This window comes from Gallinula chloropus, assembly GCF_964237585.1.
Source record: "Gallinula chloropus genome assembly, chromosome: 2".
In the NCBI taxonomy this organism is placed as follows: Eukaryota; Metazoa; Chordata; class Aves; order Gruiformes; family Rallidae; genus Gallinula; species Gallinula chloropus.
Genome location: NC_140086.1, coordinates 134102940 through 134175028, shown reverse-complemented (window position 1 = coordinate 134175028; position 72089 = coordinate 134102940). Strand labels below are relative to the sequence as shown.

The following is a 72089-nucleotide window of genomic DNA, read 5'->3' as shown; positions in this document are numbered from 1 at the left end:
GTCCTCTCCACCCAAGAGCGAGTGATCAGCAGATTGTGTCAGAATCAACCCTCCCACACTTCCTCTGCTGCTTTGCTCTTGACCCCTTAGTATGGAATTGACTTCTGAAAGCTCAATGTGGTCAGGTAGTTTCAATTCCTTTTAGAAACATGGAGGGGGGGTTTATTGAGTGTAACAGAGAGAAGCACCATTTAGTCAAGTCTGCATTGCTAAGGACTTTAGATGCATGTGCAGAGCTCAAACCTCTAGATTTAAACTGCAAGTAAGCAACACAGTAAATGCATCCCAGATATTAATTTAGCATAAGAAAAATGCATATTGTCTTGTTTTGCCCTTGCCAAACAACACTGAAGTATATCCCACCATGGAAATCTCAGGGCACTAGAAAGAATCCCTAAAGCAATGATCTCACAGCTCCGTGTGCACTGTTTTGGAGTTCGGTGTTTCTCCAGGATTTCCCAGATGCAATGCTTAGTGAAAAGAAAAATTGTGTAAGATGTCAACACTAAAAAAAGGGCATATTTTTTGTTAAAGAGAGCTTCCTACCAGTCATGTGGCAAATTCTTGTTTGAAATTTGGAGTTCCCCAAATGTGGGTTTTGAAAGAATAAAGTCTGCCCAGTCTGCCCGGATAGTGGCAACTTTCTGAATGCCAGGCAAACCCATCCCAGCAAACAGTGCTTTCTCAGTGCATTCCAATTAAAATTAAAATTAATATTAATTAATGCACATCTTTTACCTAAAGACTTAAGAGAAATCCAATTTCAGAGATTGCTAGGTTCTAGACTTCTTGTTGGTAGACATAATCATAATATAATAGCATTGTATCTATGCTAATCATGGATAATAATAAAATCTCAGTTGGGCCTCCCCATAGGACTAGGAGTGGCAGTGTAATGAAGTGATGCATTTAGCAGCTGTTCAAAGGAATGCTATTGACTTTTTTTTTTTTTGTGCAGATGGGAAAGAGGAAGCACAGAAGAGGTAAATGAACTGCCCCAAAAGCATGAAGGGTCAGTTTCAGGCAAGCTCTAACAGGTAAAATTGATCTCTTGTAACACATGTGGAGATATTTCCAGTGTTCCTGAGGAAAAGAGGAATAAACTTATCACTGATCTCTGTGCGTAACACCTCATCTTAAAAAACTTGGATGGCAGCGGTATATCTTCATTCTGACCCACAAGATGGGGTAGCCCCTTGTGCTTGCTTGCAGGGGGGCATGAGACACTTGGGAATGTTGCAGCCACTCATTTCCTGGCTTAGCAAATGTTACTCTTTCATTAGAGGAGCCAGGGGAGAAAAACACGGGTCTGCTTTGCAGTGAGGAGCATGGTAGTTGACAGAGCCTCGGGGATACTAAAGGAAACCAAAGTACTTGCAATAAATCTATGCATGGATAAGGCAGTAAGAGATATCCTAAGAATCTAAACAGAATTGTAAACCTAAGAGTTCCTTGAAAGTGCTGGCTCAGTTTGTGCACCTATTTTGATGTAATTATTACATATACTACAAACCTTTACCATATGTAATATATGTAAGCAAAAAATATGTTCCTGTTAAGAACACTGTGAAGAAGTATACTCTCTTCTTCTTCTCTAACATTACATCCTTGCTAGGAAGCAGCTTAATGAGCATTATTGCTACTGACAGGATGGACATCTTGCTTTCAAATTCAGCAGAGGTGTGACACCCAGCCATACCTTTTTTGAAAGGCAGACACAGTCCTGCCAGGCAGCTGTGCAGCTAGAAGCCCCCATTACCTTGCCAGGCTTACCAGTACAATGCAGTGGGTTGGTCAGAAGGAGCTGGCAATGCTGCCAAACAAAGTGGAGATTTAGGTGTTCTCTGGAGAAAATTTCTGGCCTGACTGCAATGTCGGCTTGGTGCACTCCAGCATTCAGCAAAGTTCAGCATTACTGGCTTTTTGTTGCATCTCTACACACCACTTCCCACTGCAATGGTGCAAAAGCATGAAGGGAAGAAGCACTCTCTGAGCTGAGTACAGTGGCAGCTCTGCATGCTGGCCCCAGCTTAGCATCTCCTTGTCCCTCTGTTGCACAACCAAATTCATCCAGAACCCAAGGGGGCCTGAGGTTCCCCCTCCGTGACATTTGCCATTCAGGCTGATCTCCATCTCCCCTGACATGTTTCACAAAGCCCTTAAATCTCAGAGAAAGCATTTTTTCTATCAAGGACTGGCTAAGTGATGTTCTTGTGCCTCTGCGTTTGGAGATACGTGCAAAATCTCTTCATCCATTTTACTTTCACATTCTCATTCTGGGGGAGCAAATGCATTGTAAATCTTGCTGGCAGCTGTGTCAGCCATTTAGGCACCCAGTCATCTGCGGTGTGGACATCTCTTAGCCCAGTGTGAAAGAAATGGCCAGTATCCATTACCAAAATGTCGCTGATCTAAAATCTGTTCCAGTCAGCACTTTTTCATTGACTCTGCTGTACTTTAGAACAGGCTTAGGGAGGGGAATTATTTTGTTTTAGCCAGCACTATTGGATTGTTCCTTTAGAACTGCTTTGTAGAAACCTCTACAGCTTATATAAATGTAGAGAGTGAATTTGGCTGCATTTTTAAACACTAAAAGGAACAAGCAGGGTTACAGACTAACTGTAAATACTGTGATCTCGTAAATGACAAGAAGCAGCAAATATTACATAAAAGCATGTACATATCTGCCACCCACACATACTCTATAAAGACAAATCAGTAGTTATTTATAGTAATGTTTTGTGTATGCATAGAATTTACCCTATATATCTCTATTATAAAACAGGCAGAAAGATTTCAAGGTCTCTGTTCAGGACATCGTCCGTTTCCCCCCTGCCCCCATATACTTCAAATTCAATGTTATCTCTAAAGTGGTTGTACTTTGGGCTAGGTTTAGCCATATGTCCTGTAATTTCTTGAACTGAGATCCTGCTCATGTGAATGCTTACCATGCAGATTAAAATCAGTGTTTGAATTATACACAAAACTCCTAATTCTAATCTAATCTCTGACAATATTTTTATAACTTTGTTTATACTTTGTTTGCCATAAATTCATGGCCAAGTTCGTCTAGAAGGCACTTCTCTATATCCTCCTTCCATCACAAACCCACACATTTGAAAAATTAAACACATGCACATGGAGCACTCAAGTGGTCAACAAATTTTAGGTACTGGAAATGCTCCTGGGATCATTCTGGTCATGCTGAAAGTATTAATATCCTTGTCACACTAAGCCCTTGAAATACTCAGTGTTATCCCTTTCCTCTGGAACAAAATTATACAAGCATGAAACAATCAACCTGACTAACAACAGACTGACCATCTAAAGTTTAAAGAATTATTGTCCGTTTACTAAGATACTTCTGAGACCTGATTTACAAAAGCTGGTAAACATACCAAATTTGTTTGCAATGAATAAAAATCTTCTATTGACCACAATTAACATACCGGGAAAAATACAAAGAAAAACTTTCTGCTGGTTAAGAAAAACTCTCTGCTCCATTAAACACTGCTTTGAGGATTGCATTAAACCTTATCATGTTAAAGTCATAGCAGTAGGATAATGTTATTACATCAGTAACACAATTATACTTAGCTAACACTACACAGTGCTGTTTAATTCATATAAGGAACAAAAACATTAACTTGTTTTAAATAAGGGGCTCATTTTTAAAAGGCATTAACCTCATCCAGAGAGACACGTGTGCAGTACTAAATAAAGGAGTGAGGCCTAAATGAGAAATGTTCTGGGATGCCTCTTTTCATTTAGATAGGATCAATACCCTCTTTTACTTTGCCACCGACCACTGTAACGGCTGGGAATGTTCTGACTGAATTTTGTTCACACCATGGCAAAGGACAACAAGCAGAAAATAAGGGGGCTAGGGAGATGTCGGGAAAGGGTCTCAGAGGAGGCAGCAGGATGCGCGTAGCCGGAAAGACTGCTGTTGCTGCAGGACGCCTGGACATGGTTCTTTTAATAAAGAGCCAGTTTAGATTGAGTACCATGGGATTTCCTCAAGTTACAAACCAAGAAGCAGTGCATGAAACACACAAGGTCTCTTCTGTAACTGCATAAAACATAAAGCTTTATAAACATTGAAGTGCTAGTTTTCCTCCACAGAGGCCTTTTCTTAGTTGGAAAAATAAAACAAGGAAGCGCCTGTCGTGTAGGTTGTGCTAAAATTATACTTAGCACAATAAACTCATCTGTAATAGCATGTTCCTGAGCTGATTCTCTACCTATCCTCTTTTACTCTGTTAAAAACAGAGAAACAGTTAATTTTCCCTTGCTTCCTACATAGTTGAAGAAGATAGTAACTAAGTAGTGGTGAGATTCCTTGAATGTTCATCTCAAGAGATGAGTAGGAAAACAGCAAGCACCTGGCAGCCAGTGGAAAGTCAAAACATGGAGCCATAAACAGATGTGTTCCTGTGCGTGTTTTCCTGAGAGGATAATTGCTCTTGTTGATGGTTATGTACCTTTGAAAATAACAAACATCAGCGTTATGAGTGAAAATTAGTAGAAAAAGAGAAATTCAAAGGATACCAAAAGGATTTTTCTTTTCCCAGAAGAGGAAATTTTCTGGCCTTGTGGAAAAGGCAAGGAAGGAAAGGGAGTATAATGGCCTGGTGTATTTTAAAATAATGCATCAATTGGCACTTTTCCCTCTGATCATGTCTCTGAAAGCTGGCTGGCACATCCTGTGTGAAACATGAGCCCAAGTACACGGGGGTTGTGTAATCACACAATGTTGGGTGGTACCTTGCATTGAGTATGGGCAAATTTCTCTTCAGTCAAGGAAGCCTTAAGTGACTTTCTGGATCTGGAATTTCAAGCACACAGTCCATGCGCATAGTGCTGTGTTATTGTGGCATTGAAAAAAGAGCACAAAAAGTATCAGATTTATTTATTGACTTTATTGCTCTGTTTGTGTTTTATAATTTTTTTTTATGTGGGTGGGTTTTTTTTCTATCACCACACTGTTTATCACAGTTTTACAACACTGAGTGTTGTGCCCCATATGAGTGGGCACCCTCTGTTCTTCTGTGGTTCTGTTCAGGATCTTATTTTTAAAAGTAGGTATTTGAGAAATGTACTTCCAGGAGTAATATATATACAAAGCAAGGAAGGGGAATGGTTGAGATAGAGATAACATTTATGTTTGGCTTCTAAACAGATCTAGTCAGAAAGGCTCAGGAGTAGAGCTTGGAAACAAGGGACAGGAGGGTTCCAGAGACCTGACAGCATTGTATTGGAATGGTGGGATGGCATTTACCTTAGCAGGATAAACTGTAGATCCAGGAAAATTGGTGCCTAAATTGCTGATTTGGGGGAGAAGCTAAAGGGTGCTTTGTAGCAGTTCAACTGTTTTACTCTGGAAGGAGTGAACACTGTAGTTCTGTTTGGGAGCAACATTATATACAGTATTATTGACACTAAGGAAATGAGGGGATGTAAAATATTGGAGATATTTGCCCTTTTTGATATTTTTTTTTTACAGTCAGAGGATTCATTTATTCTGGGAACTATGCCTAATGCTAGCTAGGATTGAGGGTGTGTAAATAATCTGCACACTGCCTTGCATCAGTTATGCATTTTACCTCAAACTGTATTTTATCTGATTTCTGTCCTTTGTCAGTGGGCATTCAAATTGGAATAGGAGTCAGGATAACAGAGTCTGTAAAGGTGTCCCCAAGGACATGCCTTCTCTAGAACAATAGGTTCCCTAAAACAAGACACTAAGAAAATGTATCAATTCCCATAAGATTAATTTTTGGCTTGGACTCCAGGGCTGGGGGAGTTGCATGATCTGACTTGGTTGATATGAAATGTGTCTTCAGACTTTCTCATGAAAAAACGGTGTTTCTAATGAGTGGAAAAAAACCCTAAGTAAATATTGCTCCCTGTCTTTCCTTGTCACTTAGAATTAGGAAATCCACTTTGAAATTAATATTGGCAGTGCAATGTTTAATATTGAGGGACCCCTACACTTTCTAAGCTTAGTGCTAATCAGAAAACAGAGAGATGGGATCCTTTTCCAGGAAGGCCATCTCAGACTCTTGAAACAGGAATCGGCCCCAAACTTTGATTTAAAATAGAGCTTTCTTTTGGCCTCTTGAGCAACATCAAGACCCTATCTTGAACATGCACAACTGAAAGAAAACTATTTTAGAAGCTGCTTTCATCAGGTTTGCAGATCTCAGCAGCTTTTCAGTGAATGCTTTCAATATTTCAGAGAAAAAGAAGAAGGTCGTTATATACATCTGCTTACCATGCTGTAGAAACAAATTTTTGGATGCCTTTGTTCTCCCTCATATAGCTTTGTTTTTAGATCTGCTAAATTCAATGAGCAGATCCCAAATAAATGATCTTAGTTTTCTTAGAGTTACTCACTTACTTTGGGAAGCATCACCAAGGAAACATTCCTGCTCTCTTGAAACTGAGGCAATGCTGAGTGTTAGCTTTAAGTTATGTGGCAGGACTCTTGTTGATGAACTCGATGTTTTGTGCTGATATAATTAAACTTTGCTAAGCCATAAAAGCTGGCACACAATAATAAAATTCACAATTCTCAAGATGTGCTTATTCTCGGAGAGTTTGAAACCACCTTTGCCTTTCATTAGTTGAAGTATAACAACACGCTTGTGCCTTAAGAAAAGAAGTGGGAGGCATAAATACTCTCCTATATGAGGTTGGTAAGAACTGGATGTTTTGAACTATCGAAGAAAATGTTCATATTTCCAGGTTGGTGTACCAAATTTAAGAAACCTTCAAACAGAGTTTTTTCAGAAATTCAGAGTAAAAAAGAACACCTTCACCTTCTTTCCCACATTTCCCTCCCCTTCTTTTCTGCTTCAGATATTTGAGTGATTTAACTAAGTGTCCAGGCTCAGTGGATTAAAACCAGAAAAAGTTGCTGGAAGGTATTTCAAATTTTATGGGAAAGTCAATGAATGTTTTGAAAAAAATAGTTTCAATACATGATTTCCAAATACAGAATAAGTTCATATAGGAGATTTGATGAAAACTGTAACTTGAAGTACTCACCTCAACACTTGTAGATGAGGACCTACTCTTGTTTTTAAAATGCAACCATACCACTACAGTGATCTGCATTATTCTGAAAATGTAAAGAAGCTTAAATCCTATTTTCATTCGTAGTTAAATTACTCTTACAACTGTTTAGCCTAGAATAGAGGATCTCACCTACTCCATAGATATCTACCACTGAAATAAGCTGCAGTGAATGTGTCTGTTTCTTTTCTGAGAATTCAGAGGCACTACTTGCTGTTGAGGGTAGGCTATGCACACTACTTTTCTTTTTATATACACTGTCTTTAACTACATAAAGGCATTGACATTATCTTCATTCAAGAGAAAAAGCTATCTCAGAATAACTATTTTAAAAGACACCTGTGATTATAATCTGGGAAAAAAAAATCCTTTCCTTTAGGATCTTGGTTTAATGTCTCACAAAGATTGTTCCTTTTTATATTAAATTTAGTACCCTCTCAGAAAAAACTAATTAGGGAAACATTTACCATTTGAAGAATATAATTTAATAAATTAAACTGAAATACTGTTTCAGTTTAGATAACTACCAATAGTTTTGCTTTTTACCACTTTTCTACAGATTTAATTATTTCCCCTTCCCCCTTTGTAGGTAGATTAATAGATGTCTGGAAGAGCCACTGGTTTATGCAGACGGAGAAGGTTGCTTTCCCTAAGTCCTCTTCACTGCCCTGCTTGGTATATCTAGTACTTCAGACATTCCTTCCACAGATTTAAGGATATCTTGTTGGAGAGCTGATTGACGAGATTAATGGATGCTGTATATTTAATTAATGGGTCCAGAAGATGCTCGTGGTTTCTTCAAATTGTTGCTGATTTCTTGCATCTGGGTAAACCTCTTTTCTGATGCTTTTAGCTTTAATTATTGCACTGATGGTAAATGGCAATGTAGCAGTTCTGTTGTCCTTTTTCAATTAGTCAGAAATAACACAATCTATCCTCAAAACATGTATGCTGCAACATTCAAATAAGAAACTTCAATTATCACTTCTTGACACTCAGTAGATCATTCTGACATTATTGTCAGACCAAAATTACATTATGTTCAAATTCAAAATAGAGAAACACAACTCTGGCACTTATGGAATGTCAGTTGATGCAGACAAAATCTGTAACTACCTCATACACAGTCCTTTCAGGCTATGTATTTGAACTCTGCACAAGAAAGAAAGAGAGAAATCGGAGTTTAATTCTCTACTGCTTTCCATCCATCTTTTGTAATGGAGACAAAAAGTCACCCGTCTGACACATTGCCACTTCCACTTATGCAAAACAAATGGAAGAACTGGAACAATCAGCTGATACTGACTTGTGCCTTATGACAGGGTATATAACCTTTAATGTGCCATGTGAATGACATGAATGGAACCAACCATTTCTCATGGGACATCTTGTTTCACAAAGCAGTGTGTGCAGTCAAATCCCAGCAATACAATAAAAGAGAGTGAAACAGGCTTTGTAGCAATAATACCAACTGATATAAGGTAGCCTTTTTTTAAACTTTCTGAGTAATAACTCCTGGCCAGTATCTCTGAATATTTCTTAATAAAGAATGGCATTTCCTTTTTTCTATTTCCAACCAAGATACACCAATTCACTGAAAACTTGAACTCTTTCCAAAGAACTGGAGATTTTCCACACTAAGTTTGAGACCACTATATCTATATATAAGGAAGCAAACCTAAGGATCAGTAGTATGATTTTGGTGAAACTTACTGAGCCACATATTCATAGAGAACAGAATGATTTATTCCTATGGAAGACCAAATGAACAGGAAAAGTGGCCAGGCTGATAAATCATTGATGTGAATAATGGCAGTATTTCTCTGTCTAGATAGCCAAGGTGGGTAAAATTATGGGTCTGAGAAATTTTTTGTGAATCTTGTGTCCTCCCACGATCATGCAATGAAATGCCACATCATATAAAGGAGGCCTTCTGTCTCTTGAGAGATAGGGGATTGCTGAAGGAGTGCTTCAATTCCTTCTCTCTGACTCCTTGAGATATAATGTACTGTGGCTTGAAAGGAAGATATAATCAGAATTACTTGATTAATCTTTTATGTGGCTCATTGAATATTTCAGGGGAAGAACATAAGAAAAATGCAGGGAGCTATAACATACTTAATAATTAACACAGCACTTCTCACTAGCTCGGTGACAAAAATGTTTTCCTAGATTCTTTGGCTGAAGCCAACATTCACATTGCCTCCTCTGCATGCCCTACTTAGGCAGCATCACTGCTGAATGATTTCGCAGAATCGGAGCCCCCCAGCTATTGGGCTTAGATAGGCCTTAGATACTTGCCCCAGATCATTAAGGCCTCTACTTGCTCTGGATTTGGAAGATTAAAACCAGACTCCCCTTGCTCAAGCCTCTTCTGTTGAAGCTGGGCTGTTGTGCAGGATGGTTTGAGGGCTCATGAGAGAATGGAGAGAATTAACAAGTGGTAACATAATTCTGTCGCCTGGTTTTGATAACTTGGCTTTTAAAGCTGTATGGTCTAATTCTCCTTCTACTCATACAGTATTGGTGATTTTTTTTTTAGAGGTATATTGAAAATAAGAATTTTTCTCAGATCTGTCAACTGACTTACTGCATTTGGTCTAAATCTGAAGTAGCTATTGATCCATAATTCAGCAATAAAATAGATGAGAACAGTAGTAGCTGACTTCTGTGTCTCTTTGGACAAGAGTGTGCTTTTGACACACATGCCCTGTGTACAGCAAACTTTGTAATGTGACACTGGAGGAAAAACTAAACATCTGCAATCCCATTGTTGAGACAGGGTCATAGAGTTCAGGAGGGTATTTGGCGTATGAGGTGAAGAAGAAATAAGCTTTGGAGAAGGAAACATTTGTGACATTTGGAAATATTCTCTCCTCACATTCCTTTTTTGTTCCTTCCATTGTCAGTTCCTGGAACTGTAATTCAGTGCTGGGCATTGAAGTTGTCCTTGCAGGGCTTAAACAATCCATACTGAAAGTTATTAGTTATTCCTACTGTGAAAGATGCTGGAGATCAGCTTCTGGAAATCCTTTTGGGTCCTTGTGTATATCAGCTGGAAACACCACCTTGTTTTGCTGCAATCCTTATCCCCAGTTGGGACAAAAATCAGAACTCACTACATTGCATTCTGGTTTTTCACATGTATATACATACCTACACCCTGCACATGTGAAGTCTGGGCTAGTAATACTTAAAGGGAAAAAGATCCCTTAATCAATATAGCAAAAGACTTTGGAAGTAAATTAGCAAAGTTAAATGGCAAAGTGTTCCTAAATCCTTGAACTATCCGAGTCCAAACAAAGCTTTAAACTCAACACAAGTCTGAACCTCTGCTGTTTCAAGGAACAGGTGAGGAGCAGGATACTCTCCTGATGCTCTATGGGAGCTGTCAGGACTTGGGGAAAAAGCAGTCATCAAAAGCTGGCCATACCTCATACAGTGCAGTCAAGCAGGTAGGAATCTATGCCTTTACTCCAGGACTGTGTTTCTGGTCTGCAACGGCAGTGATTGCTATATCCAACCTCCTCTGCAGAAAGGATAGGAGGCAAAAGTGTTTCCCTCTGTTAGTCCAAAACTAAAACTGTGTTAGGCCTTTGCCATCCTTCTGTGAAAGCCATAGTTTATCAGCAAAATATAATCTTTAGGAAACTGAACAGAATTCTTGGAAATGTTAAGGCAGTATGGAATTCCATCCTAGCACAATTTCTAATGAGTGTAGTACTTGCAATTTGGCTTGGGACTTCTGAGTCACAAAACTATTATTGTTTTGCAGTCTTCTCCACTTCAATTACTACACCAAACAATGTGCAAAAGTGCACAAAAAGTAATTTAAATACTCTCTCTGAATGTACATATCCTAGGATACTTCTCATTTTTTTCCTCCAAAATTTCACTTTTGATTATTTAAAATGCTATGAAAATCTCTGCAAAGTTAGGAATGGTGCTCATTTTTCCCACAAGAAAAGGATCAAGACAAAAGACAGTACAACTTTCATAAAAAGACAGGCACAGGTAACAGTGGTAAGGCTACAACAGCAAGGTTTATAAACAGACAAACATTAATGTTGAAGTATGCAAACAAATACCCTGGCACTTGCAATACAAACTTCAACCTAAGATTTTCTTTGCTAGCAGCCAGTAAGTGGTTACATAGCACGTAACCCCGGTAAGACACACTTGGGCATGAGAAAACTGCCCTTGGTACTAACACCCTCCATGTCTGAGTAGTGCCACCAACTCCAAGGCAAAACAAGGTGTTCTTTTGTCTTTAATTCTTGCTGTGTGATACTGGGCACAGTCAGTGCTGTACAAATAGCATGCATCTCATGACAGCAAGGGGGATTACAGCTGAGAGTAATATTTGGTCTGTCCACTGAAAATTAAAGCCAGGCCAAGGAGATGTAAGTCTGACTCGGCTGGCCTGTGTAATCTGTGCACAGACAATCTTGGCAGGACAGGCACAACAGGCAGGAGATGTGAGGCTGTTTAACACTGGGCTGGTTTGAGCTCGTGTAGAGGCAAAACCCAGCACGCTTCCAAAGTGAGTGCAACTTGCCAGCTTCAAAAGAAATACAAAATCCACCCAGTCACAGAGTGTGTGGTAAGTTCTACCTGCACTGATTAAAATTACCTGTAGCACAAGAAAGTGAAAAGGTATGCAAGGAGAGAAGGAAAACTGCTTGGTGTGAGTAAAAGTGAAAAGAAGAACAACTGGCATAAATGGAAGGGTAAATCTGAGAAATCACTTAAGAATATTTCGAAATGTCTGACACTATTGAAACTGGAACTGCTGGATTTTTTTGGCTGCACTTCCTAAAGGTTTTGTTTCTTCTTTACATGGTGAATAGTCTGGAGAAGAATATTTAAATTGGGAGGCAGAGTGCTTTATCCATCAGGCTCAGCATCACTAGGTCCTCAGCCTTGGCAAAATGAGGGAAAACATGCTTGGCCGTGAACTGGTGAAGGTTAGCTGTAACATGTTCAGTTAGACCTTGGACAAAGCAGAGCACCTACAGGTTCCTTTTTTAAACAGTGGGAATAGCTTAGGGTGCCTATATGCACAAGTCAATGACAGAATGCTTGCACAAATGGGCAACACATATTATCTCTCCAGCATCTTTTCCCTCAGTAGCTAAACTGTACACCAGACAGTATGAATAAAGGGAAGATAGAAGAATTTCTTAGGTGTCATGCTTTCTTAAATTTATTTACCAGAGGTGATGCTCTCCAGCTCTTCTGTTGTATTATCAGTGAGTGCCTCTCCCTCCTTGTTGATGTAACCCTGACCCATCCGCAGACAGATACTTGCACTCTGCTTGTATTAACTTGCTAGAACAAGCTAGTAGAGAAATCACAAGCCTCAAAAATCAATCCAGGTGAATAACATAATGGACTTAAACTCTCTCTACAATGTATCTTTTGATATACTGACAGCCTGAGCTCTACCTATCTGTGTCCTACCCAAATTAATCTACCTCCTATCACTATCAGAAGAAAGCAGTGATTTGCTATAATTTTCTTGTTGTGACGACCTGCCAGGATGATGTACCAACCATTTATAAAGGATGAGTATGAAGTTGATTTAACCTTTTTGGGTTGCCCTTGCATGGTGTTGGCAAAACATCAGCACAATACTTCCCATTTTTCGAGAAAGGGAAATTTACCCTGGCTGTGCTCTGCCATTCGAACCTGAGATAAAATAAAGAACCCAGCAGCAAGTGCAAACTATAACAACCCTTTGCATTTGGATTCGGGCAGTTTACAATGGCGAGGCAGATGTGGTAACTATGTAAGCAGAACGCACAGCGCAACAACACCTGTAGTGACCACGTTAGGCTGGTTGTGCTGTGCTTTCTTGACTTTTTTCATTTCTTCTCAGCTTAGAATAGAGAAAAATTACCCCTTTGCAGCAAGAGCTGCTGATTATTTATAACACCTCTACAACAGCTTTGGGGCTCAGAAGGAAAAGGTGCGCCAGGTGAGTTTTGTAGGCACGTTAAAAACTAATAACAATTCAACTGGAATAATTTAATTGGATCATTTAACCCTCAAAATGCCCTCTGCTTGCTGACAAGCATCCTCCCCCAAACTATTACAGTGAAAGGAAAAACCTGCACTGAGACTTACAGGCTGAGGTTTGGGCAGAGAACCGCTGTCTCCTGTTCTTACCTCTGCTGGTGGAGTGGTTCCAAAGAATGCTTATCAACACGCTGATAGGCACCTTATATATGTGTGTATATATATATATATATACATAAACTAATAACAACCAGTCAGCAGCGGTGCCGCCAGCGGGAGCCGGGGAGGGAGGGCGGGCGCGCCGTGATGCCCTGCGGGGACCAGCCGCTCCCCTCCCCGGGCTCCCCGCCCCGGAGGCCGGGCTGAGCGCTATAAAACCGGCGCGGGGAAGCCGGCTGTATCGTTTCTCTCTCTCTGCGTCTCGTCATGGCTTCGCAGGGGTGCCCGCCGGCCTTCGCCGAGGCCGGGCGGCAGAGCGGGCTGCAGGTGTGGCGCGTCGAGCGGCTGGAGCTGGTGGCGGTGCCCACCAACCTCCACGGCGACTTCTTCGTGGGGGACGCGTACCTGGTGCTGCACACCGTGCGCCGCGGCACCGCCGTCGCCTACCGCCTCCACTATTGGCTCGGTAGGAAGCGGGGCGGCGCGGGGTCTCGGGGCCGAGGGCAGCCGGGCTTGCGGTGCCCGGCCTCGCTGTTGCGGAAGTTTTTTTGGGCTCCGGGGGATCGGGAGCTGAGCTGACGTTTTCCACCCTCTCCCTCCCGTTCCAGGCGCGCTCTGTGTGTGTGTGCGCAGCTTCCAAGTTGAGGCGCTTAAGTAAGAGTAGTAGGGCTGCAGCCAAGGGTCTGGATGATGCCGAGCCTCACCCACCGCTTCTCATGCGAGGGGGCACTGGGGGTGAGAAATGGGGTATGACAGAGGCGAACGTTTGCTTGCCTTGTGATGTTAGCTTGGGAAACTGGTGAGGGGGTAAAGCCGAGTCTCAGTTGTGCGAATAAACCCTGCCTCCGTTCTGTTTTCTTGCCTTTGTTTCCACCAGGACCAAAATTTTGGTTTGGCCATCTACCCGTGGCGTTGTTGTTTTGCTTTGCTTCCAGATGGTGCCTGTTTCAGCTAGACTCACTTTGTTTTCCGATCATACAGGGACTGGAGGCAAAATCACCAGGTTTTCTTTAAAAGTTCTTTAATATCAGTCTGACAGCCTTGTAAAGTCCCTTCTGAAGCATCTGGGAACACTGGGATTAGGCTGATGTGCTTTTGCCTTCAACCTTGACTAGCATAGTGTTTTTAGCAAGTCTGACATAAGAATGCATTTTAGGTGGCTTCCTCATATTTTGGAACTTTCTTAAGGTTTCCTTGTCCAGTCATGAAGTCATCTGGCCACAGTGCTTGTGATCTGTCTGTTGCTGTTTCACCATCACAAGGTTTGTGTTTGTAGGCAATTATCTGAGTGAATGCACATCAAGACAGGGCAATGTGTATTGACACTAACTCGTTTGAGTTGCCATAGTTCTCATTGTACTTTTGGAAGCCCTGGAAAAAGAATAGCAGATAAAGCTGGGATTGTTTTTGCATAAATGTTTGATGCTTGTTTAGCTTTGCATGTGTTATGAGTTATCCAGCTGGCCTGTGGGATAGTGTCTGACTCTGATGAGGATAATCATAGATGGCAGCACAAATGAATTTCTGACAGATGCTCTTATGTCAACAGCACTGCTCGTTAATAGCAGGGTTTGGCTATTTAGACCTTTGCAAATGAAGTTAGAACTATTTATGTAGCAGTTAAGGTATAGTAGACACTTTCTAGGGAAAGATGCCAGGATTCCTCACAACTGAAAGTGAAGTCAGAACAGTGACTGACACTTGCACTAGTTAAAACTGCTGTTGGCTGAAGGCCTTTAGCTGTACATGCACGCCCTGTGCTGATGCAGTGATATCTAGGTGTTGTCAATAGCTTCAGGTAATCTGGGCACACATCGTTCTTGTGCAGGTTGGCAGTGGAGGTGCCAACTGCTGGGAAATCCCTTCCTGATTGCAGGATATTCCGGTAGTAGGGTGGAGGTGCTCAAAGACTGCTGCAAGTGTAATAGCAGCAGGAGATCAGAACTTTATACAAGGTCTCTGGGGAAGGGCAGTCACATTCAGAGTAGGAGTGGGAGTAATTTTGGTGGTTTTGCTGACTGACTCTCTCTGCTGTTACATAACTGAACTTACCTCTCATGACTAAAGGTTTCATAGCTTGTGGGCCAGGAAGACCTCAGGAGGGTCTTTCTGAAGGCTTTCCACAAGCTGTCTCTGAACAGTAACAGCAGTCACTAGCAGTCAGACTTCGGGATGGGAAGAACTCCTGTGAAATTAGATGAAAGGAAACACTGCAGACTCTGGGCTGGGACACTTAGAATGTCACTACTCCTGACTACCATGTGGTGTGTGTGATTTTGTGGGTCTCATGTGGTGGCTTTGAGCATGAACAGATTCTGACTTCACCAAAAAGGTACCCCAAATTTAGAATAAAAGAGCATTGAATTTTTGTGTCATGTAGTGATAAACTTCCTCCTTATACCTTGCTTGAGTAGACCTGTGGGGTTAGGAGGTCAAGACCATGGGAGTATGGTGACCTTGGTCTGTGACCAATGTCTGTGACCTTGATGCAGTCACACAATATATAATAATTACAATAATCTATGAAATCTATACAGGCAAAGTATTTTCTTTTCATGGGTATGATGTCAGACTTTTTCAAAGACCATCAGAGCAGGGAGGCACCTGATTTCTTTTGTTCCTGGTGAAATGTGTTGTCATCTAGGAGGAAGGGATGGTGTTTGCATCCCCCCCCAGCTGAAACAACAGCTTGCACAGTACTTTGTCCTTACCAGCACTGGGTGTGCATTTGCAGAAGAAAAATAAAAATATATTGGAGAATTTGGAATGAACTGATAATAATTAGAAAATAAACTTCTATGAAAAACTAAATTTTCAGAATTTCTTCACTGAATGTGTCTGACTGCTGTCTGAGACCAGTCCTAGGGAACCACAAATCTTTGATTTTTGTTACCTAATACTTAAATTTTTTGCTACAATCACTTAAGTACACCTTCTGTTTTAGTAAAAAGTTCAGTCATGGATGGCCAACACTGCAATAAAAGGGTTTGTGTTGGAGAAAGGAAATTTCAAACATTAGGTAACTTGACTTACCTAATGTTCCTCTTCACAGCTCTTTTGCTTAGCAAAACTTAATGACTGCCTACCCAAAAGCCATGCCCATGCTTTTCTGGACCTCCTAGCTAATCATCAGTGGTTACTCTGGGTTTCTGGGCCTGCCCTCATTCTCACTTGTTTCAATCTTGTCCCATAGTCATTCCATTGGCCTGAAGCTCCCAATGCAGAAGCCATGTTTTTAACAAATACCTCACATAGGGTGAAGTGCTGTCAAGGTCAGAACTTCTGAACCAGCTAACTCTGCTGCTGCAATGATGTTGGCATGGCCAAGCAATCTCTGTCATAGTAGCCATATCCATTTTTAACTTTGCTCAGAGACCCTGGCTTGGATGTCTGCAGTGGCCCTTGGGGATGCCTTAGCCAAAGTAACCCCAAGGAAATATCTTGACTTAAAACTATCACTAGAGGGTGGGGCATGTGCTATGCCATATGAGGCTACTTGTGGAAGTAAGACTGGCTGTAGGCCACTTTATGTTTTAATAAAAATATGGGTGGTGTTTTGTAACTATTTTTTTAACCCTTGTCCCCAGAGATTAAGTGATAAGACCGATCTGTGTGAACCTAGACCATTTGGTAAAAAAATTTGTTCTTTCCTATATGCTCTGGCTTTTTAGAGTTGCTTATGCTTCAGACTATAAGGTAAATACATTTTCTGTACAGCTCGAGCAACCAGCGCTTGGATTGATGCTCTTTCTTTTTTTTTTTAAACAGAGTTTTGCTGACTATTTTATTGCAACACAGCAGCTGTGAGAACAAGCCCAGTAGCAGTTCTTATCTCTGTCACTGTTCTAAAACCAGTTTTCTTCAACCCTAAACTCTATGTGTAATTATAAGCAATAAATCTGAAGGATCTAGTCATAATGAACATGAATAACCTTATTTTTAAAAAAATCCCACAAAATGATACCATCAAATTTAAGGAGATGAGGTGCCCAGGTCTGAGAGAGGAACTTGCTGTGTGACAGTATGCCATCACTGTTGAGTGATGGGGATTATTTTTCTTCAGAGCTTCTTATGTTATCTCCTGCTTTGTGTTTTCTATCTTTTTTGGGCAGACCTGATGCATTTTATTCCCCTTGTATCTTATTCTTTGGTGATCCCTTCCCTATTTAATCCTTGCTGCTTTCTGGAGCAAGGATTTTGTACACTATTGTACCTATTTGTACACTATTGTACCTGTGTCCCCACAGATGCTGTGGTGGTGGCACTAGTCTGAGTAGAGTTCTTGGTGGGCTGTAGGGAGTTTGCACAACTGTGGCATGAACAGGGCATTCATTCTCCCTAACAGGGGAGTTAGGTCTGTCATCCACTTAGGAATCCCTGTCCCCCCTTTCCATTCTCTAATCTTTCCTGATCCTTACAAGTTTCCTGTGATGATAACAATTCACTACACCATGAGGTGACACTATCACCTCACTACACACTTCCCCTTCTCCCACAGTCTCAGACATACGTGTCTCTGTCCAGGCTGCCTGGACCTCTGTGCTGTTTTTACACTTGGTCAACTATAAGTCAAGAAATGGTTAATGCAGGTGAGGAGCTGCTCTTGAGACCTATTGCTTGTATACAAACTGCTTCCTCTTGTTTAGAAAGAACAAATAACAGCGAAGCAGCAAACTTTACCTGTCCTCATTCTTTAAGAGGATGGTTTTTGAGACTGTATCCTACTTGCCCTGCTCTTGAAACAATCAAACTGCTGAAAATGTTCATCAGAAAAAGTGTTGTTGTAATATGCAGCCTGCTTTGTAGGCTGATCACAAAGACACAGGCCTGAGCAGAGGCTCATCTCTGAAAGGCACAAAATAGTGTGACCTCATGAAGCAAGTATCTGAGCCCCAAAGCTGCTTTTCTTTCTCCCAGCTGTACCAGGCAAACTAGTAAAACATATCTAAGAAAAATACCTGTTCCTTGTACTACAGTGTCAAGAGGGCTGCTTCTGAATTATTTTAACTTTATGGCTTGGCAATTTGCTTTTAGAATTAATATACAGCTTACCTTTGACTTGACATTCCTTGGTCTTTGCACTTTAAGTCCAAAAACCATTATTGCAGATGCTTGCCATGCTAAACTTAATTAAAATATTTTCTTGTTCAAAGAGGATGAGAGAAGACAAACTTGGCTTTTTCTCACCTTTTTCTTTTATGAAAGCAGTTCTACCAGTAGTTAAGCAATGGTCTGGATGGTCACGCCTTTGGTGGTGAGCAACGAAATGAGGTGCTTTGTTGCAATCTACATGTGGGCCACACAACCTGCTGAAGGCAGTGTCTCATTATCACAGAAACAATTTTTCCAGAAGAATTCAAAGTTATATTAGTGTTTTATAGACATAATATTTCATTTTATTTCAGGGAAAGAATGCACACAGGATGAAAGCACTGCTGCAGCTATCTTCACAGTCCAAATGGATGACTACTTAGGAGGAAAGCCTGTGCAGAGTAGAGAAATTCAGGGATATGAGTCTACTGAGTTCGTGGGCTACTTCAAAGGAGGAATTAAATACAAGGTAAAGACCTAGCTGTCAAAATATATTCTAAAAATATATGTACCATTGTCCTCCAAGTAAAATGAAATCTTCTGCTTTGTGTCTGTTACTGAAAGTTTAAAAATTGTTTCTTAATGCTTAGTGGGTTTAGATCTACCTGTCCTAAACTGAGTTCCAGTACTTGCACAGAAAGCAGCAGCTTGTTTACCAGTGTCTCTTCTGGTAACTGCAGAATCTGTCCCAGTGATTTAGTCCCCACTCCCCTCCCCAAATCAAGCTATCCTGAGGTTTCATACTTGTGCATGCTCACAGCAAGGACTGTGTTTGGGAGGCAGCAAACTTCACAGAAACCATTTCTGTGTTGTGTACTGAATTATTTTGTTCAAATTCGGAACCCAATGTACTGAAGTGGTTAAAAGCATGAGCAGAGTGGAAAAGACACAAAACCTCGCTTCAGTCTAAAAATGGTGCTTTTGCAGTCCTACGGCATTTTTTTTCTTCGAGGTAAGTAAAACCCCTCCCAAATACTTGTAATGCTACAATTTTTTTTTAAATATAAAATTTTCATCAGCCTCCTTGTTTCACTTCCAAAGCAGAAACATTGGAAGTAAATATTTTTATCTATCTATGCTTTTTAAGAATACAGTAATGCATCTCTTTGTAGTTGGAGCTCTGGGAGCCATCGCTCAGCCTCTTTTCCACTGTGGAGACTTGTAACTTGTCACAGTCTACACAATCAATTTGAAACTTGTAACTTTGTATAAGAGAGCTTGACAGTGGCCTGCTTACTTTTACTTTTTTTTTTTTTGTAATTCCAAGAGATGCTTTCAATTCCAACCTAAGGTCTGGGTCTGCTGGAGAAGTAGAGAATGCTATGGCACAGAGGCAGACAGACCTGCTGGTTTATGGGGATAAGTCAGGCTGAAATTTACACACCAGATTGTAAATCAATTGTTTGCTTTTGCTTCCCCAGGTTTATTGCTCTTTGCTAGGTTGTGTCCTAAGTTGCAAATACTCCCCTCAGAAAATACAGAGCTGCTGTGGAATGACTCCTCCTACACACAACCAGGCATTGAAACACCCAGACCTCTGAATTCAAGGAAGTGGAGAAACCTTGTGCAGGACCTACATGCTTCTGCTCCCCCTCAGTCCTTATTTGATAACCTGCTGACTTGTTGTAACAGTGTGGTTCAGCATTACTTTATCCTCTGGGTAATGCAGGAAAGTGTGGTGAATCCTGTCCTTTCCCTTTCCCCATTCATCTGAAAACTCTGTAGCAGTGTGGCATCTGCTCCCTCAGTCTCACACCTGAATTCAGCAGTAGTGGTTTTCACCAAGTTTGTCTGGTCTGTGGTTAGCACTGTGAAACAGTGTTATTTTGGCTTGCCTCTCACTGCATAATATGTTTTTCTCCTTGCTAGCTCCTCAGCTGCAGCAAAATAGTAAATTTGCAGAAATCGCTCTAAACTAAGGCTTGCTGCTTCATGATTTTGTTTTATTCAGGCAGGTGGCGTTGCCTCTGGCTTTAACCATGTGGTTATGAACGATCTGAGTGCTCAGAGGCTTCTGCATATCAAAGGCCGGAGAGTTGTAAGAGCCACAGAAGTCCCCTTGGCTTGGACCAGTTTCAACACAGGAGACTGTTTCATTATTGACCTCGGACCTGTAAGTCTTTCCTACAGCAAAACACACTGAAAAGGGAGAGATTCAGACCTTTTAAGGTCTGAATTCTCATCTAATATGCACAACTGATATTCACTCATCCAAAGCAACAGAAAGAATCTGCTTTAGAAAATCAGTTTCAGTGCCACATCACTTTGGAGGTTCAAAATCACACTAAATGTTTTCTGAATTGCAGATTATCCTTCAGGAAAGAGTTATCTTTCCTACTCAAGGTGCTGGGATTTTTTTTATTACTGGTGTTTGAACCTTAAGCTGTTCGTAGTACGTCCATCTGTGACTTTGACACTATTTACCAGCTGGATAGGGTAAGTGCTAAGGTTCAGAGCAGAACACAGCTTGGACCTTTCTCTCCAGAGCATTTCTTCACATTCATAAAACTTTGATTGTGACAATTCACCCTAAAGAAATAGCTGCAAAATAAGTTGTTGTAATAAACATGTTGTACAGTGTGTTATAAAACTACTTCACTATTTCAAAAGATTTCTTGAGTCCTATACTTCAAGGCTTTCTGCTGAAAGCAAGCAGAGACTTAACACAGAAGCATATGTACAGATAAGATAATTTTGCTTGCTTCAGATGACTTCAAGTATAATACAGTCACCTTAATTTCAAAAAGTCTTAAAATGACTTATAAAGCTAGTAACTGGGATGTAGTCCATGCTAGTTAATGCTAGTTATCAGTCCCATACCTGATACTTCAACACAAACTATTTTATTTCACATGCTCTTAATTTTGTATCTACAAGGCAGGAACTGCATCTGGTCTTAACTGTACTGCTTCATGAGGAAGTGGTCAGCTACTTCAAGATTTCAGATTAAAGTTCCCTGACCTATTGAAAAAGGAGCTCTTCTGAACTCATGAGTTTGACTTGTTCTCTTGAAAAGCATCTCCTGATGTGATAATTGAAGATCCTGGTATCAAGGGGCTATACTGGTTATTTGTTTGAATTTTATCATGCTTACCAGCCTTCAGATAGAACAACCACCAGTGTTTTTCTAATATTATTCTATTCTTGCTATGGTTTTGTAGTCTAATCATCTGATACAGCCAAGCCATCGATACCAAACAGCTATCTCTATGTCACTTTGCATTAAGAATGCATCAAAGACTTGAATCATCTATTCACTTTAAGATGAGTTAAACCCATGGGAAATGGGAAAATTGGAATTAAACATTGATAGAAAATTCTGCTTTCACAGTCAGGCTGTCCCAGGGCTTGAATTCTCTGGTTTGTAGTCCAGTTCCACAGGGTGTCCATGGGAGGTTGATGTATACGCTGTCAATCTGAGTTGATCTGACCTTTATTGTGCCACAGTTACCCTGTTCACCTAAAATAATTGCTTGGATCACACTGCAGATGTGGCAGTGACAATAGTGAAATGTATTATGGGGATATAGTGGTGTTATGTGTATAGCTTGGGGTTCGTCCCTTTTGGTGACGCTTGAGATGAGAGTACTGTTACTAAGCAATTTAAACGTAATGTGACTTCAGACACTTGAGTTGTAATACTGAATGTACATCATGGGACTTTTTTAGTATAACATCTCTCTGGTTTCTGATTTCCTGTTTGACAAGGCAGAGATTAAGCAGCAATGCAACCGTGTGGCTTTGCAGGAAGAACCATCAGATGTGAACATCGAGGCCTCTTTTACCGTGCTGTGGGAAACTTCAGTCAAATCACATGATCAATAGCTATTTATTCTTGGTCATCATGTCAGTGGTATATGATGGATGGGTTTTCTTGGATGCATTAGCAAACTAAGGAAAAACTCTTTCAGCATGTAGTAATTTCATCTTAGGTTGTTGTATAAACCAGACCTTGTGGGAAATGAAAAGGCAATGTGTGCATACTTCAGGATGAAGATGTGTCAGTCTAGTGAAGTGCTTATAGAGAAATGTGTGGTGTAACTTGCTAAAGATTTCTACTATGACAGTATATTTTAGAACTGTATTTCAAGCTGAAGTAACTGTATTTCAGGTTGAAATTTGTAAATGGCTGGCTCTTTACTGGAGATCTTAATTGAATTTAGGGAGGCTTTTAAAAAAAAAAAGGCTCAAGTAGACTGCTTTACTTAATTGAAATCTTAAATAGGGTTGCTCTTGAGTCTTGGGATTTATTGCAGGGCACTACCGAAGCATTGTCTTAGAGTAATGGGCAATAATTACATAAAATAATGAGCTTATGATCAGTGCTTTTAATATAAAATTATTGTATCATGTCAAATAAGATGAATTTCCAAGACTTGCTTTCCCCAGTCTCTTAGCTAACCAGAAGAATGGTCTCCACGGCACTGCAAAACTGGTTGTGCTATTTGCTGCTTTATCTTTATCAAGTCACTTATCTAATATAATGAAAAATTTCAGATTTCCCACTGAGCACAATTACAGTAGTATTTTAAACCCATGGTTTGGATAGATAAGGGAAATTAAGAAAGATAATAATGATCAGAAATAAAGTCATTAAAGTCACTAAGGTTTCCCTCCTGGCAATAATGCCTTAAGTAAAAAGCATTTGTGTGCATTTCCAGCTAGGCTCACATATTTACAGTTCAGGTTCTGATTGCTACCTCATACCTAGATATGTTACTAAACCACATTTACAGCACCTCAAATATCCTGCCCAGGTCTTATCTTGCCTCCTTTGAACTCTCTAGGCTGGAACAGAAAATAGCTGCAGATGGCAGAGAAAACACTCTGATAGGAGTGGAGTCATTAGCTGTGGGTAATGTGTAAAGACCTTTTATTTGATCAATCTTCTGTAAGACCATGATGTGAGTTCTGTGACCACCAGACTGATGTTTTGAGCATTGAGTGATCCAGGAGGGTGCCAGACCTTGATTTATAACTTCTTTTCTTTCCGTAGAAGACAATTCTGTGACATCTCCTTGATGAACCCAGAAATCTCCATGTAAGGGACCTTTGGGACAGGGCAGGCAAGAAAAGTGCAAGACAGATGCTGAGAAGGCTTTGTGCAGGTCTGCAGCAAAACATACCTTACCTTGTCAGCTGCTGCTTAGTGTGTCCTGTCTTGGCATAGCTGTGCTCATGCCTTCCCAGAAACCATTGCCTTCTGTCATACTTCCTATCCCACCCTTTTGGCTAGAGGGTGCTGAGATTTTGCTGGTATCCCACCTGAGAAGCACCAGGATAGGTTTGGTGGCTCTTGGTGACAGTAAACTGGCCTTGCCCTGAGCAGTCCCCTCTACCTCTACCTAGAGAGGCAGATGTCCCTGAATTACCCTATCCTCCAGCTACCTCCCATTAGCCACATCCCTCTTTCTTCTTCCATCACCAAGACAAACTCTAAAAATAATGAGGAGCAGGAAAGGGCACAGAAAATGACCATGGAAGGGAAGGAAAAAGATTAATCATTGTGCCATTCGGTGAATAACATACACACTGCTTCCCAGGCTATTTTAATATTATACAGATGAATATGTTAATATAGCTTATATATGTATGTTTCTGATATTTGCTAGAGACTTTCATCTTTTGTCTGTTTTCATAGTGACTGGTTCAAAATGGGAAGAAAGCTTATTGGTATTACAGAGTTTGCCCTATGTACACTGGTGACGTAAAAAATGTGAATCTTCATGTGTTGACAAGTTGGTTAGCTATCAAAACATGGAGCAGAAGTAATGGGAGTAGCAATGCATGAATCAACATGAAGTGATTGGCTGACTTTATTGAAAGCTTCTCACCTCACTTTGGGAAGCTCTGCTGTGTGAAGGCTGTGTCAATTTATATCTTTAGTGACCAGCAAATAAAATCAGATAGAGCTTTTTGACTTGTAAGACCTGGTTCTTTCTCTGGCTGCTTCCCTCTTGATGGGAGGGAGCAGCAGTGCTAGTGCCAAGTGACTGCAGAGGGCAGGGAGAGGGCTGCGTGCTGCTCAGCATCCTGGGAGAAATTAGGAGACAGTTGTTAAACTGAGGAGGGGGGTGATGTGTGATAAGCACCAAGTAGTTCTGAGCTTGGGCCTGATTGAGGCTGAAAAGTTTTGTCAGTACAATCAAAGTTCAGCTAACTAAATGTTACCCTTAAAGGATGAAAGCTGATTGTGAGATAACTATGTCTCGTTAAGTGAAGACAAGGCAAACTGTACTCAGTTGTCCATCCTTCGTGTTCCTACAGTGCTTATAAACTGATTTATCAACAGCCCAGAGGTGGTTGGTTTTGAGCCTGCAGTGTGCTTAAAAGCAGGGTTTTGTGCCATCCAGCAATTGATGTCTGTACTTCTCAAGGGCTCCTTGAATCACAAGTGAAAATAATGATGCTAGAACTCAAAAATAGGAGACTGAATGAATCTGTTGTGATTGTGTATCTGTCAGTGTGATCCTACTTGAACTCTGATATAATAGGTATGTCAAAGGGAAAGAGATTGCTGTGTTGCACAAAAGCATTAGGAAATAATATATCAAGCAGAAAGGCTGCTTTTTCATGACAGCTGCTGTTCATCAAAGCTGGTAAGTCAGTATACATTAAATTATGTTGATGAAAAGAGAATTAATTTATGCTTTTTAACAGAAAAATCAAGAGGACAGATACTTTCTTTATGATTATGATGATGGGATATGATTGAGCATTACATTGCAAGCCTAAGCACAGCTGTAGTTCTGCTTATCCCTGTGAGCACCCTGCCTTCTTGCCTGCACCATTTCTTCTAGGTGCCTTTGCTTCTCCTCCTTTAGAGAAACCAGTTCACAGCATATTAATCACTTCAGTAATCAGTGCTTGGGTATAAACAGAGCTGGAAGAGCAAATTCTTGCATGTTGGAGTTCACTGTATGTTTCTCTAGCTGCTTCCCATGGCATTAACTGACTAGCCATGTCCTTGTTCTTCATTGGTATTTTTCTCCTACAACTAACCTCTTCCCCAGTCACCCCTCAGCTGAGTTAAACTGTTTCTGCTGCTGTAGCAGGGAGTTGCCAAACAAGCAGCAGAGCTTGAAGAACTAAACTGCTTTAGTTCTTTATTAACTTTATAGATTTATTAGCAGCCTTAAAGTGTGGTTCTATCCATGTACAGAGTATCTTTGTAAACACACATCTCATTTTCCTGTATGTCTGTGAACAAAGTAGCATAAACTCCAGCATTCTGGAAATTGTTACTGTCCCAAAGTCATCAAATGGACACAAATACAAAGTTAAATACTCACTGCACTGTGGTATAGCAACAGCTATTCCCAAAATACACTAGCAAAACAGGTGTGAGAGGAAAAATGCATGTAGTAAGTGTATGACTGTGGTACATCTGACTTATTTTTATTCTAGGGAGTTTGTTCCAGTTGAATCAAATGGGAGGCTCCAAGACTGATTACAAAGACACTGTTGTAAATATACCAGGGCCAGGCTTGTGGTGGCCTCAGCAGAATTCTGGCTGTATGAATTCAGAGTTTGTTTTGGATTACCAAACCTCACAACTTTCAATGGCTCACTGTACTAATTTCAACAAATGTAAAAGGCAGATTTGATAAATATGTGAAACTTTGTTCTTTTCCCTGCCTCTGTCAAGAATCCATCAGTCAAGACAGGAAAAAACCTCTGGATAATTTAAGTAGAAAAATTTCCCCATAAACCTATATTAATATGGTTCAATCCAAACATTCTTCTCAACATATACATCAGTCCTTTAAAAAAAAAAAACATTGGTGAACTGACAAAGTGCTGTATCCTAGCCACATTTATTTGGACTTACTGTTCAGTTGTTTTCCCCACATTTTGAACTATGTTTTCTTGATTTAGCACTTTTACTTAAAAACAAAAAGCTCCACACTCTTGCTTTAGGGGTCTGCATTTAACTTCCAAAACCTTGGTGTTTGACTTGCAAACATCAAGGTAATGTGCTTTTGTTTAACAAAAACTTTTACTGAGAACTGAAGGCATCAAAAGCATTTCTCTTGGCAGTTCATATGAAAACTTTTTCCTAAGTCTATTTGTATTTTTTATTGGCACTTTTAAAATTAACATATCCAAAGGTATTTTGGACACTAGACTTTGGTGATGAGCAGTTTTGGCTCTGTTTTAGAAACAGAAGACAGCATCCTGACTGGCATACATTATGTGAGCATGAGCTATGTTATGTTGACAGGACACTATCCACACTATAGATTTAGCTGACTCTTAATTAGAGTGTAGTTTTAATTGAGGTGCAGTTACTTCCTGGGGGCATGTTCCGGTGTAGATGTTGGCAAAGGTAGACAGGCTTAGGCTGTATCAGGGCATGCCAACACAGAAGTTTGGTACTCGGCTTAAAGTCTTTCCTTAATGAAAGCTTAAGTTTCTATCTTAATATTTTAAGATTAGTGAGACTTCATCCTTTAATCATTTCCCTGTTACTTTCTATCCAAATTGAAGTTTTGCAACAAATTTGCTGCAAATAATTTCAGAACCTATTTAATTTGTTTAGCTTTTTATGTCTCTACATGTAAAAGAATGCACATCATTGTGGGTCTGGAAATTAATAGGTACTTCCAATAAAGTAGAGGATTAAAACACTTATGTTCAGAACATGTTTGTAACTAGAAAAAAATTGTGAGTTCTTCCCAGATTTAAACTACTTTGGTTTGTTCTCATAGTCCTGGCTAAGGATCATAGAAAAGACAGCAGAACACAGGGTGTATTTTCATTTGCCTCCAAACTGAGCAGGCTGCTGGTGGAATACAAAAGTGGCTGTGTGTTAGAAAGGAAAATTTGGGTTTGTCACTTCTAAATAAGCAATTTTTTTATTATTTTTCCTTCTCTTGCTCAACATACTATTGGGGTTGGAGCAGGAAGGCAGGAGGTGTCCTTTTACAATACCTCCCCTCAGTGCCAAGGTGCTCTTACTCGGAGTTACACATAATCCCTTACACTATCTCCCTGCCACACGCTTCTGTACAGAAGTGAAAGTGTTGGGCCAGAGTCACTCTGAGTGAGCTGTACAAATCTTATGTGACTCTGCAGGCTGGAAGCTATCAAGAGTAAGTGACTCTTGCCACTTTAAAACTAGAAGACCATACCTGAGACATGTAGATGAGGAGAGACCTTCCTGTGACCAGTGTACACAGCACAGACCTGGTTTGCCTTCCCAAACCTCCTCAGGAGCTCTAGGCTAGTCATTGTGATTATTTATGATAACATTTTCCCACTCTGAGCCGCTAATTGTCCCACTGTGATCTGACAAAGAGATTGATATCAACAACCATGGCTATCAGGTAGCAGCAGACCTCTCTTCCTTGGCATCTCCCTCAAACTCTGTTAGAGATTTAAAAAAAAGTACTGCTGGTACAAACTTCTGAAAATAAACTAGGCTTGGCATAGGAATCACTGATGAATGAAGTTGAGGGGTTTTGGGGTTTTTTTGAGAGCAGTGAACACTTGGAAGTCTGTTTTCATCTTAATGGAAACATTTTTTTGTCAGCCTGCCATTTCAAAATAAGGTTAGCAAAACAAGCCTAAATATAGTGAAGGTGTAGTACAGCTAAGAAACTGTGAAAGCACTAAGTGAGCTAAAGCTAAATACCATATTAGGGACCTAGTTGAGTACTTTATATATCTATCTAAAAATAAATACATGAATAACGAAATACAAGAGGTCTCTTGGACACAGTTAGGTAAAAAACTGTGTTTCAGGTAAATCCATATCTAAACATTAGCCTTGTCAAGAAGTGGCTTTAACTTCTAGAAACCTCTTTTTCTGCCTTTAAATTGTTAAAAACATAAATCCCCAACCTGCCTAGAGATTGAAATGGGTAAGTTATATCAGGAAGATACTTATAAATATTCAGATGAACTTCTACTATGAGGCCTCAAAACTAGATACATTTTAAAATAACTAAGGTTATTTTACTTCAGAAGAGTAAATGAACTAAACCTAAGCTCCTGACAGTTTGTAGTGCTGGATGCTTAAGATATTTTAGTGCTCATAATAAATACAGTAAAATATTACATACTTTGGGACATTTTCATGAGTTGTGGCTGCTCACTTCCTCCTATTAAATTACACAGTACCTGCAATTTAGCTGTTAGGATTTTGATGAAGAATACTGTCTTTATTCTCTAGCGTTGAAAAGAATCAGCTTGTTTCTCTAGCTTTTAATTTATTTTTTTAAAATAACCAGTGAAGAGAGAGCTTATAGGAATGGTATGACTTGTCTGTGACCTCCAGACCAAGCATGATTTCAGACCTTGTACATTGATTCAAGTATTTTTACGTGGCTGAAGACAACCTCACCACACAAGGTTTGCCAAGGTTACAGCTAATGAAATTGCATATTTATTTTAGGTTAGGACGAAAGTATTTAGGCCACATTATTTTGTGGGAATGTTTCTGTAATTGAGGAATATGGACTCCATAAGGAAAAGAATGAAATCTGCAAATAAAAAAAAAAATCTGAAATCCATTACTGTGGGGTTTTAAAGGTCTTTTTCCTTCCTCAGGCTGATTTGAAACCTTGGGTCAGTGGATTGTAGGAGAGCTCGGTTTAGTCAGTCACTTGACTTGAAGGCAAAGTGAGAGAATATGCTGTGAATGCAGCATAGCTGGGGCACACTGTGCAGTGGGAACTTAGGAGATGCTAAGAAAAGAAAATGTGAATTTACTGTCTGAGCAGTAAAGGTCTTTGTAATTTGCAGTGACAATTTAAGTCTCACGATATCCTTTGTGGTCAGTGCAGTAAATACTATTCATTTTGTAGATGAGAATACTTGTTTGAGGTTGCATGGCCAGCTACCAGAAGACCAAGAGAAGGCTGACATGTACAATTGAAACTGAACTTTTAACCTTACTGAAAGAGTCATCTCCATGAATTGCAGTGTACACACTAAGATAAGGGAATAGCTACCTGACTGCTTCAGCTGATTCTCTAGATGTTGTCTTTCTCTTCCTTATTGCTTTTATAAACTGGGAAATAAAGAATCCCTATTTATTGCTGCTATTATCTCTGGTGAGTCCTGTTTTCTCACATAAATTCAAATAAGCTCAATTAGGAGGTAGGCCTAAGATAAAAATGGGTAAGTTTGAGTGCTGAAATTCTCAAATTAAAGCAGTCTTTGTCTTGGGAAGCCTCTCAAAATTTGGGGGAAGATCACCAAAACAGTATGTGGCTATAATATTGAAACTCTTACTTTGTACACACTCAAGGTAGTTTTTCATAAATTCTTTAGAAGTCTCTTTCCTTGAGCATGCTCAGATATTTTCTTCGCCAGAGGAAATGTTGAATGTCAGATGTAAGATCAGGTTCAAACTTGAAGCCAAGTATGTCTCCAGATCCTGGATACTTAGTAATGTGACAATGTTCAAACCAGAAGTTGGAAGCAGGTTTGTTTTTTTTTTCCACTGTCTCAAGCCTACAGTCAAGTTGGAAAAGGCCACCTGAAAAACCTCACAGCTTTCATGGCATAACAGCTGCAAGTTAAAAGGGACCCAGTTCTGGGAATCTGTGTAAGCCTGACCTAACTTTGTCTCTGAAGGATGCTTCTGAAGGGAAGGGAGCTTGGCTATGAGATCAATGAGATTTATTTTTTGTGTCCAAGCTGGTGAAAATTAAATATCCGAAGTTATTAGTGCTGTCTTGCATGCGGGTGGCATCGTTAGCTGTGTTCCCAAAGTCTGCATCTCTTAGTACTGAGAAGCTGTACTTAATCTCTCCCTTGACTCAAGCCACCTTTTCAAGTTCTATAAAATAATGGTTAGCAGAAACACCTTAATCTTTTTTTTGAGTAAAACAGCTTTTCATCCAAAATTTAAGTTTTATGCGGTTGTGTATGCATCATAAAAAGTACGTAAGATTTGTAATTTACCTAGTGAGGGCTCAGGTTAAATCATCATTGTTTGCCTTGTACTTGAACTCAAACCAGTTCAAGGTTTTTTAAAGTTGAAAATGACTGTGTACCTTTATTGCTGTACTGTTTGGGCATGTTTATAGAATTATGTGAAGCAGAATGAAATTACTGTCTTCCAGAAGAAGGGACAGGGGGAAAAGCAACCAGCCAGGCTGATTAATTTCCTTTGACTAGCTCCTTCCTGTTCAGCCTCTAGCAGCTCTCCAGCTTGTGTTCTGCCTCCTCTTCATGATTTTCATCAAGGCTGAAATCTAAATTCTTTACTCTGAAATGTTTTTCATTCAGGATGAATAACAGGGCTTGCCAAAACTGGGGGTCCTTGGTTGGTAGTGTGACGGGGTCAGGTGACCTGTCAGGCTGGTTCTGGTCGCCCTCCTTCCTGAGAGGCACGTTGGGAACATGCTCCATTCTAGTTGAATTTGCACTTTCCCAGTCTTGTGCAGGGCAGATCCATTCACCACCTGTTCAGCCAGATGACAAGGTGGCCTTGAAGGTGCCTAAGATGATATCTAAAAGTGGATTGCTGCACCAGACCACTCTCTTATTGACATGAAGAGCCACTGCTGTGGTATCAGAGTAGGCCATTGAAAAGGTGGCAACCATAGTGGGGTGCATTGCCCCTGTGGCAGCAGTGTGTTAACTGCTGCATGTCCTGAGTGGAGGCATCTTTCACATGTCTCTTGCCTCTTTGCTCAGTTCCTGAGCCAGGAAGTGAGGAACTGAGTATATGCCCATCTTCTGCTGGGGAGGAACATGGTGGCATAACTGACCAGAAAAACTGAGTATTCCTGATTTCTAAATCTTTAGATGTGACAGACAGTTGTGATACCTACAGTTGGGTTTCCATTAATCTGAGGTTGAAAAACTTTGAAGAGCATTGGATCAAGTGAACACTGAGGAAAAATCTTCCAGACTCTTTATTGAAATCACCTATGCCATCCATTTGGGCTTGAGCTGTTTGTGTGGTTTGATGCAGCAGAGTGTGTGACAGATATCATTGTACAGCAAAAAGTCACCAAAGTAAAAACTGTAATGAAAAATCTAATTTTGAGTAGCAGATACAGGCAGAGTTTTCCTAGAGCTTTTGAAATTACATTGTTTCTCGCCAGACACGAGAATGAGACTGCTGAAGGAAGCATAGAAGAGGAACTGCCAGATATAAAATAAAACCAGTTTACAGTAACAAATTTAGGAAATTCAGGTTCTTTAGGAAACTGAAGATATATCTGTATTTGGGATACAACTTTGTCAAACCAGAACTCTGACTACTCTGAGATTGAGTGATCTCCTAATAGGTGAATGCTAAATTACATTACGTAAATATCTTGCATATTGCAAATATCTAGGTGACTTAACAGATCTCTTTTACAAAACATTTTTGAAAGATGCAGCTTCACTGATGTTCTGGTAGTTTAGATCCAGTAAGATAATTATTAATAAAATAGAATTTCCTACTGTTGCCCAGCGTTGAATCTTACTGCTAACGTGTGTGTGTGTGTTTCATTCTTTCAGGAAATCTACCAGTGGTGTGGCTCGTCGTGCAATAAGTACGAGCGGCTGAAGGCTACTCAGGTTGCTGTTGGCATTCGGGACAACGAACGGAACGGAAGGTCTAAACTAATTACCGTGGAAGAAGGGAGTGAACCAGAGCAGCTCATAAAGGTATTGTAATATGCCCACCAGTCACCGACATAGCTGTGAATAAAATGTTACACCACCTCAGGAACTAAATAAGATTGGGCTCAAACCTTATGCTCTTCGAGGACTCCGGGAAGTCGGATCTAGGTTATGTATGGTAGGCCAGTCTGTACTGCTTTTCCTCCGTGTGCAAGCAATGTGAGATGAAAAAGTATTCTCTGATAATTAAGAACTAAATGTCTCCCTTTTTGAATTAGACATGGGGCAAACTGAACTAACAGCGCAGCTCATACCTGAACCACACGTTCTTCTCTGTTTAAGGAAGCACCAAACAAGAGGAAAGACAGAATTACTGTGTCTAGGATGTCAACAGAAGTAACAAATTGCATGATGGTGCATGGGGCCAAGCACATGGCTCTGCATAGCCACACCTATTGTGAACTCTTACACACCTGGCTTCTAGTAACCCCAGTGAGCCCCTTCCTCATAGGTTTAGAAAGGTTAACTGTTTACTTAAAAAACAGACTTTAGATTTCATAACTGAGCTGATCAAAGTAGAGTGCAAAATAAAATAATTCCCCAATTTATGTAGTTTTTCAGATTTTGAAAAAATTAGCAAGCACTGATGAGTTGTTGCAGGGCACATACTAGTAGAGACATTGTCACTTGGCATTTGTGTGCTAAATTAAGCTTTTTTTCCATTCATTCTCTAAAGAGAAGAAAGAGGAAAGCAAGGTCATAAAGCAGCCCCTCAATAAAATGCAAAATATACTGTTAGAATATTATCTTTACTTCCTGAAGTTAATCTGAAGTACATGCTAATGGTGCATACAGGTACGCCATGAGCTTTGATGGTGCTTACCTTCAGCTCTGTCACATGGACTATAAATAGTTATTGCCTAAGCAGCAAAACATGCCACGTGCTGAGCCACTGCCTGTGGCCATGCTAGCTGTGGTGAAGCCTTTGAATGATCTGTCCAGCTGCTTGCAAAGACTTTTTGCCCTGTGGGTATGAGTACAGAGGTGGCTGTGCTGAGAAGTAGGGGAGGTAGCACCCAGTGCACGGAAGACTTTTGAAGGGAAAAGCATCATTGATCCTGTATCTGGCTTTTCTTCCTTGTACAGACTTCTCAGACCAGCTCCAGTGTGGCACGTATTTTACACCTATAGCAGTTATAATAGCACAGGCTGACAATTAGAGCCCAACCCCAATTGCCTTATTGGAGTCATGGCATTGGGTTGCAGCCCGCTGTGGGCTGCAGCTGGATGACACCATGGGAACCCCCTGGCACAGTCCCCTGGCAGCAGCCTCCTAGTGCCGAGCCCATCCCAGGGTTACAGCTGAAGACTTTGCACGAGGTTTACAGTGATCTCACGTGTGAGTTGGGGCCATTGAACAGAACAGATGCACTTTGCACATCAGTCCTGAGGTAGAGTTAAGTTTCCTCCTAGCAACTGGTATAGTGCTGTGGTTTGGGATTTAGGAGTATAATCATGTTGATAACACACTGATGGTTTTAGTTGTTGGCAAGTAGTCAAGGACTTCTCAGCTTCTCACACTGTCCTGCCAGCAAGATGGTGGGGATGCCCAAGAAGCTGGGAGGGGACACAGCCAGGACAGCTGACCCAAACTGGCCATACTATATGATGTCATGCTTTGTATCTAACTGGGGAATGGGCTGGGAGGTAGTTTGGCTTGAGAACTAGTTGAGTGCAGGTGGGAAGCAATTGTGCTGTGTATCACTTACTTTGTATATTCCTTTATTATTACTATTGCTTTCCTTTTCTGTCCTATTAGACTGTCTTTATCTCAGCCCACAAGTTTTACCTTTTTGGTTTTTTCCTTTTCAATTCTCTGCCCCATTCCACTGGGCATGGTGAATGAGTAAACAGCTGTGTGGTGGTTTTGGCTGCCTATCGAGTTACATCATGACACCTCCTACCTGGCTAAGGTGCAGATGGGCCAGTGCAGGAAGGATGCGAGCTCACGTTGAGAGGCCAGCTGCCTCCTGCTGAGAGTGGCAGGGTATGCTGGCCTCACCCCTGTATCTGTGTGCCAGACTCTCATCTGGCTGCAACTGCTGTTTTGTAACAGCCTTGACATTATGATTAAGAGCAGGAAAGATGCCAAAGTTGCATTTTGATCCTGTGGCGTGTTGTTGTTAGATCAGGAAATAAATCTTTTCTTCACTTGCTCAGGAGTGTTTGAAGAAGTTTCTCCTTTTCCTTTTTGATTGTGAATATAGAGGGAAGAAAAATGGGTAGTTCAATATAAGTAGGTCCATGGCTTTTATCCCCACCACTGTACTAAGCCTGATTCGAATGAGCTTGCCAGCAGCTGGGGCTTAGCTTCTAGCCTGTGTGGTGCTGGGCAGCCTTGCTTTTGGCAGTGTGCTCACATAACGGCGTTTGCAGCTCAGCCCTGGCTGTCCCAGCCCAGGCTCTGAAGCACGCTGCTAATGAGGCAGGAGAGTAGTTAACCTCACTGATATGTAAAACCCATTAATCCCTGTTCCTGCTCAAACTATGTACAGTTCCTGGTGTTCTTCACTTTGATTTCTCTCTGCTTCCACAAGATTCTCTAAGCTGCCGTAGCACCTGCCCAGGCTGACTAGTCTGAAAGTAGCACTGTGCTTCTTTCTTCCCTTTGCATCACAGGGGACCAATTTTTGCCATTTCCAGCTTTCTTTGGAAAAAAGGTTGATTTATTTTCCTAGATAAAAGAATTACATACTTTAAATGCTTATTTTGTCATCCAGTATGTCACTGAAATCAGAATATTTCCTAAAATTATCTCCTCTAATAAATGTTGGGAATTACTCTGCCTCCCGTGAGCTGGAAATCTACTTACCATATCAGTGGTTAAACTTGCTTGTGGAGTGCTGCTAGAAGAGTGTTCACCAGGCAGGGGCTGACATACCCACCATGAGTGTACATATAAAGAGCTGACAGTGATCTTACCCCTGCCCTGTAAGCACTGGGTGATGACTCCCAGATGGTAAAGCAAGACTGCTGTCCTTGTGCCCTACCATGGAGGCGAGGCACAGGCTGACTCAACAAACCCTTCCAGACTTCTCTTCTGCTGTGGGATTACCAGAGGCAGCAGTGGCTGTGCTGGGCTGGTGTTTCCCAGCCTGCTTCCCCTTTGGGAGCTGGGGAGCCATGGGTGAGGTGAACTAGTCTGACAAGAGTGGTTGCCTGCTTCCAGCCAACATTTTTAGCAGGGACCTGCAAACAGGCTGGCACTGCTGGAGCAGTTTGCCTGTGGGAAACAGCTGTCTGGGGCGTGCTGTAGGGCTGCATGAATTGCTCTGGCAGGCCAACATGACACAGCTTGCTCGCCCTGGGGAAGGAGGACGGCTAGAAGCTGGGTACGTGAGTAATTCTGACAGCAGCAAGCCCTTTCTACATCTGCTGGAGTGACCAGGGGCCACTTGGGAATGTGCAGTGACCGTCCTGTGCCCTCGCTCAGGAAACACGGTGTATCAGGAAAGCTCAGACCTGCAGTGGGTGTGCAGGAATCACTGGAACTCCTCAGCTGCAAAGATGAGGCAGAAACTGCTTGGGGCAAGCACATCAAAGGTATTTAATCTACTTGTTTTCACCTCCATGTTTGCACTGTAGGTGAGGTGCTGACTGGTGGGTTTAAATACACTGTGCTGTATAGGCTTGCTGCCTTGGAGATTTAAAAAATAAACTGACCACCTTGGGCAAATTGCTGCCTGGTAATTGTGACTGGTCTCCACAGTTGCAGCCGCCCACAGTAAAATTCACCAGATGCCAACTTTGCTTTTCACAGGTAAACAGCTGAACAGATGTGCTCATTCTGCTGAATATTGGGCCTGAAGATTTGAATTGTGTTAAAGGGCATTTTTCATCTGCATGGGACCAATCGAAAAATAGGTTTTAGCAATGTTAGACTCAGTTTCGTTGCTCTAGAGTGACCATGGCAGGGTTAGAGCTAACAATGTTTCTTTTTTTTTTTTCTTTAACCACAAAGAACACTAAATATAAGGCTACCAAGTTTACCTAGGAACGAAATCTTCTAGGGTCAGTTGCCAGCCCTCTCAGAACGCCCCCTGGGCCAACTGCACCAACACTGATTCTTGTCCTTCTGCCAGCTCACAGCATTAAGCAGTGATTCACACATGTTTGGGCACCCACTTGTGACTCTCTGAGATCAGTGAGGTCTGGACAATTGGACATCCTGGCCCAGCTCAGGATGGACAATTTTCTAATTGTAGTTGGAATCTTGTGTCTATTTCTGAAGAGAGGACAATATGAGGGAAGCTAAATTTCAGAAATAGTTCCTTATGATCTTACTCAGCATTGTGGGAAATGGTGAGTGAGATGAGGGGGATGACTGAGGTGCCTCATTTCCTTTCTCCAGTGAAGCTATTGTCCATTCTTTGGCTAGCGAATGTGTAAGCAGTGCTTCTGTTTTCAAGGTAATGGCAGACTGGAGAAAGAAGGCATCAGAAGTGTGTCTGGGTTTGTGAAGTTTAGTTAGTCAGCAAGCTAAAGCTGCTTGTGGTAATGCAGGAATGCAGGAATTCAGTTCTGAGTCACTCAAGGGAAAGATGCAAAGCACCTCCATGCATGGCACACCAGCACCTTCAAGTGGTACCATGTCGCTGGAGCCAAAGGCATGGGATGGAAAAGCAAGTCTTTGCATATTTGGTTTTACTGTATTGCTGCAATTTGAAACATTAGACACCCTAAAAGATTTTTAGATTGACAGTGCTGTTCTGACAGGCAGCTGTGAAGGTCTGTCTGAAGGGTGTAAGAGCAGATGATAGTGAGATAAACTGAGTTTTAACTAAACTAAGTATCAAGGCTGCATTTGTCCCTTCTCACACATGAAATGTTCAGCTAACAATTTCCAGGGTCGTTCTTGTTTTCTGTGTGCTCAAAACTGACTGTGTTATTGTTTCTCCACAAATAACTCCTGTAAGACTTAAGCTCTCGGTAGCCTGTGATTGCTGCAGATTTTACTGATGAGACTTCCGGCTTTCGTTTCATTTCCATAAAGGTTTTTGATACTAGGGCTGGAGCTGTGAAACCTGAGAAACCTGACTGCTGAGGTCTAAAGCCACAAGAATGTGAGGAGTGATTTCAAACAGGTGCACTAACACCATCCTTCATTGTCTTGTGTCACGTTTGTTTATCCAGTTTGCAGTTAGGGTGCTAGTGGCCTTATGACAGATGAGTGCAAGCTCACTTCTCATAAAATACTTGTGTAAATATTCACCTAGTTCATGTTTGTTTACATATTGAGCAACAGAAGGACCCTCTTCCTCCTTTCTGATAATACAGCCTTTCTCTTCCTCCCTTTTTTCCTTTCAAACTCCTAAGAAATGCTTAATCAGGAGAATTCCTGAATGCCACTGTGTTCAGTGGTGACTGGTTTTGCATGTGGTATGAATAAATACTACACAGGGAAGCATGGGAATGGCTCGGTCATATTACAGCCAGTCACACCTTTCCACTTTAGTAACTGGAAAAGGACTGGTAGCACTATGCACTGCTAACTCAGTCGGACTGGTAGCACTACATGCTGCTAACTCAGTCGTGTAAGTTAAATCTCAAGAGCACAGAAACTAAGCAGCACCTGTTGCAAATGCAAGTTACAGAGGCTGCTTCTGTAGGGAACCAAAAAATGCAAACTTCTCCACAACCTCAAGCTCTGGTAAACCTTGAATCAGCTGGGTAGGTGACGGAAGAACAGGACAACTCTTTCTTTCTTGTAAATTCATGTCCCTAAAAGTTACTTGCTCCAGAACAAAGATGTTTTCCAAGGATGGTATGGAGCACTTGGGGAAAACTAAGGCTTGCAGTGACTTGTGGCTAGTCTAAATGTGTTTGGCAGTGCAAGGGAACTAGGTAGGTCCCTGAAGTCTCTGGTCCTACCATGTATATATCATAAAATTTCAAGAGCCATGAGTGCCCTGATGGTTTGGTACCCACTCCTTTCCCAGGGTGAGCAAGAGTAGCATCTTCCACCACAACTCTGTGAAAGCAGAAATTGCTATTGCTGCTGCTCTAGTAACATTTGCATTTCTTATTGCTGCTGCTCTCATAACATTTGCATTTCTTCTTGTTCCCGTGTTTTTGGTTGCATTATGAGGTCAAGTCATGTTAAGGAGAGGTCTGTTTGTTTTGTATACAGATGAGGGGAGGAACAGTGGGGGTGAGGGTGGTGCAGGAGGAGGAGGAGGAGTAACTTCTTTTTTGGAATACAAACTCCAGGCATTTGTTAGGGATTTAACTCTCATTTTACTCAACTGATACGAGTTCATAAGCTATGAACTGTCTGTAACTATTGTGGTCCAGCCTGACCTGTTCACTAGCAAGAAAATGTCCAATGTGAAAAATGCCATAATGAAGTCATACTAGGCCAAATTACCCAACTCTTTGGGAATATGTAAATCAAAGTCGTATCTCTTATTATCTAAATTGAGACAGTTGAAAAAAATTGGACAAGCTTCTAGGGAATTTTGTGAAATAAATACTAGAAATGAATTTCAGTCCCAGGGCTGTGGTAGTGTTGCAGTCACACAGAAAGAAAAATGAATGCGTTGAGAGAGGGATGAGAACAACAAAAATTGTACCAGTCCCTTGTGCAAAGACTCAGCTATTCTGTCAGACACAGAGAAGTTAAGTCTTTGCATTTTCATGAAAATGGAGTTAAGCAAGCTAATGGGCTGAAAATAACAGAACCCCTAAGGATAGTTACTAGCCGTAGTTGTGTTGGCTACTCAAATCAACAACTTTCTCTGTCTGCTTTGAAGATACAGGTCAAATTTACTCCTCAAGAAGATGAGTAAGGTTATTCACTGGGTGTCTGCAGCTGTCAGCAAGAGCAGATTTTGGGTCTTGCCATCTTGAACAGTAAGAGTTTGTAGGATATGAACTCAAAATAGTCCCCGGGGGGAAATGTTATGCATGCACCTTTCACAGCAACATCTGCCCTATCTGAGGAGTGGCAGTTTATTAATCATTACACTCTTTAATTAAAATTTATGATGGGCTATGAATGTGGATACAAAGTACAAACCCCTTTCCCTGCAGGGAGCCAGTTTCAAGCTGTCAAAACCAGGCATCCCGTTTTCTTTCAGATTACTGAGTGCCTCTCCATTACAGGCAGCCCTTTTTCTTGATGCTGATTTCCATTTAAAGGGTGCAGTTATGCAACCTGTACTCGGACAAACCAGATGTGGCCTGGATTACAGTACAGCTCACCTTCTTTACACCAGCTGAGTATTTAGGCCAGTGTTTTCCCCAGGCCTAAGTAGGAAATCAGCAGGAGTTTTGCCAGGAAACAGCAGAGGCTGGTAAGGAGGACTCTTCAGCCACACTGTGAGTTATGCATAATGTTCTTCAAGATGCAGTTTTCAATCTTGGCTGCCTGAAGCCAGGTACTTAAATGACAAGGAACTGAATAGGAGCTGCAGGTGGCAAGTACATCTGAAAGTCAGGGTTTTAATTAAGTCTCTAAATACAAATCTCAGTGCCTGCATTAGATATTTTACTTCAGACAATGTTCAGGTGTGTCATACTGCATGGTATGAACAAAATCATTTATGAACAGCTCTAACAAGAAATTAAAACCTGATTTCTTATGCTAGGAAAGATGCTTCTATGCTAGGTGTTCTAGTGGATTTCTAAAATCATAATGAATTTCTGGAAGCGTTTGCAATTAAATTGTTTGCATTATTGTGGGTGAGAAAACCACTCACCTTTGTCGTGTTTTCTTCCCCAGCAGCTGTAGCACTTCCAGGGTTAGCACATTAGTCAATTATAATCTCCTAATTGCGTGTTAGAATATTAATGGAGTTTGTAATGGCTTTTTTCCTTTCTGTGCCAGACTATCAAGAAATCTATTGATGAAAACCCACTATAATTTTCAGATATTAAATGGGTGCAATTAAGAAGACAAGGCCAAAGAAAAGAGTTGTTAACAGTTATCTCCATGTGGAGTTGTTAGCAGCTACTTCCACATATTTTCTAGCAACAGTGAGATTTCATGGAGAAGAACCCAAAGGGCAACTTCCTTGCTGTAGCAAAATCTTAGAGATATGCTCTTCCTGGAATCCAGCATCTCCCCATGGCTCAAGCAGCTTGAAAAGACTTTTTTTCTTTTTTTTTTTTTTTTTTGTTTTCATTTTCCCTGGAGGTCTGCCTTATCCCAGCTCTTGTGCAGAGCAACTCTCATGGGATCTCTGCTCAAGGTTGCCCTTAAACTTTCCGAAGTAGAAATTCCGTAGTGCAGGAACGGCTCAGGGAGGAAAACTTTGTAGGATTTTTTCAGAGAAGCCCACACATGCACAGACTGCTGTTCCCCATGTGGAGCATATTACACTGAAGTAAAAGTCCTCTCACATCTGTGCACAGGTGAAGAACTGTTGCATAGAAGAAGTTGTATTTCCACCACCACCAAGTGTGTAGCGCTGAAGAAATCTGTAAATGTGATTATTGTATTTACTGTAAAGCAGGTTCTTAGGGCCAGGTCTTTTGCTTACAAAGCTGCCTATGGCTTTGATGCTACCTAGTTTTGCCTGTAAAAATAAGAGGTAGATAAAATTACATAATATGGATCTCAGTGTTGCAGTCATCAAGGCTGCAGCTTCTAATTTTTAAGAGCTGTAAATCATGGCCTCTTTGTTGAACATTTTGGCTCCTTTACACAAAATTTGAGGAGATGTAAGAAATTAAAAGCAGAAATCTCTTAGTGGAGGGCATTTACACTAACAGGAGGAAATTATTTTCAAAGAGCTAAGCAGGATGTATTTCCTATACAACCAGCTGAAAGTAGTATTCTTGCGCTCTCTTTTTCTGTCTCACTATTTATTTTGAGATTCAGCATGAGTCATTGCACATTGGAGTCCAAACCTCTGTTCTGTCTTGGATGAAAGAGTTTGGGTACCGTGCCAGAGAGGATCCCATGATCAATGGGGCTCTTTGGGATCTGGAAATTCTGAGATGGTGAACACAGCCACTAATGCAGTGGGGAAATATTTCAGTGACCTGAGTAGCTTTCTCCACCTTCCTAGCTCATGGACCGAGTGTCTAAACACCTTGTTGCAGCTCCCTTGGCTTGTGTGCTAGTGCTGCTGTGTATCATGGCTTGCCGCCTCTTCCTCCAGACACCATAGAGGGCCTGGGAACACTGGCTTTGTAGGAGGGTCACTTGCTGTCCACTACCTGTTGCTGCCTCTAGCTCCTCTACTGTTTCAGGCTTTGCAGACTATTTGCCATACTCCTCTTTTTACCCCAGTATTGATATGGTCCAGCCTGTGGTGGTACTGCAAACCGTAGAATCACCTAGGTTGGAAGAGACCCTTAAGATGATCTGGTCCAACCACAGCCTAACCCTGCCTAGTCCACTTCTAAATCATGTCCTTAAGCACTTCATCTACATGCATTTTAAATACCTCCAGGGATAGTGACTCCACCTCCCTGGGCAGCCTGTTCCAATGTTTGACAACCTTTTCAGTAAAGAAATTCTTCCTGATATCTAACCTAAATCTTCCCCTGGTGCAATTTCAAGCCATTTCCTCTCATCCTATTGCTTGTCACCTGAGAGAAGAGACCAACCCTGACATCTCTGCAACCGCAGATCTCTGCACCAACTTGCAGGTAGTTGTAGAGAACAATAAGGTCTCCCCTCAGACCCCTTTTCTCAAGACTAAAAAGCCTCAGCTCCCTCACCCATTCCTTGTAGGACTTGTGCTTCAGAAATGCTCTCCTGCAAAAACGAAGGCACTTAGGGAACAAAAAGATTAGGGTTTTGTGGATTTTAGCAAATAAATGTTCTTTGTGTCTGAGGCTCCCTGTTGGCATTACTTACTGATTTATTTCCATTCTTTTCCAGCACTTAAGCACGCTCTGCCATGCAGCACACAACTTTACCTATACAGCTTTCAAAGGGAGATCTGCAAAGATACAAAGGCTTAAGTGTGTGTCTAACTTTATGTCTTAATAAAGTGGAAGGAACAGGCATCTTAAAGCACATGTGCAAGTCTTTGCAGGATTTGTGTCTCATTTCTAATACTTCTGCTAGTATCAGAGAAGGATGTAACAAAGGAGTAAGATTTAAAAAAATGAGGCAGTAATCATCAGTGTAAATGCAAAAAAATATGTAGGGGTGAATGGTTATTGTATTTTTAATTATACAAAAGGTAGGCAGGCCATTGAAGAGCTCAATTCTCAACACTCAGCAGCAGTAATGATTACAAAAAGTCTGCAGTTACTGCCATTCACCCTCCCAGCTTCTATCCTGTGGGATCACTGTTCATCTTGAAGGCATCCTAAAAGGCAAATGTTTGAAGATCACATAGGCTGGGGGTTTCCTCAGCTCATTTCATGCACACCTGATCTCAGTGTAAATAGCTGGCTGAGATACCACCAGCTGCATGGTCACAGCAGGGCATAAGGTGGTTTGTTTTACCTTGGAGGCAAACTGTTAAAAAACATTGAATTTGTACTCTCAGAACTGATCTAAATACTTTTATTGTGAACATGTTATCCATGGCCTGTTTCAGAGAGCGGGAAATCAATGTTAGGATATCATTATCATACCAGTAAAGGCTTTATATTCAAATTATTCCAGACAGATATGCAAAGTTGCAAATACTATGTGAAGAGCTGCCAAAGCCTGATGCCCTATTTTTAGGGAGTTAAGCATAGAGCTATGAATAAAATTATGATTTGCCTTTGAAATTCCTGAGACAACACAAACCTGCTAAAAACTTAGGCCAGGATTTATGCAGAAAAGGTGCCATGAGCAACTGATGCCTTCTGCTGTTTTACAGCGTGCTGAGTGCATACAGATCAGGTTTAGACCTCAGTGACAGCAAGTCATTTTAATGAATTTCTTTTTCATGAATTGCATGGTAAAACAAAACAAAAAACCCCAACAGTTAACAATGTGCCAGAAAGGCTTGTTAGCTTAAAGCATCCATGTGTCCACTTCTCAGTTCATTACGGCTGTTTCCATCTTATTTTCAGTCTCTGTTCAGGCAGGTGGGAGGTCTTCTGCTCAAGGTGAGCATGTAACAACAACTGTTGTTTCTGGAATTGCTAGTGAGAGGCAGTTTCAGGCAGAAATCCTGCTAGCTACCTGGGAGCAGTTTAGTGAAAGGATTTGGTTTGGTGGGGTTTTTTTATTTCCACATAAATTTTTGTAAGACTATGAATGTTTGCTCAGACCGATGGAAAGATGCCGGGGTACAGTAACCAGTGAAATAAGCATATTTGACTATTCATAATCTGAGTGGCAGAAGTTGGTTTGGTCTGGACCAGAATCTCCTCTGCTCTGGCAGGAGAACCAGTAAGCAAGAATGATTAGAGATGAAGCTGTGGTTGGTTACTTTAGCAGTAAAACACTTAAGCCACATTTGCCTGAGGATTCTCTGGGCATATGTCTGAGTTGGTACCCAGGGTCAGCCAGGTGGTAACTAACCTCCATTGTGATCATGCCTTCCTCTCTCTACAGGATCTTTTCCTTTCACTGACTACTGGCGTAAATATTTGAGGCGGTATTTCTTTCAGAGAGATGTTCCTTCTTCTCTGCTTTGAAAGTAAATAAAGCTCTAAAGCTTTACCTACCAACAAGTACTCTCTGTGCCTATAGTTCAGACCTGTTGTCCTGCATGGAGGATTTATTCTCTGTCACAGCCTACACATGTACCTTCAGTTTGCAGGAGCAGGATGTACTTGCTTATGTCATAGCGTACAAGAAAGTAGTGATGAGCTACTAATCCTGATTGTTTTTCAAAAGTATTAAGTAATGAAATGTCAGGCCACAAGACAGCTTTAAGCTATGTGAACGTCTTGCGTTTCCTTCTGTTGCTCTTAGCACATAAAGAATTTGAGTGATTTTTAGATCGAACACTTGGGATCACAGCCACAACAAATGGTTCGGTGTCAGACCCAGAAACCTAACCCAAACTGTGTGTAGTAAGAAGAAACACAAACACAGTGCTAGTGCATGCAAGTTAAACTGTGAAAAACTGGTTTTCTTTCTTAATTAACCTTCACCTTACATGTTCTGCAAGTATTGTTTCCCTAGATGGATTTTCAGCCTCACTGAACTCTTTAAACTTCTTGCTGCCATTAAATCAATATTTTATGATGCAGAGCTGGCTTCGCCAGTTATGGAGACAATGTTTGCTATATTTCTTCCTTTGTTCCGCATATTTTAAACTGTTTACCTTGTCACATTCCTACAGATTAGAAATTTCTGTAACTTCAATTATTTTTTAAGGGCAATGGAGTGTAATTTCACTTGTCAGTTAAAGCTTTGGCTCCATATTTTGCACTTCTCTGAGGGTGCCAGTATTTTCAGAGCAGAGCTCGTGCAGTGAGAGTATGAAAGGGGATTGGGGTTTTGCAGGCAGGAAAACCCCAATCCTCTTGCACTTACCCCAAGATAAGAATCGACTTGGACAGCTGTAGTAGAGGAACTGATGTTCTGTTGCTTTTTTGTCCAGTGTTCTTGTGCTAACCTAAGAGTGTCAACACAAAGGTCTGACAGAACTTAAAACACCCAGAACTTTTAAAATCAGTGCAGATTAACTTCCTGTTAAACCACGATCTAAAGGTGAGGAGTTTAATCTTGCTAAAACAGTCTGATACTCTCCTTGAGAGGTAAGCTGGCGTTAGGGTACAACCATGGCAGGCAAGGTAGGCTCTGCGCTGAGCAGGTATGGGAATGTTTTATTCTGAAACCGCTGTGAAGCAGATGAAAGCTCGAGTGGTTAAACAACCTCACACAGACCCTGAGGTTAGAGTGTGCACGCCACCAGTCGCTGCAGAGCAGCAGCATGACACCTGTGTGCGCCTTTGCTGAGGCCAGAGTTGTTCATGCTTTTCTCTGGGACTCTGATAAACCTGCACGCAGGAAGCGATGGTGGGGAGAGCATAAGCATCATTCTGTGTTGGGGCAACACAGAGCGAGCGGTGGTTTGACAGCTTAGTCTGTCAATGGCAGACACGGTGAAGTGATCGGGGGAGTCTCTGGTTTGGAAATCAGCAGCTGCAAAGAAAGATGCTAAACCCAGAGAACGAAGAAGCCTGGTTATGAGTATGCTTTTAGGGCCCTTAATTATTCTTTAGTTTATTTCTACTGCAGTGAAGAATAATAACAATAAGAATTCTAAGAGTGTTTTCAAAACCTGTGTGTGCACCAGTGTATTTATGAGAAGTATGGTTTGAAGTTGCCAATATGGTGGGATACCCAGGGAAAAGTGTGGCTCTTTTCGTGCCCCCAAGAAAGCATGGCTGTTTTCAGGTGTGCAGGGTGGACTTATGTGTCTGACTTCTTGGCAGGTTTTCGAGTCAGGGTCTGCAACCTCAGAGCAGCCCAGGAGACAGCCTAGGGCTGTCGGTACACTGGGTTGTACTGACTTAAAAGACCCACTGGAGCAGCCTGACTGTCTGTATTGGGAGAACTATATGAGCTGGGTCCTGTGCAGATAGCTGCCACGTGATTTGTGTGAGTGTGTGTAGGCAAGTATCAGAAGACTCAACAACCTTTCAGCTGTCTGTTGGTTTAAGTCATTTTATTGGGCAATCTTGGTGAAAAGCTTTGGGAGCCTTTGACTACAGTCTCAGCTGGCATGGTTTGTTTTCTTTTTGATGCATCACATCAGAATTATCTGTACAAAGATGAGGTGCCCTGCAGAGCTGCAGCTCAGCCAGCCATATGCTTAGGTAATGATATGACCCAGTTCCAGCGTAGCAGTTTGCTGCTGTTCAATACAAACTTTGTAATCTTATTGATAAAATTACCAGTTGTCATAACATGCAGGCACAGGAGTGGCTGCGTGTGGACTTGCCACAACATGGGAGTTTGCCTTGGAAGGAGGAAAGACAACTTTTCTGGAAGGCATTTCTTTGGGATCTGTATTAAATTTTTTTTTCATCATAAATTGCTTTCTGTTTAAGCACAGAATTTTTCCTCCTATGATTTGTCTCATCCTCCAGTTCATAACACAAACTGGCTGAAAATTATGCATGTTGGGTATGACATAAGCTGTCCCTAGCAATACAAAGTGTGCTTGCTGTATGTATTATGTACCGTGACATTTCATAGTTTGTGAGTATATACAGTCCATGCTGCACCTCTTCACAACTGGTGTCTTCACAGGCCTTAACCTTGTATCATCTTCAGATGATACAATGCACAGAGATGCACATAACCATTAGTGATACAGCTCAGGGCTTATTCTAATGGATGTAGTGGCTGCACGGCCCTCCTCACAAACCCTGGATTTTCTTCTCTGATGGAAGGAGATGCACATCTTTTCCCATCCTAACAGGCAGGGAAAATGTGAGAATCTACAAGGAACTGTGGTTTCAAATGCAGGAGAAGGGAGCACCCTCAAGACTCTTTTCCATTTATTTTTGGGCTCCTCTAGGAAACTGCAGGACCTTGGCAAGAATGAGTAATGCTCCTTTTCTGCTTGCCTATGCTGAAGTGCAGGGCCTGCTGTTCAGTGAATTGGGCAGAAGCAGAACATCTCTGCCCTTCCCAGGGCACTTCATCTCATACCCATAGCTGCATCTGCACAAAGGAGGTTTTTCCTTCTCTGCAGGGCTGCTCTCTATCACATCATCTCCCAGCCTGTATTGATGATGAGGATTGTCCCAACCCAGGTACAGGACCTTGCACTTGGCCTTGTTGGACCTCATGAGGTTCACATGGACCCACTTTTCCAGCTTGTCCAGGTCCCTCTGGATGACATCTTGTCCTTCCGGCATGTCAACTGTGCCACTTAAGGAGTTTGACAAAAATCCTCTATCTTGTTCAGAAAAAACATTTCTACATGCAGTTCTAAGACACCAACAGATCGGGCCAGCAATCTAAACTGTGCTGGGACCAAATTTAAAGCCAAATTTTTAAATTGTAGAGGTTTCTTGGTAATTGCGACCTGGACTGTGCTGTGAATAGAGAGGCTGCTTTCACAAACACTAGTAAGCACTATTTAGCCTTGTTTAAAAATATTCAGAGTGACACTCACATAGTTTTCAAAGACCCTTGGGCAAGCAGAAGTTTTTTAGAGTAGGTGGTGTATCACTTTAAGTGACTTACAACAAAACTGCAAAGTAACTGTGGTGCCACAGGTATTCTGTATGCATGGTATAGGAAAACACTGACCTTAACTGTATCAGGAATCACAATTTTGGATTAATTTTTTCTGTGTGTTTGGTGGGGTTTCTTTGGGCTTTTGTGGGTTTTTTGTTTGCGTTTTTTGGGGTTGTTTTGTTTTGTGCAGCCCTACTTGGCCTATACATTAGTAAATCCTCAGCTGTGTAGCATATATTCTGGAAACGCTGACTGACAGCTACTGAGGAGCAATTGGTGCCACCTTTCTTAAACACCTTAACAAGTCACAAGGAAAGTATTTTAGCTTAAACTGCAGCAATCGTGCTTAACAAGGCTTTTCTTTACTATTTTATTGGCTTTACTGGGTCATTAAACCTCACAGATGGCAGATTTATATTAAAAATTCAGGTTATATTGGTTTGGGTTTTTTCCAGATTCTTTGCAGGTATATGCTTTGTCAGGCTTCCCTGTTATCAAATATTTGCAGTGGTTTGGCATATGACTCCATGTTACATGCAAATGCACCATATTAGTAGGAAGGCTGGCACTGGCCTTGTACTTGATGTTAATATTTAGTTACTCAGACATATCAATTACTGCTACCTTCACACTGGGACATAATTTCCTAGAAATCCGTAATATTCTGTATGTAACATTGGGATCTGGTTATATATTGATCATTATTGGAGGGACCATTAAGAAAGGGTAACTAGGGTTTAATAATAACTACCTGACCACAACATATTACTGATGAATGTCTCGTGGTGATAGTTGTTATAACATTACCCATGTTGTAAAACTACTATGGTGTAAAACAACCACAGTTTTAAAATTGGTATTCTAGTGATGTTTTTCTCACCCCATAATTTTTTTTCAAGACCTTGCCTAACTTTTCCCCCTTAAAATGGGATGAAGACCCTGCGATTTTTAAGGTTTTTGAACTCATAATCTGATATTTTATATTGTCAATTGCAACATTTAAAAAGATAATTTCAACTCATATATTTCATTTAATTTTAGTATTGTTAAACATTTTAAGCATAATGTCATTCAAAAAATTGTAAGATGTCCTTGCTGACAGTTTGGAAGTTACTTGGGGGAAAATGGGCAGACAGACATAGAAAAGGCTCACAGGAACCTCTCTGTTCTGTGTATTTGCCTGTATATGTATCTTTTGAAGCTTTTCTCTGCATATCATTTCCTAGCCTAGCCTATAGATGACCAGCAAATTGGCCTGGAGGAGATACAGCACGTAGATCCAAAGCTGCTGGAGAACTGACCCAGTTATTTAAAATTATCCATATGTTTGTGAACACATCACCCATGAGTCTGGATTTAGGTTGGGTTTTATGTAAAGGTGATCCTGATTAATTGATTACTGGGACAACACATTACAGTGTCTCAGTATTTATACTACGGCACCTACTCTCTCTGAATTGAATTTGTTATTCTCTTGTTATACAGGTTTTAGGGAGCAAACCAGCACTTCCCGACTGTGATGATGAAGATGATGTGCTGGCTGACATCACAAACAGGACAAGTGCTAAACTATATATGGTAAGTTAGTTATGTTGTTCTATATTTTAGTTAGGTACACTCAGCTGTATTCATGCATTCATTCATTCACTCCTTACACAGAGAGCTCCGGTTTCAGTTACAGAACTGGAGTTGTGTTTGCTGATTTGCACCCAATGCACAAGTTCCTCAAGAATGTCCATCAAAACAACTCAGGCAATTTGAGGGGGGGAAAAAAGGATTACAGTCCTGTTTACTCAGGAAATGTTAAACATGGCCTGTCAAAGAAGAATTAACTGGCCTTAAATCAAACCGTGTTTCCTGTCTTCTTGATTTTAACAGTGAGAGTTTTGTAGTCCTATGTGATTTGACAGTGGGACTGAGTGCACCCTCAGCAAGTTTGCCAATGGCACCACGCTGTGTGGTGCAGTGAACATGCTGGAGGTAAGGGATGCCATGCAGAGGGACCCTGACAGGCTTGAGAGGTGGGCCCATGCAAACCATATGACAGTCAAGGTCCTGCACATGGGTTCAGGCAATCCCAAACAGAACTAAAGGCTGTACAGAGAATGGATTGAGAGTACCTCTGAGGAGAAGGACTTGGGGATGTTGGCTGATGAGAAGATCAGTATTACACAGCAATGCAGATTTGCAGCCCAGAAAGCAAACTGTATCCTGGGCTGCATCAACACCGGCATGACCAGCAAGTTGAGGGAGGGGATTCTGCCCCTCTACTCTGCTCTGGTGAGACCCCATCTAAAGTACTGAGTCCAGCTCTCAGGTCGCTGGGCTGTTGGAGCAAGTCCAGAGGAGAGCCACAAAGATCATCAGAGGGCAGGAGCACCTCTCCTATGAAGACAGGCTGAGAGAGTTGGGATTGTTCAGCCTGGAGAAGAGAAGGGTCCAAGGGGACTTTAGAGCAGCCTTCCAGTACCTGAAGGGGCCTACAGGAGGAGAAACAAGTGGAAACGCTCTGACAGCACTAAGTGCTACTGGATCCCCATGTATGTGACCTTTTAGGTTTCATCTATAGTTGCTTGGAAGCTGCTGTGAAGTGTGAGAGAGGATGAATGGCTCCCTCTGTAGCTCCTGCATCCCATAGACCACAGCAGGATGGAGCCACCTCTCTCCCTGACGGTGTCATGATCCTTCCCCTACCCGTATGGACAGCTGGGGTTTACAAGAAGCCTGTATGGGGCAATTAATGTTATACGGCCATTTTCAGTCCTTGTTGTCTACATGCTGTGTTTAGTCCCCGTTAACCATTCCATTCTGGCACACATCTTTATAGCAGCATTTTAGGGAAAAAAATCCCAAACCAAAAACAAACCAAAGAAAACAAGGAGGAAGAAAAAGACGGCCTGTATGAATGCTCAGGACCATTGTAGTGAGACAATACCAGACAAAGAAAAGCTCTTGCAGTGAATTTTGGATTCTATGGCTGATACATTCACCTGAGTACACAGGCCTGCTAACAGGCCTCTGTTAGCTAAGTGTAAACGTGCTGCAATATAACAGGGAGTATCAAAGTCAGGAGACAGGTTTGCAGGGAGCCCTCACAGTAGGTATAATAGTTGACTTTTATTTGTTGTATGTGGGAGTAATGTCCGTGTTGTGCTTCTGTAATATACGGTGTAGGATATAATTGTGTATTTACAGTTAATGTTTAATTCTGAAGCCTCTAAAGTAAGAACTTCTTTTCAGTAATAATAACTGGTCTCTTCAGCCACACAGGAGTGAATTTTAAAAGGTTATAAAGGTCTACGTGAACTTAGCATGTCAATAGAGGTTACAAAGCAAATTCTGCAACAGGTGTTATACGACAGTTTCCAATTAAAGGATTGCAGGCTACAAATGTAGGTATTTCCCTTGTTAATACCAGCGTAGGACTATTTGATTATAATTTCAAATATTCTTGTTCAGCATGTACATCTGCCTTTGGCTTTGGTGTGGGTTGCTTGATAGCAGAAGATGAAACCTAGGGACCCCTCAGGTTCAGCTGGGCACACAAGGTGGGCTGAAGAAAATGCAGTTTTTAACGGTGAGGTGTTCACTGAATGAGCAGTTGAATCTGAAGTGGAAGAAAAACAGATTTATTTTAAGCAGCTCCGAGACAGGGATCCGACTCGCTAAAATTAACACTACATCTCCCTCTATTGGATGTAAAATGAAATGAAACAAAATAAATAATCATTAGCCTACCTCGCATTCATTCCAGCAGCACACACATTTTGTACAGCCATTTATAGAGGAATGGCAACTGAGTTTGAGAGTAATGTTTGGAACAGAAATTAATTGGATTATAAAAGACAGAGTTGATCTAAATTTGGAATGATTGCTTTCTTAGGTGTCAGATGCAAGTGGATCCATGAAGGTGTCTGTGGTAGCAGAGGAAAACCCTTTCTCCATGGCTATGCTTTTGTCTGAAGAGTGTTTCATTTTGGATAACGGTGCTGCAAGGAAGATCTTTGTGTGGAAAGGTAAGAGATTTCTTCTGCTGCAAAGGCAGGTGCTACACAGACACAATCTAAGCAGTCAACACAACACCCAAGCAAGAATTTAATACTGCCTGGACACAGTACCAGCACACAGTTCTTCTTCCTTGGTGTGGTCAATAGACAAGGATTGCTCATGTGAGTAAGGGCCTCCAGATCAAATCCTGTCTATAGATCCTGGCTATTTTTTGAGGCACCTGTAAGCTTGGGTGTTTAAATGCTTATCTAACTGCAATTGTAGAGCAAACATAAAGAATCCTAAAAGATTTGCATACAGCCATCAAAACCCTCTCTTCTGGGGCAAAATCTGGACACTGAAGTTTTGATAATGGGTAGATATTGTATTTCCACACATTACTCTGCTGAGGTGTGAATTTGAAAGGTGAGTGTCCCAGACATCATCTTAAAGCATGAGCTCACAAATACTTTGATGGTTCTTTTCTTCTGGCAAATATTTCTCTGTGGTGTCATCAGTGCTTGTAGTAGTCCCTGTGGTTGCTTTCAATGAACATTTCTCAGAATGCTGCTACTAGCAGCTGGAGTGTTATGGTGCTGCCATTGCACCCAGTGCAATCCCTTTATTTCTCTGAAGCAGAATTTTCATTTTTAACTGGCATTTCCATTTCTTTTTACCATGTGTAAGAGCAAATGATTAATCAATGCAGTTGTCCAATCACCAAAGTCAGTCCAGGAAGCATTGTAAGCACTTTGCTTGTAAACTTCATTTGCAGTTAGGGAAACAGCCTTTGAAAATGAGCATTTGGGGAGCACTGAGCTCAGATAGCCAATACAATCAGGCATAAAGTAAATAAAATACAATTTAGGTCCTCTGAATGTGACCCTACACGCTCCTCTGTGCATCCTCACGTTGCTTCTGTTGGTAACAACAATGTGTGAGGCAAAACCATCAGTCTGAGCCTCACCCACGCACCTTGAGGCTGCAGTTATCATCTCTGCTGGGAATCTTTGGACCACTAAACTAAGGAGTGTGAATTACTTCACTAGTAGTCTCATTCAAAATGGAATACAATGAATAGCTTATCAGAGCATCTTACTAGACTAAGAGGTCTTTGGAGTACAGTCATTGACAGCCAGCTGGGCTACAGACCTGATGCACAATATCATCCCACAGAGACTTTTGGATATGTCTAAGCTGGGCCAGATTGAACAAGGAGCAGCGGGTGGGGAAGGTAGTGGTGAATTGCACAGCACAGACAGAGGAAATGGGAGTTTCATGTACTCCAGCTGTGGTGCTGCCTGAAGAAGAGAAGGCAGTTCTGGACAGCAGCTTTATTGACACATTGCAGCCCAGCTAGGGAGGATTCAGAGAAAGGATCCAGGGTGTCCCTGATGTACCTTGAACCAAGCAGATAATACGAACAGGATTTATTATTAGATACACACACCCTAAGCAAATAACAACACATTTAAAAAAATAATCTATTTTAACAGTTTTCTGGTTTGGTACTGTTTTGGCCATTACACTTTGTGCTTGTGCTGCATCCAGCACTTGTGTTTGTTTAAGACTGAGGCATGAGCAATGCTGAAGAGAACCTGGTTAAAGGACATCTTGTTTTTGCAGGATCTGTGAGCTCATCATTGCCCTTTTCCTTGTATTGTTATCCTTCTGTTTTAACCAGGCAAAGATGCTAACCCGCAAGAGAGAAAAGCTGCTATGAAGAATGCTGAACAATTCATACAGCAGATGAATTATCCTGCCAACACACAGGTGTGATCTGTTTATGAGGTGATACCTGGAGAGTGTGAGATCTGTTAAAAGCTTTGTTTTTAAATCAGCAGAAAAACATTTTTAAGGTCTTTCTAAGACAATAATGTCAATGTTTCACTAACAGATCATTCAGAAAAGTTTCTGTTCAATTAAGTGTGTCAGTTTTATTTTCCATCCATTTCATGGGTTTTGTTTCATTTCAGATTCAAGTCCTTCCTGAAGGGGGTGAAACACCAATTTTCAAACAATTTTTCAAAGACTGGAAGGATAAAGATCAAAGTGATGGCTTTGGCAAAGTTTACGTCACAGAGAGAGTGGCTAAAATTGAGCAAATTGAATTTGATGCTACCAAGTTACATGAGTGTCCACGAATGGCTGCCCAGCATAACATGGTAGATGATGGTTCAGGAAAAGTAGAGGTAATTTTTGTGTTGCATTCATTTGCATTCTACCTACCTAGGTTATTCTGTTACTCTTAATAGGATGAGCTGCTACCCTGTGTTTTGCCATATGCACTGCTGTGTAGAGTAACACTACATTAGTGGCAGTGTTAATTCTACCATCAAAAAAGGTACTTAGAAGTGGGAAGTGAATCTTCTGGATCATGTTTTTATGGTGCTTATGACAGACACTGTATGAGTCATCAGTAGAAATCAGATGCAGAAACATTTCTGCTTTTACACAACTCCTCTGAAGATAAACTTTACCTATGAACCTTAGCCTAAAGAAAAGGGTGTAGCTCACATCAGCTTGAAATCTGGAATGGGAAAACTTGCCTTTGGAGTCAAAAATCCATTCCGGGTCTTTATGTGTATATCTAATCTGCTTTCTAGAGGAATCCGCTTTACCTATCAGGTAGCCTGGAATTAGAAAGAGGAAGATAACTGTCTTTTTAGATCCATCCATATCACAATACAGGAGTATCTTCAAACTACACAGGAGTGATTCACCATCACACTAACTTAGCCTATTGAATACAGGTCTGCAGGTTGGGATTCTGGAAGAAAAGGGAGGGATGAATACCTACAGTCTCACTTGGTTATTTTCTGGGATGGTCTGTAGGCTTGAGCCAAAGCATCTTAGATCTGAGGTATTTTTTGCTGTGTAGGTTTTGCAGTATGTAATTGGAGAGCAGCTGGTAACTGAACTGGGCTGTAGTGAATCAAGTAGGATGAAATCTGCCTAGCGGGGTGTTATCTGACTACAGGGTGTCTCTCCCAAACGATGTGATAGTTCTATGATGAATCATAATGTTGTGCCATATTATGCCATATTCTCAAGATGTTAAGAAAGTAAGTTCAGCACACATTATGAACTGATCATGTGGCATTAAAGCATCAAGACAAAGAAAAGTGCACTGCAATGGCTTGTTCATGGCCATTGCTATTTTTTTCAGTGGGCACAGGGTGTATCTATTTACTTCCTGAAGAATCCTTCCAAGTTTTATTCTTTAAGACTTGGGAACACAAACAAAGGTCTCTCAAAAGTTGACACTATAAAGTGCTCTTGAAGAGTGTCAGGATGAAGCTTAGCATTCTCCAGTCATTTCTCTGTTTCCCCAGATCTGGCGTGTGGAAAGCAGCGGCAGAGTTCCTGTGGGACCTGAGACGTACGGGCAGTTCTATGGTGGCGACTGCTACATTATCCTCTACACTTACCCTAAGGGGCAGATCATCTACACATGGTGTGTTCGGTTGGCTTTGCACAGAACTCCAGCATATGGATATTATTTTATGCTGACTTTTGGTCAATTTGGGTAGAACCCTGTGTAAACGTGCCTTAGTTTTGGCTGGGATAGAGTTAATTTTCTTTCTAGTAGCTGGTTAGTGCTGTGTTGCAGATTTAGGGTGAGAATAACACTGATAGCACACTGATGTTTTAGTTGTTGCTAAGCAGTGCTTACACTGAGTCACGGGCTTTTTAGCTTCTCATACTGGCCTGCCAGCAAGGAGGTTGGAGGTGCACAAGCAGCCAAGAGGGGAAACAGCTGGGACAGCTGACCCCAACTGACCAAAGGGATATTCTATACTACGTGACATCATCCTCAGTATATCAACTAAGAGGGAAGTTAGCCAGGGAGCTGCTGCTTGGGAGTTTGGCATTGGTTGGCAGGTGGCAAGTAATTGCACTGTGCATGACTTGTTTGTATATTATTATTATTATTATTATTATTATTATTATTATTATTATTATTATTATTATTATTATTATTATTGCTATTATTATTTTCCCTTCCTTTCAGTCCTAGTGAAGTGTCCTTATCTCAATCCACAAATTTTACTTTTTTTTTTCCTGATTCTCTCCCCCATCCCACTGGGGGAGACCACTGTCATCCCCCATCCCACTCCCCCACTGCGGGAGGTCTGAGAAAAGCGATGCCTGCTGAGCTAAAGCACAACAAAATGCAAGGCTGTCTACTCTGTGTCATTCAGTGTAAGATCTGGATTATTCTGAAACTGGATTTAACCACTGTCTTTTTCCTTGTCTTCCTCAGGCAAGGGGCCCATACTACCAAAGACGAACTGACTGCGTCCGCATTTCTGACTGTACAGCTGGATCGGTTGTTGAATGGTCAGGCCGTGCAGGTTAGTGTCTTCTGGATAAAATTCCACAGAGTGTGCAGTGTAGGCAAAGTTCAATGAGAACTGAAAGGAGGGGGTAGTGTTTGAAGACTGGGAATATCAACTGCTCATGATTTGCATCAAGCCAAGAGCTATGGGCTCCTTTGAAAGTCACTGGTGATTCCCATCTGAATCATCCTTTCTGAATATAGATGTCCAAAGGAGCACAGATATAACACAAGCTAAAACTGCCTTTTCTTTCCTTCAAATTTTACTGTCTGAAAAATCAGTTTTAGTCCTGCCTAGCCTTACAGACTCTGTACATGGTCAGCAGAGATTGGATGGTAAGATGCTCCCAGGGCAACTCACTCTGAAGCAGGTGTCTGACAGGGCGATAGCCCTGTGTGAGCTCCTCTGTCTCCTTTTGACTATGTAGGAAGCTGCCATGCTTAGCACAGGCAAAATGCTCAACTTCTTACAGAGATGTGAAAGCCGCACAACAGCCAGCACCTGCAGGAACTGTGTCACGGGGTCTGAATTGTCCTTGCCTTACTGAGCAGCATAACTTGAGTTTTCCATTCTGGTAGTGCTTGCAGCTCCATGAAAGCAGGACACACACCCTCACTTGAAGAAGTGGGGTGTGCAAGATGAGGTGCAGGACATTGGCAGCTAAAAGGTGCGAGGAGATAAGCCTGTCCTAGGATGACTAAGGTGTGTGCTCTCCTTCCATCACTAGTGAGGACCGCTGGGTAGGTGGAGAAGTGAAATGTCTCCTCTTTGACAAAAAAGCCAGAGCTGGAAGATGACTCGGGACAGGCAGAGATTTTTCTAGGCAGTGGGAGATAATTCTATTCTTCCCCTTTCCTAATTACCAAAGTAAAGGGCTTCCCCCACCCACCAAGGTACAGTTAATTTAGATGGCAGACCACAGTTTGAGCCATTAATCAGTTATGATTTATGATTAAATCTATATTAAGGAAGGATTAGAACTCTTGAAGGTAATCACTCCTTGCAGTATTCCTAACACGTGTTCTGTACTTAGACAGAGCTTAGCACTGTATGATCCTGCCTCGGACCTGAGGCCAATACTAACAGCACAGGAGCAATAATAGTACTACTGACAGCTGCAACAGTAACGTGCCTAAAAAGCCCTTTCATTGAGCTGACGGAGATCCATTCGCTGCAGTGGGTGCAATACTTAAAAGTGCTTTTAGACTGCAGTGAATTTTGGAATATATATATATATGTATGTATGTATATACATACACACAGAGGTACAGATGGATGTGTGCATGCACACGGCCACGTAGAATTATTACCTGTGCCCAGCGCCTGTTCTAGCGTTTTTTGAAAGGTGCAGGTGTCCCCTGTTGCGGTCACGAGGTGGCACTGCAGCACAAGTGACTATCACACAGCCCGTTCCCACCAATGTGTTTCAGCTTTTTTAATTTTGTTTTTCTGTGATTGTTTGTTGGTTTTTTTTATTTGCTTTGTTTTCCATTTGTAAAATTCTGCCTCAGTTTGTCACCTAGGAGTACATGTGTCCTAGGGCATCCTGATCAGCAACTGCACCAGTCTGTCCAGATGTGAGACATGGAACCTGCAAACCCTGGCTGTCTGACCCTTGTCCCGGGGGCTCTCTGCTGCCCCAGGCCTCTCAGAGCAGATCTGGGGCTCTGCACTTCTCCTCCTCTGCCTCATTCCCTTTTTCCTTCTATAATTTTTGCTGGGAATGAAAGGTGGGGAGCCGCAGCCCTCCCACTTGGCAGGTGGTATTCTTGTAAAGAAGAATAAATGGTTGTATACAAATAACTGTCCTCGCACATTAGCCTAAAAATAGTCCTTCTTCTGTTGTTTTCAGATATTGCAATAACATCTTTTGCGTCTTGTAATGGAAGTTCGTGTTTGTCATCCATGTTATCTACCCTCTGCAAGATTTATGCTCATCTTTTTCATCTTCTTGCAGATAAAATATACATAGAAATAATGAACAGGATGAAGAACCATTCTGTTCTGCTTAAATATAGGGCACCTGAACTTCCAAAATAGTTTTTCAGGGGAATTAAGTCTCTCTATAAAACCCTATCAAATGACAGCTCTTTTGAAAGAGAGTAATTTTCTTATTACAGGAGATGGCAGCCATTTTAATCAGCTAAATGTTACATTAGAAGTTTGAATTTTGTCAGCATGATTGACAAAAAAATAATCTCACAAACGCTCTGACTTTAATATGTCTGCAACTATATTTTTAGTTCTTAGGTTTCCACTTCTCACTCTTGCTAGCATACTTAGCATCATTGGCTAATGTCCCCATAGCTATTCAACAAAGAACAAAAATAAACTACCTGTGTCCTTGTGTTTCTTTTATTGCACTTCTTCACGGATGTTCAGGTCCGAGTCAGCCAAGGCAAAGAGCCTGCACATTTACTGAGCTTGTTCAAAAAGAATCCACTCATTGTCTACAAGGATGGGACGTCCAAGAAGGAAGGACAGAAACCTGCTCCACCCACACGACTCTTCCAAATCCGCAGAAACCTGGCAGCCATTACCAGGATTGCAGAGGTAAGGTCACCTGCTAAGTAAACCACTTCCCATGGGAAATGGTATAGCTGCCACCAGCCTCTCCAACTAAGCTTGTTGAGTAGTCACATCTGGTAGGAGCGCAGGACTCCAAAACAAATCCACTGCTCTATGTGACCAACCCATCTAATGCATCAAAGAGAAGATACCATAACTGGCTGCCACGAATCTCTATCTTTCTGAGGATACTGTAAGAAAATGTGTAGTGGCCAGTCAAAGAACAGACATGAAAGCAGGAACCCTTATATTGTAATCTTTCCTACTGCCTACTTTGCCCTTCAAGTCAGTTCCCTGTCTTTTAAGTTCTTGTCTAGTTTATATCAGGAAAAAATTGAAGGAAAAAAGCATAAAAGTTATTTGAAAATGAGATGATTTCTTTTTTGGTCTAGGTTGATGTTGATGCGATGTCACTAAACTCTAACGACGTCTTTGTTCTGAAACTGCCCAACAACTCTGGCTACACCTGGGTAGGAAAAGGAGCAAACAAAGAAGAGGAACAAGGAGCTCAATACATTGCCAGTGTTCTTAAATGCCAGCCTGCTAAGATTAATGAGGGCAAGGAACCAGGTTAGTATGAGGCCACGTAGTTGCTAATAGGCAGCCAGAACTGTAAGAAAATGCACCCATCTTTGAGACAGCAAGGAAGATACTGTTTGGGGATTCTTGAAAGAGTGTCTAACAAGCTAAAACATCAAATGTTAAATCCACTGCTGAATAAGTTATGTATTGTGCATTTCAGAGGAGTTCTGGAAAGCACTCGGAGGTAAAAAACAATACCAGACTTCATCACAACTCTCAACAAAGGCTGAAGATCATCCTCCTCGCCTATATGGTTGTTCTAATAAGACTGGCAGATTTATTGTGAGTATATGAGGGATACTTTGTTTAATTATGTATTTTCTGGTGTATTTTGCCTGGGGAATCATCAGACATTAAATGAATTTGGGGATCTGGCTTAGTTAGCTGTGCTTAGCAAGAACTAGAGAGTTGAGGTTTGGTGCTTTAAATGAATCCAAATGCCAAGGACGGACAGAAGAATTAATACTGCAGATGTTTGCACACAGAGCCTGCTCCAGCCTGGGACTAGAGAATTGCAGATGCAAAACGATAAGGTGCTTGCCTAGTCAAAATAATTGTGTCCTTGCAGAGCATTGCCAGGTTGCTATCATTTCACTGAGAAAGTGCAGGTCACTGCCTTGCCCCTTACGTGTTTGATAGCGGTGGTGAGGAAAAGAAGCATCCCTTGCCAAAAATCCCTAGCAACCTGAAATTTTCCATGGAAATTTAAGACATGTAATTATGCCTCCAAGGTACTGGCCTGTGCTCAAGGAGGTTGGGAGACCTGTTTCCTTAGCAGAAATACCCAGAGCTGTGCACTGGGTATTAGGCCTGTGATTCAGGCATAATTACTTATCGTATTCCAGGAGGGCAACGCTGTGTCACCCTTTGGCAAGGATGCACTAAATTTTAGGTAGGGGACACATCTGGCTACCATTTCTGCAATCTCCTGAAGGCACAACCCATTCATTTGGAGAGGGATAAAATAAATAGGATCTTTTAATAAGGACTTTAAAATCTTATGAGAGTAGTAAAGTGTATTCTTCTAGCAAGCTTCTAAAGAACTCTTGTGAAATACAGTAATAGGAACCAACCTCTCTCTAACAGCCTGCTGAGAGCTATACATTTGTGTGGCTTTTGTTGAAAACTCCCTCCAAATTCTGTGAAATCCTCTCTGTCCTATAGAATTTCTTTAGTAACAGGATCACTGCTGCTACAACTCACCAGAATAGACACATCGGATCAGCCTGAGCTCTGGCCACCATAGTGCAGGGCATGGAAAAGGAACGCCTTTTGCATCATCTGCTTACCCTTTAGCATTCCTACATGACCAAGCACAGCCAAAGGCTCCACAGTCCTTTAAAAGCAGAGGCTTGACCACTAGCTACATTATTGCCTCTCCTGCTCATGCAGAAGGACATTAATTTGCTTTCCTACCTGCCTGAAAACTCTTGGAAGAAGCAAGCAGTCTGCCTTTCCTTTGGGTACTGATCCTCTATGGCTTAGTCAACTGAAATGTTCCATTGTCCAGTAACTGGAATGCATGCTTGGGGGTGTATTTCATCACTGAAAATCAAGGGAGTTTAATTTCTTTATTAATGAATGTAAGCAGCATGAGCATATCAGCACTAAGATTGGTTTAGTTTGCTCGGTACAATGTGCTCTATGGAAATTTCCCTGTCCCTTTCTTCTGGCAGACCTGAATCCCAGCTTACGACAGTCAGAATTACAGTGCAAACTTCTGCCTCTCCTGGGGATATCCTATCAATCCTGTCAAACTGAAAGCTGATTTTCTAGGACATGCGATGATGTGATTTGTTTCCTTTCAGTGAAACACCCTTGAATTCATCAGCCAATTCATCAAATGAGTTCAGGGTTGACTCTTCAGAAGCAAAAAGAATTGCACACCAGCTTCTAGACTCATCCCTTTAAAAAAATCTTCAGTCTGTTCAAAACCAGAGTGTCTTGAGAAGTCATTAAAAAAAATAAATAAAATCCTGTAATATTCCTTTTTTTAGATTGAGGAGGTCCCAGGAGAATTCACACAGGATGATTTGGCTGAAGATGATGTCATGTTGCTGGATACTTGGGAGCAGGTAAGCTGTGCACTTGACCACTGCTTTTGTGGCAACAGAGATAATTTATTCTTAACCACTTAGACTGCAGGATGGGAGAGAAAATTGGAAGAGATGGGAGAGAATGGAAGTGGTTTTGTTTTCTTTAAATTATACCAGAGAGAGCTATCTTTTTTTGAGCTTTATGATGTGCTAGTGTGAACATAAATGATTGAACTTCCAAGCATAACGTGCCAACGTGGCAGGCACTTCCCAATAAAACCAATGGAGGCTGGCTGCAAGAATATAAGCCCCAGCAGTCTTCTGAAAGGCTCTCAATAATGTTTTTCAACACTAAAATGTATTCATTTGTAAAAGATAGTTATTGCATAAAAGGCATTTGGAAGCCACAAAATCCCCCCAGAAGTCTTCCTAAGGAAGGGACCCTTACGCAGATTTCTTCAGAAGAACTGGGTGGAGGATGACAGAAATAATCTCCATCATTGCACCAGGTTCACTGACAATGTTGAGAGGCAACATTGTTGGATGACAGGCAAACTTACTGAGGGTGTGTACGGCACATCTGTTTCTCAGAGAGTAGTCTCTACCCTTTGTCTCCCCTTGGAGGGAAAAGGGGAGGAGGCCACAGATTCCACACTATTTCTTTTCTTCAGCCTAACCCTTAAGGAGAAAAAAGCTGAGGCTTTTGGAAATGAGAAGGAATGTCCAAGGTCCATGTGGGAAGGAGTGATGGGGGAAGGTGGGTGGAAGAGCTAGATGGAAAGTAGCTGGGACATACTGACTCAGGTAAGAAGGAAACAAACATGGGACAAGTAGCTGGTTTCTAAAAGGATCCTTGGCAGGAAAAAAAATAAATATGAGGATTGCAGATCAGGGCTCTGGTTGTTGAGTTGTTCACTGGGTTATCTAGCAGTTACCCTGGATAGCACTGATCACCGGGCACAAGAGTTGATATGCACACTGAGCTTAAACCAGAGACAGCTCCTCCTCAGTGTTTTTACATGTACCTAAAGAGCAATTTCCTTGGCAAACTGTAAAAGATATCCATGGAAAACGGTAATTAGAGTTATTTTCATCAGAGTGCATAAAGGTCTGGCCTTCCAGATGAATTTTCAGAGGATAGAGCTTCAGTTTCTTGCAAGAGAATAAAAAATCATCAGTTGTTGTTTGTGAGGGCTGTGCATCTGCAGTCTTTTCATGATGTATATTCTTTCCCCTAGTGGAATCAACTGCTTTGAACTCTACCTGCTGTACACAACATCCTCCTAAGGACATGGGAGCTTCATCTTTCTCTCCTCTATTTGCAGGTTTTTATCTGGATTGGGAAGGATGCTAATGAAACTGAGCGACAGGAATCCGTTAAATCTGGTAAATCAAATCAGTTTTGCAGAATTCTGAGTGAAGTAGCATCAATATTAGTTAAGAAGGGAAATAAAATGGTGCAGAAGAAATCTAGTTATGTTTACAGTGTTTAACTGGGTTACTGAGTTTATTAGGATTTAATCCCAGAGAGGGTTATTTTCTCTCTTAAACGTGCTTTAACATTAATTGTATCTTTATCTATAAATTTATGAAGAGTAAAATTTATCAAGATAGCATTACTGGGCTGTAGAGCTTTTTAAAGACTACATAGGAGAGCTCTGTGAAAAAGAACTGCACTAAAAAGAGAAAGAATTTAAAAGGAGATACATGCTGTGCTGCACCCTACACTGATGTATATAGCCAAAGGAATGCCAACAGATCTTCAAGTTCTCATGCTGGGTTAGATTTGGCAGATGTTCCAATTGCAGAACAAATCAAGAAAACTTGTGTGGAGCGCACCTAAAAAAAATCAGGTGTTATCTCTGGTGTGACTGCACATAGTTGAGCCATTCTGATGAAGTTTGTGCTGAAAGCACTTGCAGGTGTTTCCCTGGAGCAGCTAAGGCCACCTAGCTGCGTCAAGGCAAACTACACTGGCTTTTACGCAGGAAAATCCAGACCGAAGCCTGTGCATTTGCACAACACCAGCAAGTGCTGCGTCCTGTGCAAGAGCCAAAACCCAGTTGTACGTCAGTAAACTGATCAGAGCAACAGTCCCTCTGCTTGAACCTGGTGGAAAATTCCTTCGCTGGCAGCTGGGAGAAATCAGCCATTACCTGATCACCTCAGTGCCTTTGAAATAATTTCATTGAATGCTGTATTGTTGTAGCCCCAGGTTCTTTCACTGGGGCTTTTAATGTCTTTTTTTACACCAAAGGAAGGAACTAATATGTTACATGTTTTATTTCCTCTCTGGTTTCAGCCAAACGCTACATAGACACAGATCCTTCTGGCAGAGACAAGGGAACCCCCATTGTAGTGGTGAAGCAGGGGCATGAACCCCCGACATTCACAGGCTGGTTCCTGGCTTGGGACTCCAACAAATGGAAGAACTGATTGACCCGAGGAGGTTTCAGCTTCAAGCCAAAGAATGAACAGAGCCCAGCTACTATGTAGGATTTTTAAGCATAAGCTTCCGCAACAGTACGATGCATCTGTTGTTACACTTTGCTGAGCTTTGATATATTTCTGTGAATAACCTGGAAATCCTTAGGACTGGTAAACTGGTCAAATGGGGTCAGTGGGGCTTTTCACATAGTAAGTATGGAAAGTGGTACCAATACTTTGTTTAATCTATTGATTCTTCAAACAGAAGCTGTGGATCGGTTTCATGTGCTAAAATAGGCCAAATTCTGCCTTTGCTTTAGAATTTGAACTCATGTCAAAGAAATTCCTTTAGATTAAGGTCAGCATAACCTTGTACAGCATTTGGCCTGATAAAGGACTCATTCTACATCTGTTGCAAGGGGAGGACAGGACATAATTTACTTTCTAGGCCAAAATTTTGCTACGCTCGCACTCTCGTGCAAAATTTCAGGTGATGCCTGATCCAGAGTGGGAGCTGTGTCTTGCAGGGGGAGAGCAAGAGATGGGTGTTTTGAGAAAGCTGTGATTAATGTGTTTGCTTGTCCTGTTAGTAGATATATTTGGAGCTTCAGACTGAATGGGTCCAAGAATCTGAAGTCAACAGAGGTTTCATTGAGGGACTGACAAGCTGTCTTTGTAATTAATTTCTTTAGCTTTATCTCTGTGAACCACCTCCAGCTCCACCAGGTCTTTTTAACCAAAGTTCTTATACACTTTCTAGTGTGCTAGGACTTCTAAGTGAAAGCAGAAGTATTAACAGCCTTAACCAGACTGCCCTTAAGCCATAATTTTTCTTGGTGCCTTACTGAGGAGTACTCAGTTATTTTCCAGCACGCAGGCTGCTCAGACACAGGATGTGTTTCTATCCATTTTCTATGTAGGTCTTAGTCTATCAAGTGCAAGGAAACCCCTTGCTTCAGTAGCATTCCACATCCTGGGAATTTGGACTGTCAGCAGGCACTGTAGAATATGGCCTTCTCTTCACTCAGACACAATTATTTGGAACTTTTTTTTTATTCTGGTGGCTTTAAAAGTACATTTTCAAAGTTGTTTTTATGTGTAGTTTAGCCAGAAAAGTCTATGTAAGGGGAGTGGGGAAAAGTCTGTTTCAAATATTTAGCAGTGCTTTGAACACTTATCCTATAATGCTTGTTTTAAACAACAATTTGTACAGCTGTAAATCACGTCAAAGTGGCTTTTTAATGAAAGCATTTCAATGTTTTTATTATTCTTATAAATTGGGCTGGAAAATGAAATTTTAGACATTTTGTATTTTTTTAACATGATGATTTTGAATCCGGGAGTGAATTTAGTCTGAGCTCATCATCAGTATCAATGGCAAAAGGACTGTAAAGCTAAGAGATTAATTATAGCAGTCTGTTGGCTTCAAACATTTCTTTAAATCTTTGCTAATACAACTGGGCTGTATCTGAATGTAATTTCATTTTCAATAAAATTTACAAACCCCAGTGCTTTAAATGCAGCTGAACTACTTCTTTCTGAATACTGTTGCTCAGTGCTTCCACTAATGTCTATCAAAACCCACTGAAAATCCCAGTAGGTACCTTCCTTTTTAGTTGGATAATGCCAAATTATTGGGTTGGGTTTTTTGTTTGTTTTTTTTTTTAACTTTGCTGCCATTTTACCCAATGGAAAGGTAACTCTTCTCAACAACTTTAAAGTTACAAGCCTGCGTGACAATCAAAAAACTGGGTGCTCATTTGCCTATGATTTAATCTTTAAGAAAAAATGCCAATGTTGTTACCAAACTCTGGCTTTTCTGCTTGCAAAAGTAGTTGACTATAGAAATAACTGCTTTACAGAGTAGGAGGAACCAGGTGTATGCTTGTCTTTAAAGGATAGGTCTTGCAATTCATTTGTATAGTTAAGACGTCTTTCTGCTGGAAGGAATACAAAGACCTTTTCAGTTCCTCAGTTCCTGCAGTTCCTAGAGCCACTGAGCAGCCTGTAATTATCTGATGGTTGTCTTCAACACTTACACATGATTTGTCACATTTTTTAAAAAAATAACAGTTATCGTAGCTTTTGACCAAAGATTAGACAAGATTTGCCCTCCTTGTCCATAAGGATCTTGCAGAACACTGAGGGCTCTGAACCCAGCACAGTCTGCCAGCATGTTCTGCAGCACTGTGAAAGCCTCTTCTCAGCTCCCTTGCAAAAGACAGAGGAGCTTTTGTGGTCTCCTGGCGTGGGCGTTGGGGTTTACAATACATTGTCCTGGCACACTGATTACTGATGTTGGGAAGAGCATTGAGAGCTCATAACGGAACAGTGTTCTCAACTGGGTTTAAGCACAACAGCTGCTAGCAACATTGTTCTAGGGTTTACTCGCTAGTGAGGAAGTTTATTTTTGTACATACTGTTCAGTACACACAGATATATTTGTCTTTCTCTGAAGAAGAAGAGAGGGAGGGAGGACAGACAGGACGGACTGTAAGTGCTTGGAAATATTGAAGATTAAGCTGTTTTCAAGAAAATATTTCAGTGCATAACTTTAAGAATACATGTAGCAAACCCATCTGCCTTATTTTCTGAATAAATAGAAAAAAAAATATGCAGATGTATGAGTACAGCCAAGTTCAGTCAAGAATAAGCTGTACCTTGTATTATTATCAAAAAGTATTTTCAGTCTGTTATGGCAAAATTGTACCCTGAGTTAGAAGGTTTCTTTTGCTACCAAGCAGCAAGTACTGTAAGCAGGAGAGGAGCCAGCAGCCTCTGGAATCATTGCTCTAAATACCCATTTTGACCATAGCACAAAGTGCTGCATAGCGTCAGATCTGCTGTAAATGCCTCTTAAATGTAGTTAAATTCAGTTGGACAGTTCGATCTCTTGCCAATTCAGATGCACATAGGCTTCACATGCAAGAAGCATCCCTGTAGCCAACAGAAGTGCCTGGGAACAACTGCTGCAGTCCAGCAAGGAATGTATTTTCTGTGTGATTTCTGAGACCCACACAACTGTGCCTTTCACCACCATGTTTAATCAGTGAAATGTTGTCTCCCATGCAAATCAAAGCTGCTAAAGCAGCACGGGTCTCTCTGTTGCTCTTCACCAAATTTCACAGGGGAGACTCATGGTGATTTCACAGCAGTTGGAAATACTAAAACATCAAGGCTGAACACCATCAGGTGATTTTAATATCATCTACCTGACAGCTGAGTGTGTTGTCTGATGCCTTTCCTGCAGAAGAACCAGCTACAGCAACAAGGAACCTAAGACAAATTTCCCTCCAGGCTTAGATTTTTATAGAGGTGGCTCCAAAAGGTCACAGATGTCCTGTAACAGGCATGGCAGTACAGCTATGTCCCTGTTTAACCAGCTGAGTGGGGCTGTAGGTATCTTTGTTCATGCCAGAGATTATTGTCCTTCCCACCACTAAGCAGCTGCACTCTTATTGGTTGGGTGAGAGGTCAGTTGTGTAGCAAGCAGGAAGAAGAGAGGAGTGGCAGAGAATGTTTTATCAGCAAGGACAACAGGTCCAAAGCCCACGCTAACAATCCCCTACTTTCTTGCTAGATAGTCTGGGTTAACAGTCGGTATCTCACACATCTGCTTCTGCCAGACTCCCTCCCATCCCAGCACACCCAGATGCACTCCAACACCCACTAACTAAACATCCCACATGTGAATTCGCAAAAGTGTTCATTTTTAAGATTGTGTGAAAAAAGATGATGGAAATTTGTCCTGTATTTAAAGCAGCAAACAAGGATTCTGGTAAACTGCATTTCCTGTGGACTGCACGTCTGTGTGTAACCTGAAGTAAGTCAGTCACTGAATTCTGGTACTTCTCCATCTGCTAAATGAAGACTTACTCCATCCTTTTCCTGTTTATTTAAGCTGTGCTGTCTCTTATTGCGTGCCTGTACAATGCTTGACCTAGCAAAGACACCTCTCAACACTGCCATCTTGTAGGTACCACTCATAATCCAGACAGCTCCCAAGGTTACCAGTTCCCAGCTGCACAGACTTCCTGAGAGCAAGAGCAGAGGAGGCAAGTGTGATGTCTTGGAGACTGCTGCAGCACAGGTGCAGCTACACGGGCGGTGGCATTGGGGCAGCAGAGAAAAGGCTGGAGCCAGCTCTACTGAGAAGTAAAGCTTTTACAGTGTAACACAATATGAGCAAAAATAAGTCCCCCTAGCAGTGCAGTTCAGGGCTGCTATGTCAGAGCACTCCCTAGGCTGTAGCTATAGGTGCACCTGCACCAGGTCCACACAAATTCCTCCCCAGGCCAGGAGCAGCTGCTCTGGGCATATTAAGTGTAAGGGGAGGACAGGGGTCTGGTGTGTTTACAAAGGAACAGCAAAATCCTCAGTTGTTTCCACTTTGACCTGGGGAGTGAGAACATTTGCTTTTAAAAGGTATGTAAACTTTTCTGATCTCCCTGTCCGCACATTTTTTCTGCTGCTGTTGTTGAAAACACGAGGCCTCTCTGCAGTACAGCTCGTTCTGCTTCTAGCAAGTGGTATCTTCTGGGTGAGTTAATGACTGTGGCTGCTGAAAGTTTACTAGATCTTTCTTCTTTTACTACTGAATATGTTACTGGGTAACATATATCTGCTGACATGGCTTCAACGCAGAGGCTGAGGGTAAAGGGTTCTGTCCTCAGTGAAGTATATGAACTGAGAGGACCAAAAAGCGCCTACTGTCTACAGATGGAAGGATGAAGACAACTGCCAAATATTTTGTTCATTTTGAGGCTTTGGTTTGCATTTTAATGGTGTCTCCACTCTTGAAATATCTGCTGGCTGCTGCTATTGGTTTCACATAAAAGGAAGAATTTCCTAGGTCTGTAACAGTGCAAGTTTGGAGTTAGGGACTCTGTGGTGACTGCTAATGGATATTGCTTTTTCTCGACACTGAATTACCACAGGTCTGAAAAAAAAGAGAAAGATGTATATGCTTTATGTGCTATAGACTGCTGTGCCTTCAACCAAGCTTCAGCGAGGACTTGGAGATCAGTGATCTGAAGGGAGTGCAGTGGTCATCACCTAAAAAGTCCTCTATCAGGAGCTGCGCTCAGATGAAAGACTGTGTGGATGTCGGTGTCCCTAAAGAAAAGGGTTGGGATCTGAAGTGAGATTCAGCAGGTAGAAACTCTTAAGACTTAATAACAGGCTTTTGCAGAATAACCTACAGTTTCAGAGGCCTTCCTAAGGGATGCAACCATTTGTTCTCTTTAAAGCTTTCCAGTGCTTCCTTTGAAGATTCAGATTAGGGTTGCATGTACTCAGGAGCTGTATGCATCTTATATCTGTCATAGTACTTGCCATCCGAAATCCAAAGACTTCAAAGCATGAAGAATTCCCTAAACAGTCTCTTTCTGCTTACAGTATGTCCATGCTTATTTTTTCCTTACATAAAGAAGTATTATTTATTTTCCTTTTATATCCCAGCGGTAGAGAGGCCTTAAAAGGAATAAGTGGATTGTGAAAAAAAATAAGACTATGTTTATAGTATCCTGCTTCTGCTTCCTAGAGTCCTGCATGGACTTTTCCTTCATCTTTTTGTGTCCTGTCCTGGTAGAGAGGACTAGAGGAAGGCCTTCTGAGATGAGATGAGAACTTCAGAGTTTGCCTTGCAGGACTGAGAATTCTGCCTCTCACAGCATTGTCTCCATTCACTGGAGTTAAGCAACATGATTAAAATCTCACCTAAACAATCTGTTCCTCCACAAGTTTGTTTATTGGCCCTGCTTACCTTGTTTAAAGCCTGCTAAGTAGCATGGTGGGGCCATGTGAGCCAGAACAGGGGAAACCTATATTCTGATAAAAAGCTGTGATGTCAATATAAGGCTTAAAAAACGTATACATTAGGAAAAAAATAGTATTTTGGCAGGTTTTTACGTAAGTAGAGTTTACAGCTCCAGTGGCAACAGCTGTTAGGTGCCAGATTCTCTTAAAGACTTCTACTCTCTTTCAGTATTATGAAACTGGAATGTATAATGTGGTTTGTTTGAATCATAGTCTCTGTGAGATGAAAGCAAAAATGATTTTGTAGTGAGAGCTTTTATAAGGTCTTCAAAGTGAGTTTACTGTTGTTTCCATCCAAGAATTGAAACCTAGGAGAATGGCAGAAAGCTTTCTGCCTAGCACACTCGTGATCGGCTTTCAAATCAATTTTCAATTGACTTAGCTTTTAAACTTTAGCAAGCAGTAGGACCAATCTTGCTTTCACTGAAGTGATTTTGTGATGTAATGTGAACTTAAAAAGCAGACACAGTGAGCTGCTAAGACTTAGAAATTCTTTGGCTGAGCGATGAGATGAAATTACTGCTCCCCACCCACACAATGTTTGTCTTCCCTGAAACCTCTTTCTTTTATCCTCTTCTCCTTGGTTGGTCTCTTCCTCCTTTTTTCACCCAAGCACAGCAAAAGCTTATGAGTTCCCTAGTATAAGGGTTGGTTTTCCTTTTGCTGCGTTTGTATAGCACACGGTAATAGGCTTGGACTTCTCACTGAAACTCACAAGTAATGTGACTGGTAATAGTTTTTTGGGGTTTTTTTCTGAAGTTTTAGAAACTGCAACAAACACCCTGTACTTTCACAAGCATCAGGTGTCCACTGTGTCTCTGTGTAAGCAACTGAAACCTTCCTGCAGCAGCTCAGGCTTGCAGGGGAAATTATCTGTGACCCTGAGGGAAAGAACTCCTTTGGTTGCACTGAAACTTTGTAGCCCTTATCACTGGCAGCCAAACAACTGTTAAGGTTTGAGAATAATCCAACCTAGAATGCTTAGCTCTGGTGCATATTCTGCTGATTGAAGTCTACTTTTAATACTAGAAATCAAAGGAGTATTTGCTCTTTCTGCTCCCTCCTGCAAAGCTGATTTTTAACACCCTTCCGTTCCAAAACAGAATGTAATGTACTGATCAGAATCCAAACAAGTTCAGGGGCTGGATGCAGCTGCCACACACCTGGAAAAGCTGTAGACCTGCACAGCTATTACATCACAGTTTGTGTGTGTTACACCTAGGAGTGCTGTTGCCTTGGAAGAGAGGAAAATCCAAGTACGTCTTTGCTCAAAACTGGTCTGCAGTGAATCTGCACATGAAAGCCAGTCTTGGAAGCAAAGCGTTGGGCATCACTCCGAGTGAAATTTGTGTTTTCTTTGGCTTGGCCACATTAAGTATTTCCCCCTGTGCACTTCAGATGCCTACTGATGGAAAGGCAGACCAAAAGATCTGTTCACAAACACCTCCCAACTACAATGCTAAAATGAAGAGACTGAGAAAGACTCCTGGTAGGAAGCACTATGGAGGATGAGACCAGTGGACTGTACAGATGCTCAGCAGACTTGATTGGTTTTCTGTGGTTTACAGAACACCAAGTTAATTTAATTTATCTGTTAAAACATGTATTGCATTGTTTCTCTTCAGGGACACTGTTAAACTATTAATTATCTCATTGAAGAAATTACAGCTACAATTGAGCTCAGTTATCTGACTAAAATTCATGATAAATTATTGTTTTCTTTAAAAATAGAAGTAAACTCTCCCCCTGTATCTAAGAAGCAAACAGGACTTTCTTCATACTCATCTAAAGAAGTGATTATTTCAGAAAGCCTGACGTTCCTGCTGCATTCCATGAATACTGGTTCTGTAGGTGCCCAGGAGTTACACAAAGCAGTGGCATGCTACTCTGTTAGGAGTACTGATATATCACAGAAGAATGGTTGGAGATCATCAAACAAATTTTTTTGTGCTCTGTTTCACTGCCTCAGTAGGGACTTAGATTAGCTGTTGCCTCTGAAGACCAGGCCCAAGAAGCTGTGACATTGTCACTGTAGTACCTACGTTATGAACTGGAGCAAAGACTTCAGATTTTTCACAGCCCTCCTGGGAGTTCAGGCATATCTCCCATAAAATTTTATCTCTGTACAATGTAATCTCTGCGAAATCTTTTTCTATTGCTGCTAATGCCTTCTTTAGGGGATAAACAACAGAATTTCCTCTTCAAGGTGTGCACTTAACTTGATTTACAGCAAGTGATAACAGACTTACAATAGCCTGCTCCTTTTTATAGCAGACCCTGTATATTGGACAAGCATTTTCACTTGGCTGTTGCCAAAAAGGGCCAGAGCGCATCCAAGAGACAGCGGAGCACACAGCACACTGGCTGCAGGCACAGGCTGGTCCTTGCCAGTTAGCAGAGCTTCAACATTTCCTCTCATAGCAGGGCTCAGTGTGGTGTACTTGTCATTTAAACATTTGGGTAACTGTATGCCACATCCTCCTCTGTGACCTAAGTGCTATAGGCTCCTTCCGGTCTGTGTGCTTCCTTTGGCTATCTGCAGTACCTGAAGGACAAAGCACAGCTTTGAAATAGGTTACTGTTGCAAATGAATGGGTTATTATGAAATAACTGGCTTAAATCCTACAAGCACTTAAAGTCTCAGTCAGAACTTGCATCTCTTTTTCCACTACAGCCAATCAACTGAGATAGCAATTCATCAAAAAATAAGCCTTCTTTTCTTAGTTTTGATGTTTAAGATCTGTTGGTTCATCTCATCTTTTGTAATTCCAGCAAACCTCAGCACCCCTATAAACGTTAAATACTTACACAATATTTATAAAGTTCTTTAGGAAAGCAAAAATTTAATTGGGTGTTTCTCTTTTCTTCACTGTTACTCTGTGCTAGCAACATTGCAAAGCAAACAGCCATATCTGATACACTGTTTCCATTATTATTCTGCAGTGGGGGAATACTTCCACATATTAAATCTAGCTATGCAGGAACAAAATAAAACAGATGCTGCTCTTGTATTCGAAATCATAGTACTTCTAATCTGCTTGCAAACTGCTTCCATTGTATTAAAGAAAACTGATATAATTTTAAATTGTGCAACCCTCTTCAAAGGAAGCATTGTGAGGGGATGGTAGCTGATATTGCAATCTCAGCTTGATAGAATTTTAAACTATTTAGAATAACTCTGGCATACAAAAAAGCTCTACAGTGCCCGTGGCTTTTATGCAGGAAACAATACTGGGTAAAAAATAAAACTCTTGGAACCAGTGCTGCAACTGGCAAGATTTTCAAATAGTA

General features: G+C 41.3%; 1 protein-coding gene across 1 annotated transcript; it reads left to right on the top strand.

Moving 5' to 3' along the window:
• Positions 1-13527: 13527 nt before the first annotated feature.
• On the top strand, positions 13528-62990 carry SCIN (scinderin; the record flags this gene model as incomplete). The annotated part of the gene is made up of 16 exons (XM_084280597.1): positions 13528-13726; positions 18666-18820; positions 20303-20464; positions 31822-31971; positions 48524-48616; positions 50922-51054; positions 52710-52798; positions 53002-53217; positions 54361-54482; positions 55293-55383; positions 57751-57921; positions 58329-58506; positions 58679-58800; positions 60516-60593; positions 61880-61940; positions 62857-62990. 16 exons carry the CDS (start codon positions 13528-13530, stop codon positions 62988-62990), a joined length of 2154 nt encoding a protein of 717 aa, XP_084136723.1.
• Positions 62991-72089: the final 9099 nt, after the last annotated feature.